The following is a 70055-nucleotide window of genomic DNA, read 5'->3' as shown; positions in this document are numbered from 1 at the left end:
GAAAGTAAAAAAAGTCTTTATTACCCTTAATGAACTCTTCTCCTATCTCTCATGAGAATCGCTCGTTCCTTTTATTTCTACCACGATAACAAACTTCTCATATAGTCAAAACTTAAACATCTATCTTACTGATTTGGAACAAAATCAAATCTCTTGTGTGTTCAAGGTATATACATCGATAACCTTTTTGTTTTTCTTATATAGATTTGGATTATTAGTGGTCAAAAAAAGGTCCAATGCTTGCTATTTAATTTTATTATGTTCTTGAAGATTTAGGGTTCTTCAAGATTTAGGATTTATTCTAGTCACAACAAGGATGAATTGAATCAAAGCATATACCTTGATATGAGCTTCTAGGCTGCGATTACCCCTTCCCTTTATTATTTTTTTGTTTTCCTTTTGGTCTGGAAAAGAAGGAATTCGTTACCGCGCTTCCACTTGCTCATGGAACTTCCTTTGAAACATCTGTATATGAACAAATATGTTTTCTAATATATCATTCAATTGTCTTTAGCTTGTTCTTCTATCTTGAAGGAATTTATCATTTTACAACAGTTTCTCCTTGCTAATTGTTTTGCTTGGACCAATGATATACAGTATATATGTATCTCATACTTTTGACAATCATAGATAAAGTACTCTTCTGTTTTTTTTTTGGTTGGCAGGTGAAGTCTCTGTACAAATCTAGTCAATTATCAATATGCTCATTCTGGCAAGGAATACTAGCTAAATTCATTGTTTTTTCTTTTTTGATTGGGAGGTTGGCCCGCAATTCCTTACTTTGGTACTTAAACACCCCACGATGATGTTCAGTTGTATCGGTGGAAGTGTTTGGTAGAGGAGACCTGCCAAGTTATATGAGAGCAATGATGTTGAAATCTCTCTGTTATGAATAATAGGGGTTTACATGACTTTTTGTTATCTCAAATGGTCATTTTTTAACTGAATTAGAATACAAGGTTAGAAATCAAATTGGTGACCCAAAAAAGGTCATTTTTCAAAATTTCTCGATAATGTATTTATCCTTTTAAAGTGTGGGACACACTGTTGGTTTATACGACTTTTTACGAGAATTTCCGGGTACGGTTGGGAATCGTACCCGTGTTTTCTTTATTCGTGGGACATGGGGAAGCCTTAAGGATTTATTGGATTTTAATAGTTTTTACCCACCATACCTGGGTCGCTATATTTTATTGCTAGCTAGCCTATTAGTACTCCTCCCTGCTTACTATGTGTTTGTGGGTGAGTAAGAGCAGAGCATGGGATGCTCCAGAGTGTGGGACACTCCGACCCGAGCCTGGGAGGCTCCCTTCTTTTGTATGGTGAAATTTCTTCCCCATATTTTATCGTTACTTGACTAGCGGGGCTAGTCCGATTTCTTTTAACCAGCGGGGCTGGTATGTTTTTCACGAGTTTTTGAGTTTAAAGAAATACGTTTTATAAACGTTGCATGCATCGAGATTTTATAAATTTAAATCTGTGGGAAAGTATAAACTATTCTTCCGTTATGCTTATTTATTTTGTCCACTCACGCTAACGTTTTTATGTACTTCCCCCTGGGCCCTTTGGTTTCAATTGCCCAGATTGCAGCGTTGTTGACTGGCTTAGGAGTGGAGGCTAGCACCACCTTTGCCATCTATCCTCAATAGGTTATTTATTAACCTACTTTATGTATCATATTTCTAGTGTGTTCTATAGATTGCTTTGATTACCTTAAAACGTTGGATTTATACATTTGTATAATTATGAGTGTATGGGAGTTGTATAATATTGGAGGAAGTTGAAAGATTTGATTTGTTGGGTTGTAATTTATATAAGTGGTTATGTTTGTGTAGTATGATGTTCATATTTGGAAATTTGCGGATTGTTGCTAGGAAGCAGGGTGGCTTCAAGCATTGAAATTTATATTACTTAGAAGTGTTTTCAGCAGGTTTAGGGTTGTCCACTTTTAGGGGAAGTTCTGTCGAATTTTCCAGAAAAGTGGGCCCCGCAGATCCATCTTGGAGTTAGGAGGGTAATTCCGGGGTGGGTCCTGACATAAAAGAAAAGGGGGAGGGGTTGCTGCGCACGAAGGAGGGCGCAAGTTTCAACATCTGCAGTCAAAGGCAACAAAGAAACAAAAGAAAAAAAAAGGGAGAAGCCCATGTCAGTTGAAGAAGGAAGAAAAAGAAAAGAAAGAAAAAAAGGAAGGAGGAAGCCACGTCTAGAAGAAAAGAAGAAAAGAAAGAAGTGGGCCTAGAGAGAAGAAAAGAGAAAAAAAAAAAAGCGAGACTGAGCAACCCATTGGGCCGCTGACGTCAGCAGGCCCACCTCCTGCAGCAGGCCAACCTCAGTCAGCTGGCCCAACTCCGGTTAGCCCATAGGTCAACCTCCGGCGACCAGCCACTTTCGGGCGACTTTTTCCTGTCAAATTTTCCGGCGACCTATTTCGAGGTATTTTTTACTAAACGTTCCCCTTTTTTTAGAGTTTTTAAGTTTAATTTCTCTTCTTTTTCGGGGACTTGCAACCTCCCTTCTTCTACCCCCCTTTCTTTACCATAGGGGAGACCAAATTAAGCCGAACTGTGGGGGTTTGTGCTCACTCCAAGTTTGGAGCTTGTAGAGTTCTCTAAACTTAGAGTTTGTTGAGATAAAACGATCGACCGTAAACATCATTGGAATCGAATTTCTTGGAAACGACTACGCTCAGAAATTTTATTTGTTTTCGTGGTAGACTTTTTCGCTCCGAAACTAACCCTAATTTCTTGTTCTCTTTCAAGATGAGTAACATGAAAAAATTGGACGTTGCTCCATTAGGAACAACTGGCTTTGAATATCACAGGTGGGTTCGTGATATCCGCCATCATCTCAAGGCCGATGGAATCTTGGATACGATTCTCGAGCCTAGCCAGGACGTGCTAACTGTTGAGCAAGCTCAAACTTTGGAAGCAAATAGAGCAGCTTTAGAGGCAAATAAGGCGAAAGCCATCATCCGAATGACTCGTCATATGGATGATTCGCTCTAGTACGAGTGTATGAATGAAGAAGACCCTAGAAGGCTGCGGGTCTCACTCGAAGATAGATTTGGCAACGTCCGTGACTCCCTGCTTCCTAACCTAGAAGTGAGATGGCATAGCCTCCACTTCTGTGATTTCAAGTCAGTTCTTGACTACAACTCAGAAGCACTTCGCATTAAATCCTTAATGGAATTCTGTGGTAAAAAGATCACAAATGCAATGCTGACTGAGAAGACTCTCTCTACTTTCCTCTTCTCTGCATTGATGGTTGCTAAGAACTATCTAATCGATGTTACTGCAAGACGAATCACAAGGTTTCATGAGCTTATTGGAGCTATGAATATCGCTGAAAAGCATGACAACATTCTTGTGAATAACTATAATTCAAGATCCGTGGGAACAGAGCATATTCCGGAATCCAATTATAGTCATGCCCCAAAGAGCGGGCGCTAAGAGCGAAACCCTAATCTTAGGAATAAATTTGGACGTTTTGGTCCATATAATCGCTCTACTTGGGAAGATAATCGCCAAAATAGACAAACACGGAACCGAAGAGGTAAACGTGGAAAGAGAGAGGGAGGCAACGCCTCTGGCCATGTTGGTGGCACCACCAACACCAAGAGCCATCTAAATGATGCTTTCAAAGTGCGTCAATCAATGGAGTTTGAGCAAAGAGATATATGTTCTCGATGTGGAGTATCTGATCATTGGGCACACATTTGTAGAGCTCATGAAGAAATTGTCACCGCCTACAAAGCGTATTGTGAAGCAAGAGAAGCTCACTATATGGAACAAGAAGATCAAGAAGATGATCTAGAGTGAAGGGTTGAAGACTACAAATCTGGCTGGAATCAATAGATCGCCAATTCTGTTTAAGTCTTTATTTTTCCAAGAGATGTAATAGGTAATTGCCATATATTTTTGTAGTAAATGCCAATGGTTTAACTTTTCTTCAAAGTAGGCTCACTCAAAATAAGTGTGATGTCTAGGAAGGTTCTGAGATTAGTGGTACTTAAGCAAGCCTTGCTCCACCGACATCTCTCTACTCACCTGGTCACATTTATTTTGGAATTACCGAAAGAAGTTAGATGACTACCATTGTTTTGCATTATCTATCATTTTAGATTAGATTTTGTTTAGTCAAAGAGACAATGATGCAACTTCATTGGCTTATGAATAAAATTCCAAGTTCTTTATGACTCCATTTTGATTATGAACATATGACTTTTGTAACTACGATGGCTGGGCCATTAGTATTAATTCAAGGACATGGAATAGCCCAAGTTCCACTTGCCAAATGACACCTTAATTATTGTCACATAAACTCTCTACGCTTCTAGGGCGAATCACACTTATGAATAGCCGACGGATTCCATGCGAAAACGCATGTAGATAATGGAAATGAGTTCATTTGCAACACCTCTAATGATTGTGAATAAAGGCGCATCTTAGAGAAGTTCATGTGTCTCTTTAGTGGACTTTATGTCACTATTCGAGCTATTAAATCTAATAAAGTTACTAGAGAAGATCTCTTGGATTTAGACACATATTGGCTTTGTCACGACAGGATAGGTCATCCTGGTCATGATATGATGATCCGTCTACTAAAGACTTCACATGGACATCATTTCTTTCGAGTGAAAGGAAGCATGAATCAAAAGTTGATTTCTGGACTAAGTGTGACCGACGCAGTTGCCTAGGGCACCGCCTCCGTCCACCACCAGCCTAGGGCTGGCGCAGTCCCTATCCATAACGCCATGGATAGCATCCATCATGGTGATGGCTCCCCAGGTGATGCTGCAATCACAAACTTGCTTCAAATAACGTTTCAGACGCTCAGGCCTAACCAAAATACTTATTGGTTGCTTCTAAAGCCTCTCGCTCATTTTACAAAGCCCGTTCCTTAGGAAAATTAGGACTAAGACCGTCCTATGAAAAGGAAACGAATATACTCATTCTATTCTTACATAGAATCCATGGAGATTCTGTGGATTGATTCAACCAACTTGCAGACGCTTAAATATTTCATGATGTTGGTTGACACACAAACACGCTGGTCACGTGTTGTGCCATTGTCCACCTATAAATGCTGCTTATGCTACACTCCTAGCACATATCATATGACAACGGGCTCACTCCCCAGATCATCCTATTCAGTTAATTGGATTTGACTATGCTAGAGAGTTTACATCGAAAGACTTTCGATGGATATTGCAATGGGACTAATGTTGGACATCATATTCCCATGTACACACCCAAGTGGTCTTGCGGAAACGACTACGATAATAGTCTGGACATTGGTAATGCGCACAAATCTCCTTATATCTGCTTGGGGTGATGCAATATCGCATGCAGCTATGCTAATTCGTCTACAACCCACCGCCACTCAATGTACCTCTGCGTTACAGCTAGTGACTGGGTACAAGTATCGTACTAACGCATATTTGACTATTTGAGTGAGCCATTTATGTGCCAATTGCGCTGCCACAGCGCTCTATGATGGGTCCTTATAGACGAATGGGCAACTACGTTGGATTTGAGACTCCAACAATTGTCCGCCACTTAATGCCCTTGTAAGGCGATCTCATTACTGCTAGATTTGCGGGTAGTCACTTTGATGAGACAGTCTTCCCTTCGTTAGGGGGAGATAAGAACACGGATGTTCACCAGGAACGACAGGAATTGTCATGGCATGTCCCCACTATGTCTCATCTCCATCCCTGTTAAAGTGATGAGATCACACAAATATGCTGCAAACAAGCCTGCAAAGAAGGACGTCCCTACGAGAGGACGTAGCACCACCCTACATAGAGGTAGGCATGGCGCCAATGCCAAAGAGAGTGGCACTCTGGCGTTACAGGCCATGGCCCCAGCTAGGATGTGTGGGAGGCCCGTAGGTTCGAAGGACACTTTGGCACATTCCAATCCTTCGATCATCAAGACTCAAAATCCGTCTCATGAGAATCTTCCAGGTTAGGGTTATCGTTGGGGGACGCCTCAACGTCAGAACCTATTCCCAAGAATATAGAGCTCTATGAAACTTACACTAGTGTACATGAGACGTGGGATAGAAACTCCATCATAATGATGATGTAATTGCACATGCGCATGAGTTTGTTGAGTCCGATGATATCAAACCACACTCCGTTGATGAATGAATGCCAACGTAGAGAAATCTGGCCTAAATGGAGAGATGCGATCCAGGTTAAGATGGATTCTCTAACGAAGATGAAGGTCTTCTGAGCCAGTAATGCCAACACCTCTTGACATAAAACCTATTGACTAATGGGTCTTTGTTAGAAAGCGTGATGAGGAAAAGAGATGGCAATCTCGCCTTATGGCGCAAGACTTCTCTCAAAACGCCTTGGAATAGACTACAATGAGACATATTCTCGTGTAATGGATATCATTACACTCCACTACCTTATCAGTTTGGTAGTTTCCGAATAACTGAAAATGCAACTTACAAATGTGGTCACTACGTATCTTTATGGGGATCTAGATACGAAATGTACATGAAGGTTCATGGTGAACTTCATTTACCCAAGTCAAGTGGCTCTAACCACGGAGCGCGTTTACAATAAGGTTGAAACGCTCACTAAGATGACTACTTGATTAGGAAGGGATTGTTTGGACCCAAAATGAGATCATTTTGGCCTGACAAGGCTTGTGTTGGAGAGCACCAACTTCTTTCAAGCAATTGTGGACGAGGAGAGCACCAACCTCTTCGTGGGATTCTTTGTGCCTCCTGGCGAGGACTTTTACTGAGCTTCTTCAAAATCTTAATCGATACTCGATGTTGTAGTTCGAGCAGAGCGAGAACCACTGGGAAGTGAGGAGAACTTGCTAAAGCGTGACTTTAGCTTAGCTTGAAGGTTTGGTAGCACTGACAGTCGGCTCCTGAGAAGACTAGGACTGGAGTGTGACTACCGGTAAGAGAAGGAGAGGGGTTGCTCTAGAGAGGCTTGGATAATCTTAGAGATTGTTGTGATGAATTGTGTGTTGAAGTGTTTCATTGTAACCTCTATTTATAGGCTACCATGCCAAAGTGGTTGGCCTTAAACAAATGATAGTGGAGCACTAACTGGAGATAGTGGAGCACTAGTTGGAGATATTGGAGCACTAAATGGAGATAATGGAGCACTAAATGGAGATAGAAAGGATGAGTTTTGGAGTGATTTTGAATCACTTTCTGCTCCTTTATTCCTTCAATTATATCTATACCAAGAAGTCATAATGGGTCTTCGACTCCTTCATATCAAATGATCCAAAATGAGTGTAGATCATTGTGGTGAAATTTCCTTGTTTAGCTCGGTTTCTCCTAGCCGAAGTAGGAAAATGTGCTAAAGTTGACTTTTCATTTCCTTGCTTCCATCATTTCCTTTTCTTGCAGCTCGCATAATTCTCCATATTAGGCTTTATTTAGCCTTTAAATAATATATTTCGAACTTGTTGACAATATATAGCTTGAGCCACTGACATTGGCTCAATTTCTCCAACACACGCCTTGTCAAGCCAAAATGCTCATTTTGGGTCCAAACATTGCCCCCCAGACCTTGAAGTCAAAGGTGTTCGTCTTGACTGAAGAGGTCTTGAATCAGTACTTCTCTTATAATGTCGTTGCTCCAAGGTCGTTGCTCCAAAGCCACTTTTATTGGCTTGAAATTACTTGACCGATTCCATATAGGCCATAAAGCTTGAACACCACAATCTGAATTGCCTTTGTCATGAACTGACTGTCTCTCATGTATCTGATGTCTGGTATGCAGTGAATTGGTGAAACTTGGGTAGGTTGTAGGAGATTAGAACTTTAGCATGCCACGACCCCCCCCCACCCCCATGAGAAGGAGACTGCTTTCTATCGCGAATGAGGATCCTTCTCTTCCTTGGTTATTTTCAACTGTTTCAAGGTGGGGTTCTTTCTTCCTGTTAGCTCTAAAGCGGAAACATCATTCTCCTCTTCCTCATCGTCATCTTGGAAGCCCTCTTCGCCTTGATAATAGGGATCATAAGTGGCTGGCTGGTAGTTCAAGGCAGCCACCGTACGGTGTTTTCCAGGCACATAAGTTCCTTTGGACACATTATTCCTAGCATCCGTTTCTTTGAGGAGTTGCTCGAAGCTCCCTACCTCAGTAATGAGCTCGCCCATTGACTGTATCATGCTAACATGCTGCTTCTTTCGCTGGTGCGGCTCCAAGCCCTTGATTGCCAGCTGAACCAATTCTCTTTTTGGCAGAACCATGTTCAGTTTAGCTAGCATTCTGAATCTGAAACCTTTGGAGATAAGCAACAGCAGATTCAGTAGGCTGTTGGGACATCTGGGTAAGGGAAGCAAAATCAACCTCAGGCTCTATAGCTCCGAAAGTCTCTGTAAAGAGTTTCTCTATTGCTGGCCAATTTGCCACCGACCCTGGGCGGAGTTTAGAGAACCATGTAAAAGAAGCCCCAGACAGAGAAGTGCCAAAGATTTTGCACTTGACGCTGTCATCATTCTGGTACTGGCCGCATTGCACCTTGAACCTGGCCAAATGAGTTGCCGCGTTCTCGGTGTCTTCCCCTGAAAAGGTAGAAAATATAATATTCTTATAGCCTCTGGGGAAAGGTGCGAGCATGATGTGTGGTGGGAAAGGCCCTTCATAAACCCAATCGAGGTGGGCCCTAGGGTTAGCCAACCTAATCATCTCCTCCACCTCTTCACGTCGCACATAACCTGAGCCAGGAGAAGGAGGTGCAGCCACCGTCTGATAGGCCGTTGGCAAAGGAGGCATTGCGTGGCTGGTAGTCGCTGTTCCATCTCCCAGGTGAACGACCCGGCGAATATTGGGCTGTTGAAGAGTAACGTCGGTTGCAGACACATCCTTGGCCAAAGCAGTGATCTTGATCAGAGTGCCAGTCTGATCAATCCCGTAGTAATTCCCTAGGAGCTCTTGGTAAACATTATTTGCCCCATCACTATCATATTGAGCAAACACAACGGGATTAGCCAGACTGCCGTCGCTGAATTTCAGACTTTTGCTCTTTTGTCCAACCAGTGGTGTGGCCTTGTCTTTGTCGCCAATCCCCAATGCTTTTTCTTTGGCTTTGGTAGACGCGGCTGTGGCAGTAGTAGATGGTGTAGTATTACTGCTGCTGACCTTGTCGCGAGCATTCGGTAGTACATACTTGTCTGTTCCAGTAGGTTGACCAAGAGAACCCAGGATGGCATTGGGATCTCCCAATGCTTTCTTCAAAACCTCCTTACCCTGTTCCAATTCGGCTCTCTGCACGACAACTTGGGTTGCGAGATTGGACCCATCTTTGCGCATAGCCACGAAGTCTGTTGCGATGTGTTTGTTCTGGGCGGCCTGGTCATTAATCAGGGTCACGAGCTGATCGTGGTTCACTTGGCTTCGCTGAGACATGCTATCCAAACGCCCTTGCGTCTGCTGCAATCCTTGGCCTAGGGTTTGTACCTGATTAACAAGGTAGTTAATCTTTTGTCACTCTTCCGCGAGCCCTTTGCTTGTCTTTTCATAGTATGATGAATTGTTCTGCTGGCAGATGGCAAGCTTCTCCTCTATACTCGCATTCGGTGGGATATGAATGGGCACGAAGCCATCCTAGAAGATTTCGCCTCCCACCACCCGAGTGGTGTTGGATGCATTACCAGTCCTAGCGATCTGGATAATAAGATCATTGTTGCCCTCAGTGGTGGGCTGTTGACTTCCTCCCTGTTTGGTTGACATGTCAGATGATGGTGGGAGGAGAGAAAATCTTCGGATTACCTGTTCGTCAGAAAGACCACGATAGTCAGCACGAAAGTGCGGGCTGTAACTGAAGGTCTTGTGTTTCGGGCAGTTAACGTAAACCTTTTGGTAAGGGTTTGCGCTTGACTTCCCAATGGCTTCTGGAGTTCTAAATTGAAAAAGTAGCTGAATTCAATAAGACACTGTGAATCAAGGTTTAGACATGCGGCCCAAGTATAGTCGCCTAGACACAAATTTTCTTTCAAATCCTTTGGGCAACCTTACTGAAATGGCCAGGTGGGGGAGGGTGAACAAGAGAGGCAGAATCTATTTTGGCATGAGCTACTCCCACTTAGTGGTTTAGGCCCATTTGTACGCACTTCTGGATTCAAGAACCTGTCGTGAACGTTGTCCCTTTTCTAGACACCATTTCACATAGGCTATGCTTACTAAGATGAGAAATGTCATAAGTGTGAAGACAGTTCAATAAGTGTTGATAAAAGCCGCCCTTAACCTTAAGGGACCTGAACTAGGCACCAATAAGGAGTTTAGGCCAATATTAACAAAAGAGACTTCACCTATTCCGTTATGATTCACAATCCCTTACCAAGCTAAACTCCCACTGGGCGTGCCAAAATGTTTGGCTCCAGTTTTTCTTGAGCTAGTCAACAGTCTCTTTTCTTGCGTGGGCGTGCCAGCACCGTTCGGGTGCGATCGTCGGGGGTGTGTCTTGACCTGACTTCTTTCAAGCATTGTGGACGAGGATAGCACCAACCTCATCGTGGGATTCTTTGTGCCTCGTGGCGAGGACTTTTGCTGAGCTTCTTCAAAATCTCAATCGATACTTGATGTTGTAGATTGAGCAGAGCGAGAACCACTGGGAAGTGAGGAGAACTTGCTAAAGCGTGACTTTAGCTTGGCTGGAAGGTTTGGTAACACTGACAGTCGGCTCCTGAGAAGACTAGGACTGGAGTGTGACTACCGGTAAGAGAATAGAGGGGTTGCTCTAGAGAGGCTTGGATAATCTTAGAGATTGTTGTGATGAATTGTGTGTTGAAGTGTTTCATTTTAACCTCTATTTATAGGCTACCATGCCAAAGTGGTTGGCCTTAAATAAATGATAGTAGATCACTAATTGGAGATAGTGGAGCACTAGTTGGAGATAGTGGAGCACTAAATGGAGATAATGGAGCACTAAATGGAGATAGAAATGATGAGTTTTGGAGTGATTTTGAATCACTTTCGGCTCCTTTATTCCTTCAATTATATCTCCACCAAGAAGTTATAATGGGTCTTCGACTCCTTCATATAAAATGATCCAAAATGAGTGTAGATCATTGTGGTGAAATTTCAGAGCTGAATTCCATATGGTTGGGCCGGAAATGCTGCTGGACTCCTCACAGGTCCAGTTTTCCAGTTTTGCTTCTGTAGAAAATTGGACTGATTGTTTGAAGGCTTTACACTCTAAAATAGCTCTTTCACTCTTCATAAGAATTGATCCTTGGGATGTCTAGAATTAATTTGAAAAGTTTCAGCTTATTTGGATCTTTTTTGGTTAGTATGCCGCCCCTCTTTCCTTGTTTAGCTCGGTTTCTCCTAGCCGAAGTAGGAAAATGGGCTAAAGTTGACTTTTCATTTCCATGCTTCCATCATTTCCTTTTCTTGCAGCTCGCATCATTCTTCATAGTAGGCTTTATTTAGCCTCTAAATAATATATTTCAAACTTGTTGACAATATATAGCTTGAGCCACTGACATTGGCTCAGTTTCTCCAACACAAGCCTTGTCAGGCCAAAATGCTCGTTTTGGGGGGTCCAAACAGGGATATGCCCACGCGTTTCCATAACAAGTTTCGAATTCCATTGCGGTTCATGTTGGACATGATCTTCATTAGAAGCCCTTAAAGAGTTATGGGAAATCGCTGAACACTTGAAATCCGATTTTGAGATGAAAGATTATGGGAGAACACGATTACGTCTCAGTTTGGAACTTGAGCATCGTGTCAATAGATGCTTAGGCATTTTGACAAGGTCAAACCTTCAAGCACCCCCACGATCGTCCGTTGTCTTGATCCTTAAAATGATCCTCTTCGTCTAAAGGATGATGACGAAGATGTGCTAGAGGCAGAAGTGCCTTACTCGAGTACAATAGGCGCATTATTGTACTTAACTCAATGCACAGGACCGGACATCTCGTTTGCAGTGAACTTGTTAGATAAGGTATAGCTCTGCACCAACGCGACGCCATTGTGATTGGTGTAAAAGATATCTTTCAGTACTTAAGATGTACGATTGATATGGGCTCGTTCTATCCCTACAGAGAAAAGATGGATTCGGACTCATCACACACCAGAAACGCCACCAACGCTGGCCTGCATTCTCTATCCCCATCCCAAAAGGATATAAGTGTTTTAGAAGGTTTTGCTGATACTGGGTATCTCTCTGACCCACATAAAGGTCACTCCCAAACTGGTTAAGTGTTCACCATAGGAAAAGACCGTGATATCTTGGAGGTCTACAGAACAGACCGTAGTCGCTATATCTTCGAACCATGCATAGATTATTGCTCTTCACGAAGTGGTTCGTGAATGTTTATGGATTGGATCCATAATCATGCATGTTCAAACAATTGTGGTTTGAAGTCTATCACAAGATGAGCCTACGAGCATTTAGGATAATGTTGTTTGTTTTGAATAAATGAAGCAATGCTACGTCAAAAGTGACAACACCAAGCATAATCAGCAACAACAGACTCTCCTCAAATACCAAAGTGAACTAGGTTTGATCTGAGGATAATGTGGCAGACTTGTTTACTAAGTCATTGCCCAAATCCACGTTCGAGAAACATGTGGCAAGAATTGGCTTGCGGAAATTATCTGAACTCCTATGATCGTAGTCATCAGGGGGAGACGCAGATATTAGGGGGAGATGTCTACATGTTCACCTCAAAAAGTGAAGGGTGTGTTGTACTCTTTTTCCCCTTCGACCGAGGTTATTTTTGTCTCACTGGGTTTTTGTTACTAGACAAGGTTTTTAACGAGGCAACGAGAGAAGCACCGCATTTGGGCAACACAAGGGCGAGTGTTCAAGTAAACCCTAATTTTTGTTTGGCCCAAACTCTAAGTTACTTGACCTAGTGGTAATAGGGTTAAATTAGAAGGATCTAGATTCCTATTCAATGTACGATTACTTTCCTTGTATGATTGAAATTCTATGCATTGTAATCCTTTATATAAAGAGGCCCATATTATCAATGAGAATACACAGCAAATTCCTCTCAATTTCTGTTTCTCTACAACAGTTTTCTCTTTTATTATCTAGTCATATTTGATATTTATTAAACCTCCGATTTACTTTTTTTTAATACTCAAAAGAATAAGTGCACCTCTTTAATTTTACCAAAACATAATTGAATAATTAAATTTGTACGTTTACCTCAAAAAAAAAAATTAAAATTTGTATGTTATTGATCAGTGAACAATTGAAAAAAAAACCCTAGCACTGCCTTCTGCCACGCTCCAAAACCAAAACCCTAGTGTCGCTTGCTCATGGCATCCTCCGGCAAAAAGACCTCCATTGAGGTTGTTACTGCCACTTTTGCTGCCTCTCTTGCTCTTGCTGGGGGCGATGTTGTTGATATCTCCCACATAGCGAGTGGAACCACCAAGGGAGGATCTCAAGTTTTCTTACTGGCTCATCCATTGACATAAAGCATGCAGTAGCATGGATCTGAAGCGTCACTTTCGACGCATCTGGGTGTTAGATGGATCGTTCAAGGTACAAGATCGGCCTCCAAACCGGTATGTCTTCTCTTTTGATCGTCGTAAGGATCGAAACAAGGTACTCAGAGGGGGCCTTGGAATTTCAACAAAGCTCCAGTGGTCATACAAGCCTACGATGGTTTTACTGCTCCTCAATCTGTACCGCTAGAAACCTTATACTTTTATGTGAGAATCAACAATATTCCACCGACTCTAGAAGAGATGCAGACGATCATGAATGTCGCCTCCATTCCAAACCCTTCTTTTAGGGGAAAAAAAAAAAAAAAAAAAACCCCTAAAGCTTGCTCCTGGAGTTGTGGCTGAGATTGATTTTTTCTTCGAAAACTTGATTGGTAAATGCAAAAGATGCAATCTGATATACCATGACAATGGGAGTTTGTCAAGCGATTTCATTGAGCAAATCTTTTGGGGAGAAGGAGCAATTGTGCCTCCCATTGCCGAAACCTTTCTTGGGCTTTGCTGATAACAGGTTTGTCAATGGAGCATTCAAATTTCAAGGTATACAAACCCCAATATTACCTCCTATAGCATGTAATCTGTTTGGATCCTTTGATGGCAATAAGCCTTGAAAGCCAATTGTTATTCGGAATACAGGTTTTGTAGGTACAACTCTTATACCTGTAGTATTGGCATTCCCATACAAAGAGTGTGATGCCCCAGAAATTCGTATTTATTTTCCGAGGATTTTCCGGAATCTAAATTGTGATTTTTGGACGTTTCGTGGCTCGTGGATGGAGCGGAAGTGTTTCGGGCGAATAATTATTTGAAAAGTATGGTTTTAGGGGGTTGCCAAAGGTTGACTTTTTATTCGTTGGGATTCTCCGAAAACTTCCTTCACGAAAGTTGTAGAGCGCGTCGATACGAGTTCGTGGACATGTGGAACGCGAGAATCGGAGTTCGTATGAGGAAGTTATGGCTATTGGAAAAAGTTTCAATTTTAGTATATATAGGAAAAATCAGAAATATATTTTCATTTCCTCATTTCCTTTTCCGGAAGCCTTTTTTTTCTCTCTCTCTTCTCTCTCGTCCGCTTCCTCAGTATCGAAGAAAACCGCCTGACCCGACCCGGACCCGGTCGATCCGACCCGACGTTTCCGGCGAGCTCCGGCCATCTCTGGCGACGAAATTTTCCAGACAGGATCATCTCCGCCGTCTGGTGGTCCCTGTGGTGTTCTCTAGCGCCGATTCTCGGTGGTAGCGGCGGTAGAAGGCGGTGCAGGTTGGTGTTTTCGGACCCGGCCGGAAAACACAACTCCGGCGACTTCATGGCTTCAACGATTCCTTGGTTGAGCTCAGAGCGGCCTCGTTGATCGATCCTTGGTGGTTGTTTGGATCGATTCACGTGAAACTTCGATCAACTCGGATTGGATCACTGTTCACGGCTTGTGAGGTAGTTTTCGATCCCTTAGGCTTGTTTTCTGACTTCGATCCAGTTATGAGAATTCACAAGCATGCTTAGATGAAGCTTTTTGATGTTGGGAGTTTTGTGAAATAATGAGTTTTTGGCCGGCGGCGGTGCACCACCGTCTGTGGCGGTGTTCCGGCGGTGTTCCGGCCACTTAAGGAACTGTTTTTGGTATTATATATGTTCTACTCGTTGATACGAGCGTTTCGATATATAATATGCAAATTTTGGAGTTCGTATGGAATTGTTAGGATTTTTACCGTTTCATATCGGTGAATTTAATCGATCCGTGAGGATTTGAGCGTCCGATCGACTTGTGGTTTGGTCACATCGATCGTGGGCGTATTCCGGAGACTTTGGGAGGTCTCGGATGTGGTTTTGCCTTGATTGGCGCCACTTTGGGGATTTTAGTTCAAAACAAGGGTTTCGGACTTAAATCGTTTGTGAATTGTTACTGATTTGAGATCATTGGTGAATAGGTGCTTCTAAAAGGTGAATTGGACGAGTTGTTGGTGATAGTGTTAGTTCGGTTCTGTATTGAAGACGCAGCGGGATCCTGAGGTGAGTAATCTCACGAAGTTCATTTCACGAACGGGAATACCCTTATTGTTTTGAGAGTTATTTAGTTAACTACAAACTATAGATGGTATTAGTGGCACTTTAGAGTAGATGATTACGTGTGTGTATATATATATTATGGGATGTATATATATACATACGTATTCATGTATTAGTAGATATATGTTTACGTGAAATATATATGTTTTGGGTGGTTTGTGGATTTGTGAAAACAATATGCATGAAATGATGCTTTTTATTGTTTTGGGGTGTGGCTTTTGGAAAACAAATGATTTGTGGAAATGATTGATTTCGATTTGTTTTGAAAAGCGTTGAGATTTGAGAAAAGTGTTGAGATTTGGGTATGAAAACAATAGGCATGAATTGATGCTTTTTATTGTTTTGTGTTATGGCTTTTTCGGAAAACAATAATTATGGAAATGTTGATTTCGATTGTTTTCAAAAGCGTTGTGATTTGTGTAACATTTTGGGTCCAATGCGACTCCTTTAATGTTTTGCTCCAAGGGACATTGCGGCCCGAGGATCGAAGGTCTGAGACCTTGGGCAGAATACCAGGTGACCACGTCTTTGGCCGGACGAGTGGTTACGTTTTTCAGTTAGAGCTCTAATCTGTCTGCCATATAGGTAATTCATGGGGTAACGGGAATTGGTTATTTACAACTCATGACATTACGTATTTTTAGGGAACAAGGTGTGAGTTGCTTCCTTATTAATGGTTTTTAAGGGGACAAGGTGCAAGTTGATTTCCTTATTAACGATTTGATAGAAATCAAGGTGTGAGTTGCTTTCTATGGTACGCTTATGGTACAACTGATAGAATTCAAGGTGTGAGTTGCTTTCTATGTTTTATTGATAGAATTCAAGGTGTGAGTTGTTTTCTATGTTTTAACTGATAGAAATCAAGGTGTGAGTTGCTTTCTATGTTTTATTGATAGAATTCAAGGTGTGAGTTGTTTTCTATGTTTTATTGATAGAAATCAAGGTGTGAGTTGCTTTCTATGTTTTATTGATAGAATTCAAGGTGTGAGTTGTTTTCTATGTTTTATTGATAGAAATCAAGGTGTGAGTTGCTTTCTATGTTTTATTGATAGAATTCAAGGTGTGAGTTGTTTTCTATGTTTTATTGATAGAATTCAAGGTGTGAGTTGCTTTCTATGTTTTATTGATAGAAATCAAGTGTGGGTTGTTTTCTATGTTTCGTTTTAAAAGGAAACAAGGTGTGAGTTGCTTTCTTTTATTTCGATTTGAAAGGAAATTAAAGTGTGAGTTATTCTCCTTTATTTCGTGTTTTAAGGAATTAAAGCGTGAGTTGTTTTCCTTATTTTTGGCGTGAGTTGTGTGTGGTTTGAGTTACTCATACGGGCTTGCAAAAGCTTACCGGGTTTGTTGTGTGGCAACCCGGTACACTATTCAAACGGTGTAGGGGTTAATCCTGCAGGTTAGGATAATCGGGGCTGAAGCGGAGGTAGCGCCTTTGCGGCTTTACGGTAGGAAGCCATTTTTGCAACTTTACCGTTGATTAAGGACTTCCGTTGTATAGTTACTCTGAGCTGCATTTACGTTTTATTTTGTTGTTGACAATCTATTTCGTAAGCATTGTAATATATAACTCTATGGAGCGAGTTTATATTAACTTTGAGGGTTCATGGCATCAATATCTGTGTAAGTTAAAGGGAAAAAGATTCCAGGTATTTTGTATTGATGACTAGACGCTCACGCATATATAATTATGGGGTTATATATATCGATTTTCATGTGTGTAAAATCAGGGGCGTGACAGTTTGGTATCAGAGCGTAAGGTGCATATTTGGTGATAATCAATACTCCTCGAGTGATGGCCCGTCTGCAGCGGATCCCCATCTGATGCTCTTCGGTATTGATATAGTCATTGGGTATGCAATGAGCGTTGGAATGTGAGTTTTCGGGGTAGTGTTGGCTTAGTGAACAAAGTGTAGGAGCTTAAGGTAGCTTCTAGGAGTTATAGTCTTTTGAGGAATGAGGACCTTTAGATTTAACTCTTGTTTACGTAGGGGATAGAATTGTATCTTCTGACGTAGTAAGGTGGTTGATTTAGTCATAACATTGACTTCTACTTGTGATTGGGAGAGTACCTTATGGTTACGCTATGTTCTTTAGGTAATGGATCTTCAGGGAGACAGTGCTAAAGGTAGAGGCAGATTTTTCCCTCTGAAGGAGTTTTACCGGAAAGATGAAGTGCAAGGACCGCTTTTGATGCAACCTGTTCTGCCTGTTTTTGAGGGCATTAATACTACTCGCCTATCGTGGTTGACTGGGGAAGTTACTAGATTGGGAGCAGTCGCATTTCATGGTGGTACAGACTACATGTTAGCCGAATGCTGGATCGAGAACATGGAGACCTATTTTAAGATGATTATCTGTACTGACGTTGAGAGGTGGATAGTAGCTACATTTCTCCTCCAGGATGAGGCAAAGCAGTGGTGGGATTTTGTACTGAAGACTAGGGATGTAGTCACCTTGACCTGGAGATGTTTTGTGGGACTCTTTCGAGATAAGTATTTTCCGGCTTCTTCTAGGGAGCAATTGGGGATCGACTTTATCTCATTAGTTCAAGGAACTATGAGTGTCAGAGACTATGAGGCTCGATTTTCACAACTGTATCGGTTTGTCTGGCCGATGGATGCAGAAAAGTTGGCTCGTAGGTTCGAACAAGGATTGAACTATGAGATCAGGGAGAAGGTGATTATCCTTCGATTGCCTACTGTGGCAATGATATTGGATAGGGCTATGGCAATCGAGCGGGAGCTCCAGGCTTCTCAGAGGGAGTCATCAATCGTAGGAGATTTCCGAGGAAAGGGAAAGGCAATTGCGGAAGGCAGTGATGCACCAGGTACTCAGGATGGGTCTCGGAAAAGACTGAAGACTTGTCAGCAGGCTCCTGTTGGTGTAGCCGCTGAACCTACTTGGATTGCACCTGTTGGGCAAGCTGTGCCTTTGAGATGTTTTAACTGCAACGAGTTGGGGCATATGGCTAGGAATTGTGTGAAGCCGAAGTGCAGGAAATGTTACAAGTGTGGGCAGAAGGGACATGTTGTTCGGGAGTGTACCCAACCTAAAGTTATGAGAGAGAGGACTTATCAGCAGGCGCCAGCTAGGGCTGCAGCTGCACCTGTTAGGGTTGCACCTGTGGGGCAGGTGGCAAACCATAAGTGCTTCAATTGCAATGAGATGGGCCATGTTGCTCGAGTTTGCACGAAACCGAAGAATTTGGTATGTTTCACATGTGGCCAGACAGGGCATTTCTCAAGGGATTGTACCCAGTAGCAGGGTAGGGGACAAGGGAACCAGCAGAGGCAACTGCCTCAGGGGCAGGCTAGGGTGTTTGCTATTGGTCAGCAGAATACCGAGGAGGAAGGTACTTTGTCTATTTCTACTTGGGTTGTTAGAATGATGTGTGATAGTTGCGTACTTCTTTCCGTATGTTGTGTTGTGATAGGTTTTACTTGTTGATTATAGTTTGACCTATGAGTGTGGCATGTTGTGATGCATAGGCTTTGGTCGAATTGAATTGAATTGACGGTTTCATTTTCAATTCTAGTAACGTAAGGATTACATTATCGTTGAGTGGTGCAGATACTGTTGTGATAACAGGATTCTGGACTCTTGTGTGATTTGTGTGTAGTATTGCAGTCACAAGGTTTTAGTGGGCAGGGTTTGAGATTGGGAATTCAAGAATGATAGGATTACCACCAAGTGGTGTGGTAACGATACCTACTGTTGTGATACTAGGTGAGGTACCTTTATCCACTATTGATCGAGGAAGTTGTACATTGAGATGAAGGCATTCTTACTGAGAATGAAAATTGGATTTGAGTTTGGTTTATGCGTACTTGTGGGAATGGTACGTGTAAATTTCGGGACGAAATTTCTTTAAGGGGGGTAGAATGTGATGCCCCAGAAATTCGTATTTATTTTCCGAGGATTTTCCGGAATCTAAATTGTGATTTTTGGACGTTTCGTGGCTCGTGGATGGAGCGGAAGTGTTTCGGGCGAATAATTATTTGAAAAGTATGGTTTTAGGGGGTTGCCAAAGGTTGACTTTTTATTCGTTGGGATTCTCCGAAAACTTCCTTCACGAAAGTTGTAGAGCGCGTCGATACGAGTTCGTGGACATGTGGAACGCGAGAATCGGAGTTCGTATGAGGAAGTTATGGCTATTGGAAAAAGTTTCCATTTTAGTATATATAGGAAAAATCAGAAATATATTTTCATTTCCTCATTTCCTTTTCCGGAAGCCTTTTTTTTCTCTCTCTCTTCTCTCTCGTCCGCTTCCTCAGTATCGAAGAAAACCGCCTGACCCGACCCGGACCCGGTCGATCCGACCCGACGTTTCCGGCGAGCTCCGGCCATCTCTGGCGACGAAATTTTCCAGACAGGATCATCTCCGCCGTCTGGTGGTCCCTGTGGTGTTCTCTAGCGCCGATTCTCGGTGGTAGCGGCGGTAGAAGGCGGTGCAGGTTGGTGTTTTCGGACCCGGCCGGAAAACACAACTCCGGCGACTTCATGGCTTCAACGATTCCTTGGTTGAGCTCAGAGCGGCCTCGTTGATCGATCCTTGGTGGTTGTTTGGATCGATTCACGTGAAACTTCGATCAACTCGGATTGGATCACTGTTCACGGCTTGTGAGGTAGTTTTCGATCCCTTAGGCTTGTTTTCTGACTTCGATCCAGTTATGAGAATTCACAAGCATGCTTAGATGAAGCTTTTTGATGTTGGGAGTTTTGTGAAATAATGAGTTTTTGGCCGGCGGCGGTGCACCACCGTCTGTGGCGGTGTTCCGGCGGTGTTCCGGCCACTTAAGGAACTGTTTTTGGTATTATATATGTTCTACTCGTTGATACGAGCGTTTCGATATATAATATGCAAATTTTGGAGTTCGTATGGAATTGTTAGGATTTTTACCGTTTCATATCGGTGAATTTAATCGATCCGTGAGGATTTGAGCGTCCGATCGACTTGTGGTTTGGTCACATCGATCGTGGGCGTATTCCGGAGACTTTGGGAGGTCTCGGATGTGGTTTTGCCTTGATTGGCGCCACTTTGGGGATTTTAGTTCAAAACAAGGGTTTCGGACTTAAATCGTTTGTGAATTGTTACTGATTTGAGATCATTGGTGAATAGGTGCTTCTAAAAGGTGAATTGGACGAGTTGTTGGTGATAGTGTTAGTTCGGTTCTGTATTGAAGACGCAGCGGGATCCTGAGGTGAGTAATCTCACGAAGTTCATTTCACGAACGGGAATACCCTTATTGTTTTGAGAGTTATTTAGTTAACTACAAACTATAGATGGTATTAGTGGCACTTTAGAGTAGATGATTACGTGTGTGTATATATATATTATGGGATGTATATATATACATACGTATTCATGTATTAGTAGATATATGTTTACGTGAAATATATATGTTTTGGGTGGTTTGTGGATTTGTGAAAACAATATGCATGAAATGATGCTTTTTATTGTTTTGGGGTGTGGCTTTTGGAAAACAAATGATTTGTGGAAATGATTGATTTCGATTTGTTTTGAAAAGCGTTGAGATTTGAGAAAAGTGTTGAGATTTGGGTATGAAAACAATAGGCATGAATTGATGCTTTTTATTGTTTTGTGTTATGGCTTTTTCGGAAAACAATAATTATGGAAATGTTGATTTCGATTGTTTTCAAAAGCGTTGTGATTTGTGTAACATTTTGGGTCCAATGCGACTCCTTTAATGTTTTGCTCCAAGGGACATTGCGGCCCGAGGATCGAAGGTCTGAGACCTTGGGCAGAATACCAGGTGACCACGTCTTTGGCCGGACGAGTGGTTACGTTTTTCAGTTAGAGCTCTAATCTGTCTGCCATATAGGTAATTCATGGGGTAACGGGAATTGGTTATTTACAACTCATGACATTACGTATTTTTAGGGAACAAGGTGTGAGTTGCTTCCTTATTAATGGTTTTTAAGGGGACAAGGTGCAAGTTGATTTCCTTATTAACGATTTGATAGAAATCAAGGTGTGAGTTGCTTTCTATGGTACGCTTATGGTACAACTGATAGAATTCAAGGTGTGAGTTGCTTTCTATGTTTTATTGATAGAATTCAAGGTGTGAGTTGTTTTCTATGTTTTAACTGATAGAAATCAAGGTGTGAGTTGCTTTCTATGTTTTATTGATAGAATTCAAGGTGTGAGTTGCTTTCTATGTTTTATTGATAGAAAGTTGTTTTCTATGTTTTATTGATAGAATTCAAGGTGTGAGTTGCTTTCTATGTTTTATTGATAGAAATCAAGTGTGGGTTGTTTTCTATGTTTCGTTTTAAAAGGAAACAAGGTGTGAGTTGCTTTCTTTTATTTCGATTTGAAAGGAAATTAAAGTGTGAGTTATTCTCCTTTATTTCGTGTTTTAAGGAATTAAAGCGTGAGTTGTTTTCCTTATTTTTGGCGTGAGTTGTGTGTGGTTTGAGTTACTCATACGGGCTTGCAAAAGCTTACCGGGTTTGTTGTGTGGCAACCCGGTACACTATTCAAACGGTGTAGGGGTTAATCCTGCAGGTTAGGATAATCGGGGCTGAAGCGGAGGTAGCGCCTTTGCGGCTTTACGGTAGGAAGCCATTTTTGCAACTTTACCGTTGATTAAGGACTTCCGTTGTATAGTTACTCTGAGCTGCATTTACGTTTTATTTTGTTGTTGACAATCTATTTCGTAAGCATTGTAATATATAACTCTATGGAGCGAGTTTATATTAACTTTGAGGGTTCATGGCATCAATATCTGTGTAAGTTAAAGGGAAAAAGATTCCAGGTATTTTGTATTGATGACTAGACGCTCACGCATATATAATTATGGGGTTATATATATCGATTTTCATGTGTGTAAAATCAGGGGCGTGACAGTTTGGTATCAGAGCGTAAGGTGCATATTTGGTGATAATCAATACTCCTCGAGTGATGGCCCGTCTGCAGCGGATCCCCATCTGATGCTCTTCGGTATTGATATAGTCATTGGGTATGCAATGAGCGTTGGAATGTGAGTTTTCGGGGTAGTGTTGGCTTAGTGAACAAAGTGTAGGAGCTTAAGGTAGCTTCTAGGAGTTATAGTCTTTTGAGGAATGAGGACCTTTAGATTTAACTCTTGTTTACGTAGGGGATAGAATTGTATCTTCTGACGTAGTAAGGTGGTTGATTTAGTCATAACATTGACTTCTACTTGTGATTGGGAGAGTACCTTATGGTTACGCTATGTTCTTTAGGTAATGGATCTTCAGGGAGACAGTGCTAAAGGTAGAGGCAGATTTTTCCCTCTGAAGGAGTTTTACCGGAAAGATGAAGTGCAAGGACCGCTTTTGATGCAACCTGTTCTGCCTGTTTTTGAGGGCATTAATACTACTCGCCTATCGTGGTTGACTGGGGAAGTTACTAGATTGGGAGCAGTCGCATTTCATGGTGGTACAGACTACATGTTAGCCGAATGCTGGATCGAGAACATGGAGACCTATTTTAAGATGATTATCTGTACTGACGTTGAGAGGTGGATAGTAGCTACATTTCTCCTCCAGGATGAGGCAAAGCAGTGGTGGGATTTTGTACTGAAGACTAGGGATGTAGTCACCTTGACCTGGAGATGTTTTGTGGGACTCTTTCGAGATAAGTATTTTCCGGCTTCTTCTAGGGAGCAATTGGGGATCGACTTTATCTCATTAGTTCAAGGAACTATGAGTGTCAGAGACTATGAGGCTCGATTTTCACAACTGTATCGGTTTGTCTGGCCGATGGATGCAGAAAAGTTGGCTCGTAGGTTCGAACAAGGATTGAACTATGAGATCAGGGAGAAGGTGATTATCCTTCGATTGCCTACTGTGGCAATGATATTGGATAGGGCTATGGCAATCGAGCGGGAGCTCCAGGCTTCTCAGAGGGAGTCATCAATCGTAGGAGATTTCCGAGGAAAGGGAAAGGCAATTGCGGAAGGCAGTGATGCACCAGGTACTCAGGATGGGTCTCGGAAAAGACTGAAGACTTGTCAGCAGGCTCCTGTTGGTGTAGCCGCTGAACCTACTTGGATTGCACCTGTTGGGCAAGCTGTGCCTTTGAGATGTTTTAACTGCAACGAGTTGGGGCATATGGCTAGGAATTGTGTGAAGCCGAAGTGCAGGAAATGTTACAAGTGTGGGCAGAAGGGACATGTTGTTCGGGAGTGTACCCAACCTAAAGTTATGAGAGAGAGGACTTATCAGCAGGCGCCAGCTAGGGCTGCAGCTGCACCTGTTAGGGTTGCACCTGTGGGGCAGGTGGCAAACCATAAGTGCTTCAATTGCAATGAGATGGGCCATGTTGCTCGAGTTTGCACGAAACCGAAGAATTTGGTATGTTTCACATGTGGCCAGACAGGGCATTTCTCAAGGGATTGTACCCAGTAGCAGGGTAGGGGACAAGGGAACCAGCAGAGGCAACTGCCTCAGGGGCAGGCTAGGGTGTTTGCTATTGGTCAGCAGAATACCGAGGAGGAAGGTACTTTGTCTATTTCTACTTGGGTTGTTAGAATGATGTGTGATAGTTGCGTACTTCTTTCCGTATGTTGTGTTGTGATAGGTTTTACTTGTTGATTATAGTTTGACCTATGAGTGTGGCATGTTGTGATGCATAGGCTTTGGTCGAATTGAATTGAATTGACGGTTTCATTTTCAATTCTAGTAACGTAAGGATTACATTATCGTTGAGTGGTGCAGATACTGTTGTGATAACAGGATTCTGGACTCTTGTGTGATTTGTGTGTAGTATTGCAGTCACAAGGTTTTAGTGGGCAGGGTTTGAGATTGGGAATTCAAGAATGATAGGATTACCACCAAGTGGTGTGGTAACGATACCTACTGTTGTGATACTAGGTGAGGTACCTTTATCCACTATTGATCGAGGAAGTTGTACATTGAGATGAAGGCATTCTTACTGAGAATGAAAATTGGATTTGAGTTTGGTTTATGCGTACTTGTGGGAATGGTACGTGTAAATTTCGGGACGAAATTTCTTTAAGGGGGGTAGAATGTGATGCCCCAGAAATTCGTATTTATTTTCCGAGGATTTTCCGGAATCTAAATTGTGATTTTTGGACGTTTCGTGGCTCGTGGATGGAGCGGAAGTGTTTCGGGCGAATAATTATTTGAAAAGTATGGTTTTAGGGGGTTGCCAAAGGTTGACTTTTTATTCGTTGGGATTCTCCGAAAACTTCCTTCACGAAAGTTGTAGAGCGCGTCGATACGAGTTCGTGGACATGTGGAACGCGAGAATCGGAGTTCGTATGAGGAAGTTATGGCTATTGGAAAAAGTTTCCATTTTAGTATATATAGGAAAAATCAGAAATATATTTTCATTTCCTCATTTCCTTTTCCGGAAGCCTTTTTTTTCTCTCTCTCTTCTCTCTCGTCCGCTTCCTCAGTATCGAAGAAAACCGCCTGACCCGACCCGGACCCGGTCGATCCGACCCGACGTTTCCGGCGAGCTCCGGCCATCTCTGGCGACGAAATTTTCCAGACAGGATCATCTCCGCCGTCTGGTGGTCCCTGTGGTGTTCTCTAGCGCCGATTCTCGGTGGTAGCGGCGGTAGAAGGCGGTGCAGGTTGGTGTTTTCGGACCCGGCCGGAAAACACAACTCCGGCGACTTCATGGCTTCAACGATTCCTTGGTTGAGCTCAGAGCGGCCTCGTTGATCGATCCTTGGTGGTTGTTTGGATCGATTCACGTGAAACTTCGATCAACTCGGATTGGATCACTGTTCACGGCTTGTGAGGTAGTTTTCGATCCCTTAGGCTTGTTTTCTGACTTCGATCCAGTTATGAGAATTCACAAGCATGCTTAGATGAAGCTTTTTGATGTTGGGAGTTTTGTGAAATAATGAGTTTTTGGCCGGCGGCGGTGCACCACCGTCTGTGGCGGTGTTCCGGCGGTGTTCCGGCCACTTAAGGAACTGTTTTTGGTATTATATATGTTCTACTCGTTGATACGAGCGTTTCGATATATAATATGCAAATTTTGGAGTTCGTATGGAATTGTTAGGATTTTTACCGTTTCATATCGGTGAATTTAATCGATCCGTGAGGATTTGAGCGTCCGATCGACTTGTGGTTTGGTCACATCGATCGTGGGCGTATTCCGGAGACTTTGGGAGGTCTCGGATGTGGTTTTGCCTTGATTGGCGCCACTTTGGGGATTTTAGTTCAAAACAAGGGTTTCGGACTTAAATCGTTTGTGAATTGTTACTGATTTGAGATCATTGGTGAATAGGTGCTTCTAAAAGGTGAATTGGACGAGTTGTTGGTGATAGTGTTAGTTCGGTTCTGTATTGAAGACGCAGCGGGATCCTGAGGTGAGTAATCTCACGAAGTTCATTTCACGAACGGGAATACCCTTATTGTTTTGAGAGTTATTTAGTTAACTACAAACTATAGATGGTATTAGTGGCACTTTAGAGTAGATGATTACGTGTGTGTATATATATATTATGGGATGTATATATATACATACGTATTCATGTATTAGTAGATATATGTTTACGTGAAATATATATGTTTTGGGTGGTTTGTGGATTTGTGAAAACAATATGCATGAAATGATGCTTTTTATTGTTTTGGGGTGTGGCTTTTGGAAAACAAATGATTTGTGGAAATGATTGATTTCGATTTGTTTTGAAAAGCGTTGAGATTTGAGAAAAGTGTTGAGATTTGGGTATGAAAACAATAGGCATGAATTGATGCTTTTTATTGTTTTGTGTTATGGCTTTTTCGGAAAACAATAATTATGGAAATGTTGATTTCGATTGTTTTCAAAAGCGTTGTGATTTGTGTAACATTTTGGGTCCAATGCGACTCCTTTAATGTTTTGCTCCAAGGGACATTGCGGCCCGAGGATCGAAGGTCTGAGACCTTGGGCAGAATACCAGGTGACCACGTCTTTGGCCGGACGAGTGGTTACATTTTTCAGTTAGAGCTCTAATCTGTCTGCCATATAGGTAATTCATGGGGTAACGGGAATTGGTTATTTACAACTCATGACATTACGTATTTTTAGGGAACAAGGTGTGAGTTGCTTCCTTATTAATGGTTTTTAAGGGGACAAGGTGCAAGTTGATTTCCTTATTAACGATTTGATAGAAATCAAGGTGTGAGTTGCTTTCTATGGTACGCTTATGGTACAACTGATAGAATTCAAGGTGTGAGTTGCTTTCTATGTTTTATTGATAGAATTCAAGGTGTGAGTTGTTTTCTATGTTTTAACTGATAGAAATCAAGGTGTGAGTTGCTTTCTATGTTTTATTGATAGAATTCAAGGTGTGAGTTGTTTTCTATGTTTTATTGATAGAAATCAAGGTGTGAGTTGCTTTCTATGTTTTATTGATAGAATTCAAGGTGTGAGTTGTTTTCTATGTTTTATTGATAGAAATCAAGGTGTGAGTTGCTTTCTATGTTTTATTGATAGAATTCAAGGTGTGAGTTGTTTTCTATGTTTTATTGATAGAATTCAAGGTGTGAGTTGCTTTCTATGTTTTATTGATAGAAATCAAGTGTGGGTTGTTTTCTATGTTTCGTTTTAAAAGGAAACAAGGTGTGAGTTGCTTTCTTTTATTTCGATTTGAAAGGAAATTAAAGTGTGAGTTATTCTCCTTTATTTCGTGTTTTAAGGAATTAAAGCGTGAGTTGTTTTCCTTATTTTTGGCGTGAGTTGTGTGTGGTTTGAGTTACTCATACTGGCTTGCAAAAGCTTACCGGGTTTGTTGTGTGGCAACCCGGTACACTATTCAAACGGTGTAGGGGTTAATCCTGCAGGTTAGGATAATCGGGGCTGAAGCGGAGGTAGCGCCTTTGCGGCTTTACGGTAGGAAGCCATTTTTGCAACTTTACCGTTGATTAAGGACTTCCGTTGTATAGTTACTCTGAGCTGCATTTACGTTTTATTTTGTTGTTGACAATCTATTTCGTAAGCATTGTAATATATAACTCTATGGAGCGAGTTTATATTAACTTTGAGGGTTCAGGGCATCAATATCTGTGTAAGTTAAAGGGAAAAAGATTCCATGTATTTTGTATTGATGACTAGACGTTCACGCATATATAATTATGGGGTTATATATATCGATTTTCATGTGTGTAAAATCATGGGCGTGACAAAGAGTCCCTTTACTGATCTAGAAGAATCAGGTACATGCATTTGCATCTCAGTCAGTTTTTAGGAAGTTGGTTTTGGGCTTTATGGAATTACATTCTTAAAAGATTTTCTCTGATAAATAAATGATAGTTTTTAAGTCCTAGGTATTCTATGATTTTGTGGATATCTTGGAATAAAAGCCCTTTCCTAATAGAAGTCTAATTAGGGTTGTTTCTGTTTTGTTTGGGTGGTTGTCGCTGGTTGAATATATATTGTAGGAATATACTCGGCAAAAGATGGGATTTTCAAAAACGCAAGAATTTGTGATAGGGTCTTACATGTTTGTTTGAGTTTGTGTCTTCACAAAGAGTGAAAACACTTGGTCCATGTATAAGTGTTTGTGATCATAGTTTCATATGCATAATACTCTCTCGAGATCAGTAGAGAGACTGTGAAGGAAAAAGAACAAGATTTTGAAGATCATTCAAGTGAAGGAGTTCTAGAAGGAAGACAAACTTAGAGTTAGCTTTTGTCTAAAACTTATAGCCGAGCAAGTGCTATACAAGTTTGTACAAGAACATATCCTTTTGAATAAGATGATTATTATTTTAGGTTCTCAAGAGTAAGAGCCCCGCAGTGTTTTTTATTCTCATATTTGAGGTTTTCACTGTGTAACCAAAATCTGGTGTCTAGTTTGTTATTTTGGTTTTTACTGCCCAGTAAGGATTGATCAGTGCACTACAATCCCCATTTCCCAGAAAATCACATTCTGTCCTTGTTTTTTCAGGTTTGGAGACTCGAACTGCAGATGCGCGCTTGTACTGAAGGTACTAGCAAGGATGCTCTAGCGTTAGTTCCTTTTGAGGAAATGCCAACAGATTTGAAGAGCAGCAGGCCAGCTTCCCCTTTCTCTTCCCTAAAGAAATTCAAGTTTTTGCTAGGTGAAGCATTAGAGAGCAGATCTGAGCTCCCTAAGAAGTTGAAAGTCCCAGAGTTCCATACTAAATTCTCTGCTAAATCACTTGGTTTGGTTGAAGCTCCAGGAGGAATTCTGATTTCTAAGGAAAGTTTAATCCCAAAAGCGGACACACAGCGAACCAAGAAGAAGAAGGGACGGCCTTTGGGATCAAAGAACAAGAATCCCTCCAAGACAAAGAAGGTGACTGCTGAAGATGTGCTAAATGTCATTTGTCCTAGTAAACCTCCGAGCCTTAGTGTTAAGGGCAAGGAGAAAATTTAGTTTTATTTCATTTAAACTTGCCTATTTACTTGTCATTGTTACTTAGTTTATGGGCTTTTTTGAATAAGTGAGCATGGGTACCGTCAAATGATCGGATTTAATCTATATATTGATGTGGTATACCACAAACTCTTTATCTACCTAGAGATGGTAGAGGGAGGATATGTAATGGACTAATGGTCATTTCTGGCCTGAGTTTATTAATATATCGACATGATATTCTTCAAAAAAAAATTAAATTTGTATGTTCAACAATTTGTTGTTCTTCTTTTTTCTTTCTATGTTATTTATTATTTTTAACTCTATCAGTCCAACCATGAAGAATTCCAATTAGAGCAATAATTCTTAATTAGTTCATCTTCTTTGTCAATTGCAAAGGAAGTACCAAGTTAACTTTGCTCTGCAAAACTGGAATCAGCTGGAAGATGAGCCAACCATCTCCTCCTATAACGTGGACCCAATCTAGATTTTGGGTATCTTATGAATCTTTTTTCTTTAATTTTGAATTGCTAAACGTGAATGACTTTTTATAAAAAATTAAATTCATCTTCCGTGAGTGAAAATGATTTAAAATTTATGCTAAATAGAAGATATTGTAGATAGAGAAAACCCAGATCACAGTGAAACAAAATAGATGAGAAATTTGGGATTTAAGGTCTTTGAAATTTAAGGTGAAAAGTGAACACGAAGAAGAACAAGTGTTGCAGACTTGTAGTGTAAAGGGTTAGATAGAGTCATAGAATTAACGACCCAACAATCCATTGAATATTTCACTTGAGAATGCCATGTCTGCTTATGGTTATGGGAGATTAAAAATTTCTATAAAGGTATCATGTCACTTCCAAGCATGAGAGATTAGCGGGAGAATATACTTTGAAAGTAAAAAAAAAAAAAAGGGCTAACTATTGTTTAGTCCCTGAAGTATGGTTTCATCCTCGTTTCAGTCCCTGCCTTTCTAATTTAATTCCAAAAGTCCCTGAACTCACAATTTTTAGTCCAACCGGTCCATCTCCTCCATTTTCTCCAGTTGCTTGATGACGTGTCAGTCATTCCTTGCCAGCTCAGCGCCACGTAAGGCATCCATTGTGTAAAGTGACGAGAATACCCCTGCTTCAGTTTTTTCTAAAATTTCCTCCGTCTTCTTTCTTATCTTCTTTCTCCCCCTATCTGCAACTCTATATGAAGGTGTAGAACAGTAACCCAAAATGAATTGAGCTGGATAATCGTTTGCATAGGTCCCAAGATTAAATCTTTTTTTTATCAAATAACCAAATCAAAAATCCTCTTTTGTAGTCAAAGAACTACACCAAGCTAAGCCAAAACAACAAGAAGATCTGAAAAAATAAAACTATGACTATGCTTTGCTCTGATTCGACCACAAAGAAACAGTCTGTCTTAGCCTTGAACTCATAAGATTTGGGGCACTATTTCTACTGCTATCAGAGAATGAAACAAATGTTTTATGAAGAACCCCTGATGGTGACGACACCGTATTCCCCAATGAGCAACTAAACTCGCCGTGGTTACCGTTTGTGGTGATCGGAGACGGCGAGTTTGAGGCGGCGCTGGTTGTGGGCTTTAAGACCTCGGCTAAAGGCCTACCAGGTGGAGAAGGAACCCAAGAAGCAGGGGTGAGCCAGGTCGAGATTTGTGGCTTAATCTTGTTTCCACTTCCATTGTTACATCTCAAGCTCATCTCTCTCCCAAGAAGACAGAGAAAGCATCGGCAACCTCCCAGCTCATTTCTCGGAGCCACCATCATTGAGAAGAAATAAAAACAAAACAACAAACCAATCCAACTCTCTCTGCACCAAACCCAGAAATGAAATCTCAAAAATTTGTCACTCTATATCAACCAAAACCACCACCAATCAAAACCCTGAAAAATCCAAATCACCAAAACTCACAAATTAAACACAAAACCCAGAAAAATTGAACAAACCCCAAAACTGAGGTCAACACCCTAGAAGGCAGCGACCTCGTTCTCCACAGTGACTCTGGCTCCGACCTCGTTCAACACCCACTTCGTACCAACACCCCTCCGACCCTTTCACTCCCAGTCTTCCACACTCAGACCCTTTCACGCCCAGAAGCCACCGGAGCCCCTCCTCTACTTCGATCTCCTCTCCGATCTCAACTCTGCGGTCGCCGAAAAGCCCTAGGTCCCTCTGCTTATGCTGTTAAGATTGAACTCTTCGTTGATAATTGGATTGAAGTTCTGTTTCTTTGTAGTTTTTGCTATGGAAAATGGATTTGATTTGTGTTATTATGGAAATGGTGAACTGTAGGAGTCGATGGGCAGGCATGGGAGTGGAGAAGAGGAAGAAGGAGAACAGTGGAGAAAGAAGATGGAGGAAATTTTGGAAAAAACTGAAGCAGAGGTATTCTTGTCACTTTACACAATGGATGCCTTACGTGGCGCTGAGCTGGCAAGAAGTGACTGACACGTCATCAAGCAACCAGAGAAAATGGTGGAGATGGACCGGTTGGACTAAAAATTATGAGTTTAGGGACTTTTGGGATTAAATCAGAAAGGCAGGGACTGAAACGAGGACGAAGCCATACTTCAGGGACTAAATGCCTTATGTCTATGAATAGGTTTTTATCAAGTTCGCCTTATTTTTTGCTCAATTGAGAATTGTTGAGCTCAAATAGTAAACTTGTGAGTTGATTTTATGACAAGACGATTGGGGTTTAGCATCACCTCATCTCGATTTTTAATTAATTTATCAAACGAGCTTTTAATAAACAAATGAAAAAATATATTTAAGATTTCATTCAAACTCAAACTCTTTTTTTTTTTTTTTAATGATAGAAAAATCAAATAGAAAACTAAAACACAAACTCATAACTAACATTCTCTCTCGGCTAATCCAAGTGGAACGATGAGAACACAGAAAGAGGCAAGTAGAAAAACCAAACACAAAGATTTTGAGAAAAATGAGTTCAATTCTTGATACTATTGCTTGTCTGCTTTTGGATACAAGTAGAGACTTTATCCAAATCATGGCCTTGTTAACATAAGGAAACCCTAAGGCCATGTTTGGTTGGTGAAAAGGAAAAGAATCATTTTCCTTTCCATTGGGAAAGTGAATTCCCGGGAAGGGGGGGGAGGAACCAATTTCCTCCACTTTTTCCTTTCCTTTGGGAACCAATTTCCATTCCTTGACTGTCTCAAACGCAGGAAAGGAAACACTTTCATTTCCCAATGCCCAGATTCTGGGAAACAAATATGGCCTAATGGGACTAAGTAAGGAAGGTGGTATTAATTAATTCTTAACATTGCTATAAAAATAAAGTTAGGTTCATGCACTTCTTTCTTTAATCCATTGCCAACTTCATTGTCCACAGCCTACAAATTTGCACTAATATTTTATTTTTATTGGTGCAGACAAATTTGAACTAATAGGAAAAAATGCCACTTCACTTCTTTTGCTCTGTGTAGAATATTTTCTTACCAGAAAAAAAATAATATTTGGTATTTTACTAATTTAGAAAAACAAAAACAAAAACAAATGGAAATATAATTATTACAGTTTCATCATTGTCTTTGAAAAGAGTATGATTCATTTCCTCTATTACAGACCCATTTCCATCCCTTTCTCCTTCTCTCCCTTTCTCTCTCTGAACATCGATTGACTGATAACCTAAGGGCACTCAAGGCTGCTGAAAATGCCAAAGAACCAAGCTTGGCCTTGGTTTCCACCACCTAATTCAAGATAGATTCCAGAGGCCCTAACAAGAATCGCATAGAGCAACACAACTAGCTTCCATTTCTTTAATAGGTTTGTTTGCCCTGCATTCTTTTTCAGTTTCCTTTCATGTATACTTTCCCATTCTTCATAGCATTATGTGTATCTGTTCCTCCTTATCTGAACCCTGAATTCAATTTGCAGGAAATTCATCTTATTTTGGTGCAAGTTTTATCTCTTTATTTTGGGGTTAGGTTCTTGATTTCTGAAGGAGACATATCAGATTCATAAAAGGAAATCATTTCCTCCGTATATTGATTCATGTAAGAAAGTTTATCTCTTTAAGTAACTACCTATGCTGCTCATTAAGAATTTATTAGATAATCAAGTAGTCTTATATGATAGTTAACTACTCATGTGTATTGTTGTTGGGTTTTGTTTCTGTGGTAATTATTGCTTTTTTAGATGATTAGACTTTACGTTATCTATTTGCATATAGTTTTACCATTTTTGGTTTCAACATTTGGGTTGGTGTAAAGTTTCAATCTTTGGCATATAGGGAATCTCTGCATCAAGCTATCATTCCTGGGTTGCCTGACGACTTGGCATTGAGATGTCTGGCAAAGCTTTCTCATGGATACCGTGGACTGGTTGAAAGTGTTTCGAAGACGTGGAGAGATTTGATCCGAAGCTCCGAATATGCCAACTATAAAGCTAGAGAACGATTGTGTGGCAACTGGTTGTTTGTTTTGACTGAATGCTCCAACAATGAGTGGGTTGCTTATGATCCTGAAGCTGATAGGTGGCATCCTTTGCCGAAGATTCCATCTGTCCATGCTGAGGGGAAACAGTATGGGTTTTCATGTATTAGTGTTTGCAGTCGGTTTTTCGTAATTGGAGGTTCCTATTCTCGGGATAATCCTGCATTTCCCCATCAGAGGCCTTTGGTAACAAATGAGGTCATGCAGTTTGATCCGTTTAAGAAACAATGGACCAATGTGGCAAGCATGATTACTCCCCGCTCTCACTTTGCATGTAGCGTTGTATCTGGTAAGATTTATGTTGCTGGGGGACGTAACTTATCTTGCACCAGAGGGCTTGCTCTTGCTGAGGTCTATGATCCAGTGGCTGACAAGTATGTTCCTATCATTTGCCCTTCAAACATTATCGTCAAATGCTTGTTCCATTTTTACTTGATAAAGATTAAAGAAAAGTTTTCATGTTTCTGTGCTTGCTATAGTATTTCTGAACATTCTTTTTGAGGGGAGAATCAAGGTTTGGTAACTTGCATTTGTGATTTTGCTGGCCTCTCTTCTGAGAAGTGTGTCCTGATCTTGTTGATAGCGTGCCTGTATAAATAGTGCTATTATATATGTTCATGATATATGTTACATACTTATTTTGTTCCTAGTTTGGAAATGTTAATATTAATAACAAACATGTAAAATTGCAGATGGGAGGAGTTGCCACCAATGCCCCATGCCCAGATGGACTGCTTAGGATTATCCTATAAAGGGAAATTTCATGTTCTTAGCGACCAAGTGGGCCTGCCAGACCAAAATACCTCTGAGGTTTTTAGCCTATCTGATGGAACATGGTGCACAATGGAAGACGTTTGGCCTTTTCCAAGGGCAATGCAATTTGCAGTTCAGGTGATAGGAGATAATCGAGTGTATACTGTTGTAGATTGGGGTGAGAGCTTTATTAAAACAAGAGATACTGAAAAAGGAGAGTGGTACAACATAGGCTCAGTTCCATCTGTGGTTCTTCCTGATCATTGTCGGCAGCTGGAGGCTTTTGGTTATGGTTTTACTGCCTTACAAAATGAATTATATGTCCTAGGAGGGAAGGCTCTCAAGTGGGAACAATCTGGTGCTGGGAGGTTTGACATTGTCAAGTTGGATGTGGTGAGGGTCTGTAACCCCTTGGTTAAGCCATTAAAATGGAGGGAAACCAGACCCATGATTGGGTCAGCTCGTGGCACTGTCATAGGGTGTGCATCCATGGAAGAAGAATCTTCATGTGACCAAGGTAAAGTTCTAGGCTCGAACAATTGATGTATATGTTGTGATTTTATGCATTTGGGCAGACCTATAAGATTGACATTGCCTGAAATCTGACATAATGTTGAAGAACATATAATATTGCTTGTGGAAGATATAATATTATTATACTCAATTGTTCCCCTCTTATTTTGGATGTAGCAATGTTTGCTCGAAACAGTTAAATATTGCTTGAAGCTTTACTTTCATCTCTTTCAAAACTTGAAATGAAACATTTTATCAGGATAGGAAGATCATTAAATGACTTTAGAATGTAAGACCAAGAGGAATACATGTGCTCCTTTGCTGAATGGATGTCCTGTCAATCCAGTCCTTTCGAAGAATAAATTAAATAAACTGTGCTTTAGAGTAACTCACTAGTTATTTATTAAAGTTTAAGTAGTGAAACCTCATAATTTGACAGAATCATATGTGGAGTGAGCAAGATGATGAAGCATGAATCTGATTAGAAATCATAGTCTTCAGGAGATAGACTACTTGCCACACTTTTTACATTCCAGGATTTATTAGAATTCTTACCATGGTAACAAGTCTGGTGCTTTATACTGATTTGAAGCATGTGTGTTCAATCTCTTGGACGCTGTTGTTCATATTCATGACATGCTTATTGGTCCAGTGTCTTCTCCCATTTTCCACTTCTCTTATGTTTGATATCAATTTCATAATCTGGTTGACCATTCTGTTGACTGGAAATGTACATGTCTTTCTTTCCAGGCTTTATTCTGTCCTTTCATAGTATAAAACAGGGCCATAACCTTGCTTTGAGGAGAGACACTAGCATCAACTACAAACATTTCAAAAACCATGTCTCACATAGAGGAGATAATGCATACCTGCTAGGTGTTCCCGAAGAACAATGAGAACTTTGTCCAAAAAGCCGAGCAGCCGAAATTTGACAAAGGTGATGATCGTGGTTTTTGGACAAAAGAATCTTGTACTGTACTCTTTGCCAAATTGAATGGTTGGTTTTAGTTCTTCCTTATTTGTAACAGCACTCTCTTTTGTGTCATTATGAACAATGTATTACATGCAATCAAGCGTATTATCCATGAACATTGCTTCCAACTGCAACTTGATCAAAAATAGTGTCGAAGCAAATGGCTAGTCCTCAGAAATGAAAAGCAACCGAGCAGTGAGACCAAATTGGTACAATGCTGTTAATTTTTTTTTTTCCGAATGTTAAACTAAAATTAAAAATAACTGTTATTATTGACAAATAAATTAAAACAGGGCCAAAAGGCAAAAACAGAATCACTCGGTGTGTAAAGGTTGGTTGAACGGGGTAGTATGAAACCTCAATGTCTAATGTTTGAGTCTTAAGTCCCATCAATTTGTGAGAAGCATGTTTGAGGGGTTTTCGGGTTCGTGCGCCTGCAGCAGAGGATTAGTGTGGCTTTGCTGGGATACCTTTATGGACCTCGGTCCGCATACTAATTAAGTGGGTGTGTGTTAGTATCTTGCTAACGTAACTGAGTTAATTTGCTACCTCATCCAGAAGGTCATAACTATTTAAAAAAAAAAAAAAAAAAGAGTAAAGAAAGTGAGATTGAAATAGGCTTCAAAAAGGATTAAATCAAGGCGCGCTACTCACTTGACCTGGAATAGAGGATCTCTCTCAAAAATCGAGATGCGAAGAAGACGAACAATCCTCACAACGAAACCCAGTATTACTCACTAAACCACCTTTTCTTTCTTCCTCAGTGTTGTGAAAATGGGGAAAGGAATATGGGTGCACTGGGTCATGATGCTGCTTCACGTCGTCGCCATTCTCATTTTCACCAGAGGCTTTCTCCTCACCCGAACCGAGCTCCCTAACTACAGCAAATGCGACGACGTTTCCCAATCCCCCTGCTTCTTCGAAGACCAAGACCACAAGCCTCACAACCATAGCCACCCGAACCAGAAGGTTTGCTGGAGCAAACCCGCTATTGATCGACTCGTCGTCATCGTTTTCGACGCCCTGAGGTCAAAAGCATGTCCCTTTTTATGTAATTATTCCACTGTCAATCTCAATTTTCAGTCTTTAGTTTAATCTCCTGCTTGCTTTCCTCTCTCTCAGGTTTGATTTTGTAGCTCCCAGTACTTTTTTCCAAGGTTAGCCATTGCTTTTTAATTTACGATTCGATTTGATTCAAGTGCATGATAGATGATAATGTTACAGAGAAGAAGCCATGGATGAACAAATTGCAACTTATACAACAGCTGGCTGCTACAAATGCATCGTCGGCTCGGATTTTCAAGGCCATTGCTGATCCACCAACCACAAGTTTGCAGCGTTTGAAGGTCAGCTCTCGTGTGCTTTCGTGTTCTAAGCCGTGCTTTATGCAACGTTCTAAGCCTTTCATAAATTTTGATTGTTGCTCTATCTGTTGGGATTGCTTTCTTAGTTTAGCAATGTGGTTATATTTTCCAACTATAAATACTTCTCAGCATGATTCCATAGTGGAACTTAGAAGGTCCTTATGTCAAGGATGTATTAGTTTCATCTCTTTTGTAATGTTTGTTAGGGATTGACAACCGGTGGACTGCCGACTTTTATTGATGTTGGGAATAGCTTTGGTGCTCCAGCAATTGTTGAAGATAACTTGTTACATCAGGTTGCTTTCTCTCTCTCTCTCTCTCTGACTCTGTCTTCACTTGTAAAGATATTTTCTTTTTCACGCTATAGACTTCTTGTTCTTGTTTGTCTGACACGTGGGCTGACTTGCAGTTGGCTCAAAATGGAAAGAGAGTTGTCATGATGGGAGATGATACATGGACGCAGTTGTTTCCTAATCATTTTGACAAATCTTTTCCTTACCCATCTTTTAATGTTAGAGATCTTGACACGGTATGTCTTGCAAAAGTTTTTGCACTTTTCATAACTTTCCTTGAATGTATTCGTATTCTTGACTATTTTCATGGCGAATTGGCTAGAACTCATTTGTCTTTCTTTTTCCAGGTGGACAACGGATGCATTGACCACCTTCTTCCATTCTTGCATCGAGAAGATTGGGATGTCCTTATAGCACACTTTCTTGGTGTGGTAAGATTCATTTGCTTGATTAATGCGGTGTTAAGTAACTCGGATAGTTTTGTTTCAAGATCTCTGTCTTTCCCCTGGGAAGATTTTATGAACATCACATTAGATATGATCTCGTTATGCTAGCTTGTTCTACTAATTGATTATCAAATGATACCTGGGTCTTTCTAGTTTTTGGTACCTAGTAATGATTTAATTTGATGGCTTCATTACATATCCACCTTTTCTCCGACTTTTGAGATGTTGTTAATTGTTCAGATTATTAGTGCTCAACTTGAAATACATTTAGCAGAATGGGTCCTTATGAAATATATATGTAACCAATCAGTATTATTTTCCTTTCATCTTCTGTTGTGAGTGATTTGATTGAAGTTATATCATTTGTATCCTGTATTCATTTCCTGAAAACCTACATAAAATTACTACGGCTTTCATTGAGAAACAGATAATTTCCTTCTGTTGAGTTAGCTGAAGACCTGCATGAAGTTACTGAGTTGCTGAACTTCTTGTTTTAATTTTCTTTTTTGTCTCAGGATCATGCTGGTCACATATTTGGGGTTGATTCTGGCCAAATGATAGAGAAGTTGGAGCAATACAACACTGTTTTGCAAGTAATTCCTTGAACTGATACATAATGAAAATTGTACTTCGAAAGTGTTCATCTCTCTATGCTTGCCTCCTTGGATTGCTCCCTTAATGACTAGCTTGTTAAGAAAGTTTAATTTAGAAAAGAATGGTGAAGCAAAATACATGGGAGACATTATTGGAATTACAATTACCCTTAAATTTTTGAAATTGGTTTGTTTCTGAAAATAGTAAAGCCGTGGCTTGAATATTGATATTGAACGATCAGGGTATTGTCATTTATGGGTATGTTTGTTATACTTTACCAAGCACCTTGCTGACATGCAGTACATTGTTTTAGGCTATTATTATTTTTTTATTCATCCTATCATGGCTACTTCAACAACCTGATCAGTTTTCTTTAGAATGTAGTTGAAGCACTGGAGAGCCAGTCTGCGCCAGGGGGACTACACGAAAATACTTTACTACTTGTGATGGGCGATCATGGACAGACTGTAAATGGAGATCATGGTGGGGGCACTGCTGAAGAGGTATAATGAATATGTTTTCTTTATTGATTACCTAGGCATTTCTTCATGCTAACTTGAATAACACAGTGCAGGTTGAGACATCCATGTTTGCCCTGAGTTTTAAGAATCTCCCATCTTCCATACCAGCTGAATTTGATACTTCATTTTGCGGACTAGATTTGGTACTGTCTCTATCTCTCTTTCTCTGTCTGTCTGTCTGTCTGTCTCTCTCTCTCTCTCTCTCTCTCTCTCTCTCTCTCTGCTTATGCTTTACGTGGAGATTAGTTGCTCCCCTGCCTATTTGCCTTTGGATATATTAAGGAAAACCTCTTTGTTCAATTGGCATTTTGAAGTAAGTTATTATGAGTCATAAGTCAATTTCTTTTCTTCTGATCATATTATTTACTATCCCATTCCAGGATAACAGGAATATCTGCATCAGTTCCATCCAGCAGGTTAGAATGGTTTACACATTTTTTTTTAAAATTTTTTTTGGCTTGCTGTAAATTTATATTGCCACTACACATACTTAGTCAGGTCACTCTCTGCAGCTTGACTTTGCAGTGACGATATCAGCGCTGCTTGGTATTCCCTTTCCTTTTGGAAGGTGTAGTGTAAGCAAGAATCCTGTCAATTAAATTTTTCCATGATATTTGCCATGAGTCATGACTTATTTGATTGATGTCATGAAATGAGTATCTCCACTTCTTAGTCTTCCGTAAAGCCTATCATACCATGTGCAAGTGCTCTTAGTGGAAGTGAACTGAAATCATTTCAGCCTGCAAATTTGTATATGAAACATTCTCCATTGAAGCCAATATTGACTTCCTTAATTTAAATTAGTGCTTATAATTGTAACACCATTTTACTAGGTTGCTCATTTTTTAAACTTCAAAGACTTTCAGGCAGTTTGGTAGATGAAGCTGTCAGTCTAGGAGACTTTATCAAGTTGACAAATACTCAATATGTAATAGAACATGTGCTTATTATTTTTTATCTGTCACTTTCAGGAGATCAAATGTTTATATGGTTAATTAATATGGATTCTTTGGCAATTATATCATGGTGCTCTGCTTATGAGAGCAGTATCTACTGATGTGGCCAAATACTTTGGGTCCAATTGCCAATGTCTAATATGAAGCTTGGAAAGGATTAACTTGCATGAAAACTTAATTTCTAAAACATTTATGGGTTCTGATAATTATCTGTCTCCACTTGGATCTCATGTAGTGTGGATAGTTTACGTAATACAATTGTCATTACTTCAGCTTCTTGTTGATCTAAAAATTTATTTACAAATAAACATCACTTATGAGTGACATTATTCTGTTTCAGTATTGGGCGTGTTAATCCTCAGCTTTATGCTTTAGGAGCTGGAACATGGAATTTTGAAGACAGTGTGGGAAATTGCCAAAATCAGCCAAAGTTGGATGAATGGATGCGGAATTATGTCAATGTACTCTGTACCAATTCTTGGCAGGTACTTACTTTAATAGTATATATCATGCCAATGTACTTGTCCAATTTATAAAAGAAGAGTACTCTTTTGATCAAGCACTTGACTAGTTGCATTAGGTTAAACAGGAAACATGTAACCCTTTTACTACATCCCGGCCCTCTCAAGGCGGGACAGGTAGTGACTACCACTTTAACTAGGTTAGTGGCCTGTTTGTCAGGATATAATACTATCTTACTTTTATTTAGGGAAAAAAAAAATGAAAGAACATTATTTCACGGGCATCCTGAAGTAGTATCAGAAGCTGTTGGATAACATGATATCAAAATGTTTTAAGAAATACACTCAGCGAAATTTTAACTGATGTACTGGTTTTCTAGAAGTAGACTTGTAAGGACATTGTAGCTCCCCTACATCATATGACTTGTCATCATACATTAATTTTGTAATATTTCAAAAGGAAAGCTGTATCCCTCCTGTACATGTATTTAACATAAAGATGGATTCTTGGTGTCAGGTAAAAAGATATATAGATATTTATTCAGCTTCTTCAGTTATTGGATTTTCCCATGAAGATTTGTTGCACATAGGAAACATATATGCTAAAGCAGAGGAGAGATGGTCGCATACTACAAAGAAGTTGCTGTTACATAAAAAGGAAAGCTGCAATGAATTGTTGCCTGCTCTTAAGAGGCAAATTGAGGAGTATTCTGCTTTCCTAGCAAGTGTTGCTGAACTTGCACGGTCCAAATGGACCGAGTTTAATTTAAAGTTGATGGGTGCAGGACTTGGTATTATGGTTGTATCACTTATCATCCATTTCCTTGCAATTAAGAAAGTGAAGGAGCAGTATGGTTTTTCTTTTACTTCATCTGGAGATTCTGGGATTTCCTTGGGGTTAATTTTTGCTTGTTTTGTGGGGGTAATACGTGCATGCAGCTTCCTCTCGAATAGTTTTATCTGTAAGTTCTTGGGTATTTTTCAATACTTGTGAATGCAATCCATAATTGATGCTCATATTAGAAAACTAATTTCATTTATATTCTTTTTTCTTGATGGGAACCTTGAGATCAGTGGAAGAGGGAAAAGTGGCATGCTTTCTTTTGGCCACAACTGGATTTGTTAAGTTGCGATCTTCAGTCATGAAGAAGAAGATGATATCAGAAGTAAGTAGTCTGCCTTGGATTTCTATTACTCTGGGACTGAAATCTTACAAACTTTTTGTAGGAATTAGATTGTAATGACATGGCTTTTCTTGTAATGCTCATTTCTTCTCATGTAATTGCAGGCATTTGTTTTCCTTCTTCTGGTCACCATTTGCAGATTTACTATTCAAGTTGGATTATCAAAGCATGCTTCTAGTTCTGAATTTGTGAGTGCATATCCTTTGTGGATGCTCGGGATCACCTCGCTTTGGAATTTTGTTGCTGAAGTTTTGCCAGTGCTTGCGCTGATTTTATTGGCATTCTTGCTACACAAGGCCATTACTAGAAGCTCTCCTGAGGGGATTTGGAAGTATATTATTATGGGAACTCATTTAAGTTACATTCTGATAGCAATGCATTGGGCTGTTGAAAGTAACCTATTGAATCTGGCTTGGGTGCTTAAAGATGTTGGAAGCAATTGCATTCCTCGGCTAGTATATGCCATTGGACTTGGACAACTGTTATTACTGGCAATTAATCAGCTTTTTATTAAACAAAAATCCTTGGAAGGCAGCAAAATCTTATCTGCTAAAGCAGTAGCCATGTTTTCTGTATGGAGTTCAACAGTCATTATTCTGCTAGGAAAACAAGGACCCTTCATTGCGTTAGTATTCATAATTGGAGGTGGGGAATTTAGTACTTTATACTTTGGGTGCTAAGCTCTCTATTTAATAGTATTATGTTTGTCAATAAACCTGCCCTTAATTCTTTTGCATTCCACAATTCGTAAGGCTTGTTACTTTTGGTTTTTTTAGTTTTGGTAATTGTTCTTCATAGAAATTTGTTATCAAAATTTCACAATTTATCAGGTTCTATATCCCAATTCGGTTTCTGTTTCTGAAAATTTTGGTTCATGTAAGAGTCTGTTTTGACAGGTTATTGCATAATGAGGCTGGATAATGTAGAACTGGATGGCAAAGATGGAGGTAGTTGGAATTTGATGCTTGATCCAGTTCCCGTAACACAATGGAGCCTTTTTGCTGTGTGCCTGTTTTTCTGCACTGGCCACTGGTTTGTCATTTGTTCCCTACCTTTAGGTTTCTGATTTTTTCTGTCAGTTTACTTTGTGCTAGGTTCTTGGATCTCTTTTGTTTTGTCCCTAAAATCTCTCTAATATGGCTTTGCCTTCTCTGTGGACAATACTGGACATTATTTTGACATCTTTTGCACTCTTATGTTTCATAACCTGAAACAAACTTCTCTTCAGGTGTGCTTTTGATGGCCTCCGATATGGTGCTGCATTTACAGGGTGAGTCATTGATATGCGCAGACATGTAGTGTGGTTAACTTCTTGTGTCATCCATGGGACTTACTGCTAGGAATCCAAAAATCAATGTGTACAACATATGGGAACTAGAATATAGAGACCTCAGCACTAACTTTCATAGTTATATTTTGGAACTTCAAGAATTCAATAGTGATTGGCTCCTACTATTTTCAGCTTTGATGAGTTCATCGTGGTTCCCCAAGCAATCCTTCTTACAATGGATACTTATGGTTTTTCCCTCATCCTTCCAATACTTGGACTTCCATTTCTTGTTGCATGCCGGGGGCAGACCGAAAAAGGAAAGCAACCCATTCTTGGGCGACTATCTCTGGTAAGTTTGCTCTTATTAGATATATGCCTAATATATGCTTGCTAATTAATAATCAGTTTTATCCCTGTAAAAGGGATCCTTTTAAGTAAGATCATGTGAGGCTTGGCTTTTCTAGCCACTTTGATTAGTAATTGGTTATTGTTAATGTGTTAGGTGTATATGATTTATGGACTCATTGTGGCCACTTCAGTCACAGCCACTATACTATGTGTTACAATCCATAGGCGGCATTTGATGGTAAAGTCGCATTTTCTGCCACATCGTTGTCATCTTTAACAATCTTAGCACATTCAATGCCCCTAACAATATGTTATCTTGCAGGTATGGGGTTTATTTGCTCCCAAGTTTGTTTTTGATGTGGCGGGTCTTATCCTTACAGACAGTTTCATTTGTTTAGCCTCACTTTACTATTTCAGTCGAGTGGAAGATCATGCCCTATACGATCCAATAAAATAGAAACCGTACATGCTAGCTAAGAGCTGCAAGTTTTGCCAATATGTTATTTAATTATTGTAGTGATTCTTGTGAAAGTTACAGATAACATCTCTATTGACATTCTTACAGAAATTTTAGCAAATGCATAGCTTAGTTCTTTCATCTTTTGGGTAAAAATCCATAGATAAATTAATTCATCGAAACAAAGATTATTATGATGTCCTAGCAACAGCTGCATATGATGTTCTTTGCATAAATTTTGAGAGCATCGTATCGGCTTAAAGGTTCACTACACTACAAATTAATCTAATTTAGACTCATCCACAATTAAACCTTTTGGCCCTCACTGTATTCCATTCGAATCGAACGTATTGTATTATTTTCATCTTGTATATGGAAGAATAGAATGTGATAGTAACTGAATGCAAAATCAATGATGCATAAGTTTGTATGATCTTTGGAGTCGAGAGTGTTGGAACATCCGCCTGTAATTATTGAAAGCCGCCTCATACACTCGTAGAGCAAACAGAGCCAGATTTTGACGTTTTGTTGTGCAGCTATGGCATCTTCGCCAGTGAAGCCAAAAAAGCATCTACATTTTATATTGCTTATGCCGTTTGTCACCGCCCAGAATCTCACACCCAAAAACAAACGCAAAGCAAGACTGCTCACTTTTAGGAGAGCCTTTGGGGACTTCTCTCCAACTATCCCTCCCTTGTTACCTTTCATGTTACTTGGGGTGGTTGTCATCTAATGTATCCCTTCTAGTTCCACGTTCACATGCTTAAAATAACTTTTGTGATTAATTATATTTCATTTACTGTATGATTGGGACTATATTAGAGCTGAAGTTGCTGTCAAAAGCTACGAGAATGGATATTAGTGTTATTGGATTGATCTCTCTCAAGGCCGGTTGCGTCGGCTTTTGCTGGGTTGTTATTGGAACTTTGGCATGTCACTGTTTTTGTATTGTTTCACTTATACTCAAGGTGATGGCGTAATATAAAATGCAATGCACATACGTATCATGTCATGATACCCGGTACCTACCCCTTTATAAATACTCGGAACCTCCTCCATCATTTGCACAAAGCTTTTCTTCTCTTAGTACTCTCTTTCATCCTACACTATGGTAATTACATATAGTCTTCTGCAAACTCATAGTTTTACTAGACTTAGGCAAAACAAATAAAAGTAACATGGCCGGTACTAAATTACTGATTAACATTTAGAACTGCTACACTTTATATGTCAGTTTCTCATATTAGTTCATATTTTTGTAGGGTTTGGACAGTGAAATTGGAAATGGATCGAACAAAGAGCTAGCTTATGAATCTATGAAGAAACAAGAAAGAGAAGGCGGATTTAAGGCCAACTATTTCATCTTTGGTAAGTTATTGATGACATTAGAACTACATATCATCTTTGAGACAGTAACTGAACTGTTTTCTGTATACTTTTGTGTATGTGCAGCAATGATGTTTCTGGATAACATAGGGTTTGTGGCTAACATGGCAAGCCTGGTTCTATACTTTATGCTTGTGATACACTTTGACATCTCTGGCTCTGCTACCACCACAACAAACTACTTGGGTTCTGCATTCTTGCTTACATTAGTTGGAGGATTCATCTCTGATGCCTACATGAATCGCCTCAACACCACTCTACTCTTTGGTGTGGCAGAACTGTTGGTAAACTTTGTTTCCCACCTTGCGAAAATACTTTGGTTCATCTTATGGTTATTTATTAATGCATATCATGTTGTCATTTGCAGGGATATTTGTTGTTGATTATTCAATCCCATTATACAAAACTGCAACCTTTACCATGTGGAGAATCAACCTGCGTTCATGGCACAAAAGCCTTGCTGTTTTATGCTTCAATATCCTTAGTTGCACTGGGAGGAGGTGGAATCAGAGGAGCGATTCCTGCTTTAGGTGCTGACCAGTTCAACTACAAGAAACCCGAAGAGCGCAAGCATATAGCTAGCTTTTTCAACTGGCTTTTGCTTAGTATAACCGTTGGGGCTGTGGTTGGAGTCACATTTGTGGTATACGTCAGCACAACGGTTGGATGGGACATAGCATTTATGATCTCCTTGTCTTGTGCTGGTGCTGGTCTTGTCATTGTTGCTTTGGGAAAGCCATATTATCGTGTTCGAGTTGCAGGAGAAAGTCCTTTACTAAGGGTTTTACAGGTCTTTGATCTCTCCCTCCTCTCTCTGACCTAGCTTAGCTAACAAGTCATTAATTAGTAATACCAGAACTAAAAATGCTGATGTAAGATTACCCTTTCTGTAGGTTTTGGTGGCAAGTGTAAAGAACTGGAGGGTTCAGGTGCCTCAGAGTCCTGATGAACTACATGAATCCACTAAAAAGAGAGAGAGAATCACCCACACTGACCAATTCAGGCAAGTTTCTCTTGATGTTCTCCTACAAATGTTTTGCCTACTATGTGGTCAGTGTGTCAATTTGGTCCACATATTAAACAGGATTAGTTTCCACCAATAAATAGTCCAAAGTAACAATCTCACAACATAATAATTTACACGAGTTTCTCTTAACTCTCTCTTACCAATTATTTGGCATATTAAATTGTCATATTCTTTGGATTCGAGCTAGTCACCATAGGAGTAGGAGTAAAATCTTTTGATCCTCTTTTTAAAATAATTAAAAAAAAAAAGTTGTCATATTCTCAATGTAGAACAAAAGTTGAACAAGATTTTACCTAATCATTGGTCTCTAGATTGATAACAGCACAACATCTTCCTGTGCCATATGCTACATTTGTTTGACACGTAATTTTTATCCCTTTTGAGTAGATTACTAGACAAGGCTGCTATTCTCCCTAACGGTGTCGATGCTGCAATTGCATCAAAATGGAAAGTTTGTACAGTAACACAGGTGGAGGAAGTGAAGATCCTCACAAGGATGATGCCTATTCTTCTAAGCACAACCCTCATGAACACTTGCTTGGCACAACTGCAAACTCTTTCCGTCCAACAAGGAACCCTCATGGACACACGCATTGGTAGTTTTAATGTTCCAGCAGCCACAATTCCAGTCATTCCTCTACTATTCATGTCTGTTCTTATCCCCACCTACGAGTTCACTTTCGTTCCCCTTTTGCGCAAGTTCACTGGTCACCCCAATGGTATAACCCACCTCCAGAGAGTTGGTGTTGGGCTTGTTCTGTCAGCCATCTCCATGACTATAGCGGGGTTCGTGGAAGTGAAGAGAAAGCATGAGTTCATTCAAAACAATCACAAGATCAGCCTCTTTTGGCTCTCATTTCACTATGCAATTTTCGGCATTGCAGACATGTTCACACTTGTGGGGTTGATGGAGTTCTTTTATAGAGAAGCTCCTGCTGGCATGAGGTCTCTGTCTACTTCATTTTCTTGGCTTTCTCTGTCAATTGGGTACTACCTGAGCTCAGCTTTTGTAGAGCTCATTAACTCTATCACTGGTAAGTATACAGACAGCAAGTTAGGGTGGCTAGAGGGGCTTGACATGAACAAGAACCACATAGAACTTTTCTACTGGTTTTTGGCGATTCTGAGCGTGCTTAACTTTGCAAATTATCTTTTCTGGGCCAACTGGTACACGTATAAGAACGATGTTACAGTCGATGAGGAAATGCTAATCAAAGCAGGCCAAGTTGGAGCTGATGAATCTAACTCACGAAGTGTAAGCACTGTGTCCAGAAACTAAGATGAAGAGACAGCACTAGTGAATGTTTAGGAACAACCGAACAACTATGGATGGATAGAGAAAATTTTGAGTCCCAAGTAAATGCAGCATATAAGACTAAAGGCAAAAATTTCGAAGTCCTAAAATTGGAGATAGTCATATAGGTGTAATTTAATGTGTGAATTGTAGTAGTGTATGTGTTGATGAATCACATAAGAAAGTATGGTTTCATTTGGGAATTTCTAATTCTATGGTTCACAATCTAGTAAGAGAACATTAATCTTTATAGTTGTTTTTAAAAGTTACCATATTTCGGAGCATGTGATGTTTCGAATTTTTCAACCACTAAATTAATTGGTCGATATAAAGTAAGAAAAGTTCGAAGTATCACATATTTCAAACTATAATAGAAGCTCTCTAATTGCTAAACCAAAATCAAATTGATGTTATTGACTTATTGTCAATAGAAATTGTAATGTGGGAAGCAAATGCACGAGGCTTTTAGTGGGCTTAGGATAGAACTCATCATGATGCTGTATATATATGATATTGACACGCATGGAAGTGGGGAATGATAATATTAGATGAATTGGCAAGAATGGGGTCGTGATTGGCGATAAAGAGGTACCGAAACCAAATGAGTGAGTGAAGGTGAGGTACAGCTCTAGACCTCTAGTAGTGTCGGCGGAATATAGCTGGATTGATGAGCTAGTAGCTAGTTCATCAATGTGTGTCCTTACCTTTTTGGATTGAGGTCAGGTAAGCATATTGGCTTCAAACTTTAAAAGTCAAAAAGAGAAACATCATTTAAAGGTTGCCAATCTACATTGGGGTCTCATGGCAAATGTCCAGGTATAGATCAACATATCATAGAAATTATTTCATTTATTCAACTTTCTGCCCACTTAGACCTTATTTACTCTCTTGGTTTATAAATTAATCTGACAAATGCAATAGAAGTTTTATGAAAATGAAGAAGACAAAAGAACACTGTCATTGGTAATGTGAAAACAAAACCCATCACAAAGAATCCAAAATGGCATATATGTATGGCTAATACAATAATGTACCTCCCTTCATTTGATCTTCATTATTCTTCAAATATGGGGTAGTGTAATATTTTCCTATATATTAGTCACCGTCTTCATGCAAACTTGATTAGTCACCTAAATGGAAGATTGGAAGATCCAGAGGAACAGTTCTGCTGGAATTGAAATCATTAAAGAATGAAAGTTTACCTTACCTTACCAAAAGCAAAAGTCCATTTCTTCTTCCCCATCTTCTCCATCATTAGTGTCTTTTCCTTTCTGTAATTAGTGTGTTTTGTCCTTTCTTGTTTAGCTCACTTAATTTACACCAGCATTTCCTCCTGATATTTCCGAAGTGGTTCTCCAGTCTCTCTCTCTCTCTCTCTCACTCTCTCTCTGTTCGCGCTTTCCACTTTCTTCAGCTAAAAACAAGTGAAAGAACACAAACCCAGTTCTGATTCAGCTCTTGCATTGTAATCTGCATTTGGGTGTCTTTGATTGTTCTCCCAACATTGTCTTAGTGAGAGCTGGGTCAGAAAAAGATGAAGCTGTTCTGGGTTTTTGGGGGGTTTATGGGGTTGATGTTTTGCAGACAAACAGATGGTTTTGTAGATTGGAATGTAACTCAAGATGAAGACTTGCATTATAGTGAGATTAATGTGTTTGGTTATACTAATGGGTTTTCCAGCACACCCTTGATGGTGGGTCTTACTCTCATTGGTGGAGCTGCTGCTAAAGGAGCAGGTTTGTCCCTATCTCTAACTGTACTTCCATGCTTATTTGGTTTTTATTTATGTTATGATATTACATTTTAACTTGATGAGCACACTCCTAATTACTTTCTTTTTTTCATCAAGATTGATTCTTTCTCAATGATTTGAGTCATATGATTAGTTTCAGATGAACAAAAACCAGGCTTTATTCAATATTTCAGATCAAGCATAGCAGAATATGGGATACAGCCAGTTCGTATAAATTCATTGCAGACTAATTGTAAAAGCTATGGTAATTTCATGATTCTATGTTTTCTATGTGCAGTCTGCCTAGATGGAACATTACCTGCATACCATATCCACCGGGGATATGGATCAGGAGCAAACAGTTGGCTCATTGACTTGGAGGTATGTTTGAAGCAAGCTATGAATAGCTCTTCTTTTACCATCATAATCAGTGTCATGGTCATTGGACGAGATTTCTGTTGTTACTAATCATTGATACTGATCTGCCATTAGTAAATAGTAATCTCTTATCAACCTACCATTTAGAGTTTCTTGTTTGGCAAAAGTTGTTTTGTAATTCACTGCCTTGTATGGGTTTAAGGAGATAAAGGAAATAGATGATTTTCTTACCTTTTAGGGAAGACTTGGGTGATGTTAAACAGACCTTAGACCTGCATATATAGGTGGTATGATATAAATCTTTTTTTTCCTTCAATGGGTGTCTAGCCTGTAACATGGGTTTGGTGCTCAATATCTTACTTCTGAAGGAGAATAAGAACCTGAGTTACTATATACAGCTTAGTGCTCAATGTCTCCCATCTCTCTCTCTCTCTCTCTCTCTCTCTCTCTCTCTCTCACACACACACACACACACACACACACCCCTTTTGATGTCGGACTTAGTTGTTTGCCCACTTTATTAACAGGGAGGAGGATGGTGTGATACAATCAGAAATTGTATCTATCGCAAGAAAACTCGCCGCGGTTCATCAGCATATATGGAGAAGCATATACCATTCACAGGGATATTGAGCAACAAAGCTAGTGAAAACCCTGGTATATAGTTGGCTGTACATAAAGCATAAAGCACTACATTTCGCACAGGTTTCTTTCTGAAGTAATTAGCTAGTAATCTGATGCTATGAATGGATTATAAATACTTGCAGACTTTTTCAACTGGAACAGAGTCAAGGTTCGATATTGTGATGGTGCATCTTTTGCTGGAGACAGTGAAAATAAGGTCAGTGGGAATAAACGATCGTTTGCTTTTTTACTTTATATCATAGGCTTCGCCACATTTTGCTTATGGCCAAACCACGGCCTTCTTAATCATGTCCTCAGTTGGTGTTCATTTTGTTTTTACCACCAACATTCTTTCCTGCTAATTCTTTTCTGGCATCGTTCTATTTGACAAGTTAAGAATTAAAGACAATGTTTTTTTTGGTGAATTAAAGACAATGTTAAGTTTATGGAACCAGGCTGTTATTCATAAATGAACCTGTGATGATATTACTCTCTAGAGGATATCTCTAAGATTGGTCATGTCAACCTTGCCTTGGTTATGATGAAATATAGTGGCTTATTTGGTGCTCAGGCAGCCCAATTGCATTTTCGAGGTCAGCGTATATGGAAAGCTGCTATGGAAGATCTGATGTCCAAGGGAATGCGCTATGCCAAACAGGTTATTGTTATTGACTTTCTAAAGATTATATACTTTTGTTCTTCTGCTACTAACAACTTATAATCTTACTTTTGGATATCTAAGGCTCTTCTTTCTGGATGTTCTGCTGGTGCTGTTGCAACTGTCCTCCACTGTGATGAATTCCGTGAAATGCTTCCTGGAACTACTAGAGTCAAGTGCCTCAGTGATGCTGGATTATTTCTTGATGCGTAATGACCCTTTTTTAAATATGCTACATGTCTTTTTGTTCTTACTCTGATATTATATAACATTGTCAACTAAAATTGCAGACTTGATGTATCTGGTAGCCGCACTTTGAGAAATATGTTTAGACGGGTGGTTAACCTACAGGTACATTCCATTTGCAGTACGTAGATCTTTAATCATAGATTTCCAAGTCTCCCATTTGATACTATAATTTAATATGGTAACTAAAAGAGCCAATTAGTCACACAGTGTTCACTCAGAATTATGAAAGCTATTATGTTGATCTGAAATTGTTGGATATGATGAATAGTATGAACTATCTTGGTCGTAAGCAGTTAAAAGCAGATGCAATTTTTTCATGCCCGTTGAACTCCTAGGAGTTTCTACTGATCTTGGGAACTCCTTTAAATAATAAAAATAATTACATTGCAGGGAGCGAAGAAGAACCTTCCACGGAGTTGTACTAATCGCCTCAACCCGAATTTGGTATTTCGCTTTCTTGTACCTAATCCTTAGAGAAACATGGGAAAAGTACAGAACTTTAGAAATGAAGTTCTGTTCTGTTGTTTGGTCCATTACTAACTTTACTCCGTTTGCAGTGCTTTTTCCCTCAGCACATAATTGCAAGTGTCAAGACCCCCCTCTTTCTAGTCAATGCAGCTTATGATACATGGCAGGTGAGTTCATATCCTCGTCACATTTTCAGCTGAAGGAATACATGCACAAATAACTCGTTATATGTAGTTAGGACGTTTCTTCTGATATAATATGCCTCATTAATCTTAATACCGTTAATGCGCATTCTTTGTATGCTGAGTAACTAATTTGTTCAAGGTTGAGACAATCTAAATCCTATATATGTTGGCCATGTGACTCAATATGGCTCATCTTATGTTGGAAAATTGATTCCTTGGTCTTTCTTGGTGGATGAATACAACGCTTGTGTTCTCATGCTGCATAAATGACCTGATGACGTTCAGTAGAATTGTAATCTCCTGATGACTAAATGATTCAATTGATCCTTTTTCTCCATTAACAGATCCAGGCAAGTTTAGCTCCACCAATAGCAGATCCTAATGGCAATTGGAATGAATGCAAAAAGAACCATGCACGTTGCACTCTGCGGCAGATTAACTTTTTTCAAAGTAATCTCAAGTTTATTTAACGTTAATCTGTAATCAAATGGAGATTTAAGTAATTAACTTCACTAGTTTCCTTTCATAAACAGGCTTCCGGAATCAAATGCTCAAAGCTGTAAGCGGCTTCTCTAGGGCTGGTAAAAATGGTTTGTTCATAAACTCATGCTTTGCACATTGCCAAACCGAGAGACAGGACACATGGTTTGCTCAAGATTCTCCTCATATCGGAAATAAGGTATGTCCTGTTGCACTTATTATTTAGAATTTTAGATTAGTTAGACATGTTGGTACCGTGAAATCATGCAATTTATATATGCAGGGGATAGCAAAATCTGTGGGGAACTGGTACTTTGATAGACTTAATATCAGGGCTATAGATTGTCCTTACCCTTGTGACCAGAGCTGCCATAATATCGTGTTTAAGTGATCACAAGCTGTATCATCTATTTATGTTTTCAGTTCCAATTTATTGCCAATTAAGGGTTTGTAACGTTTATTGTTTATTACAAAGTCATTGCTGTGAAGCTCAAAGAGTGATCAGCATGCCTAAGCTCATGTGCTCTGATCTTCGCCGGTGTCAACTTATTGATTGATTAGCAAGGAAAATGGCTTCTGCTGTTTCAATGTATGGTTTTCATTAAGTTATAGATTGCTGTTCTATTTTGATGAGAAACTTACATTAACTTCCTCTAGGCATAGAGGGGGATCGAGCTGGCATGGGTATGGTATATATCTACAAATTGAATGTCCATAAACATATAAAATGAGGGCTAGAATCATATAGACATTACCCATTAATGGTAATTATTGCATGGTAATCCCCCATATATAGGTAATAAATTGAATGATATAAGCTTATAAGGACTGAGAGTCTTAGCTAGTAGTGGTAACTACACAAACAAGTGAATTGTTAAAAAAATAAATAAATAAATAAAGCGTACTCAAGTTGGGGGATAATACGTACTCTTGGTTATTCATTTGGGCAAAATCTCACTAAGTGTACCTTTCTACAAAACTAAAGCCTAATCGGGCTGACCTAACCTTTGAGTGTAATCCCTTCTCTGTATTGTTCCAATTTTATTGAGATATCATGTCGACCTGTTTAAATGGCTAAACAATCAATTCATATCAAATACAAAACCTGCTTAATTTTTACATGTAAAGTTTTACATTAGTTAGTTAATTATCAGCAATGTCTAGTACAACGGTAGATCATGGAGCGTCGAGATCTTTTCCTCTCGCTTATTTAATATTCTTCTTCGAGGCTAGAGGAATGTCCCTAATTACATGAATCTTCCTCAAGATAATAGGATGTCCTTACATGTATCTTCCTCAAGGCAATAGGAATGTTCTTAAACGTATATGACCTAGACTATTTAAAAGAAGTACTTGAACTCATGTAAGCTATTGTAATTTGACTCCCACAAATTTCGTTCTACGGTCACCATGAACGAGAAGGCCAACGTCACCATGGAGCTTAGCGCCAAGCACAGAAAGATACCGGAAGGACTTGTTAAATTGCGGGAATAGGGAATGTGCTGACTGCAAAGCCAAGTGTCCAAGATGGGCCAGTGTGAACTTAGGATTCAAATTTGCTCACCACCAATACTTTGGTGGTGATACCATCACTCAATATAAAACTGTCATATGTTATAAAACATAATTATAGTTAATAATTTTTTATTTGATCAAATAAGAACTTCATTGACTATGAATCAATTACAATGAGTTGTGGAAAGACTGTAAGCAACCACCAAAATGATGAAATGCTCAAAGTTTCCCATACTAGACTTCACACTGAAAGTCCATATTGATACACTGATGGAGCCACTCAGGCCCCGACTCCAAAAAAGGAAAGGCTAACTAATTTTTAAGGCTTCCTTTGCTAGCCGGTGAGCAATTCCATTGCCTTCTCGTTTCACAAAGTGCCCACTACAAAAACTAAAAGACTGAACTAACAACTTAACTTCATCCAAAATGTGTCCTTCAAGACTCAAATCATCAAGACTATTATTGATACTACTAATGACTGAAAGAGCATCACCTTCCACCTCCAGGTTAAGGAAGCCCACGTGCAACGCAAATCGTAAACCATGCAACAATGCCAAGGCTTCCACCGATCTTGGAGGAAGATTACCAACTTGTGGTACCGCCATCGCGCCTTTCAACTCTCCATGACAGTCTCGAAAAACCACCCCCAGCCCACTGAGACCCTTCTTCATATCACAGGCTCCGTCAAAATTCATCTTGATACAGTCAACAGAAGGAGGTTGCCACTTACCCCAATAAAGAACTAAACATGTTCTCCAAAATAGCTAAAGAGCCAAAATAGAGAGTCTGCTAAAAACGCTATTTGTCACTAATTTTTTGTTTTTGTTTTTTTAATAAAGTAAAATTGACATGTCATTGATAATCAAGTTAGAATGGTCATTACATACCCTTCCGCTGTCATCTGTAGACAGATAAGAAGTTGTTGTGGTACCATATATATTTTTTTTTTGTGGTACCATATACAGTAGTACATAGGAATATGTTCATTCATTATACATTTATCGCTCGCTTAAAAAGCAAGCCTATAAATTATGATATCACTACGTCATAGTAAACTAGCCTCTTAACACACGCTCACGCGTGTGTCAATTGACATTTTTTACTTTTTTTCATACTTTATTTGTGTCTATAATATGTTATGTATAAAAAAAGAGTTTGTTTTAGTAATTTCTCTAAAAAAATGTTTATTTTTTATGAAATTATAACTTTTTCTTTCTTCAAAAAAAAAAAGTTAACTTTTTGTTTAATAAGTAATTTTTTTATTTAAACTGCCAACTCCAAAAAAAAAAAAAAAAACTGCTATTGCAGTTAACAAAACAACAAAACGTCTAAGATCTTTTTTTTTGTAATTTCTTCAATTCAATTTACTGTTATATTTACTATTTTAGCCTTCATGTGTTAAATTATAAATTTTTAAAGTATAATCAAAGAAGGGTAAATTGTGGGTTTTTGAAAATTTAACCATAAGCTTTATTGGCTTAATTAATACTGATAAGCACAATACAAACACAAAATGTGCGTAGCTCCCTAAAAAAGTAGAGAATTATTATAAAAAAACAACTAACTAATTAGAAGCCTAAAATGCCGAAGAGGCAGAGCCCAAGGCCCAAGAAGACTGGCCCAGTCCAGCTCCAGAAGACAACGAACATGTGCACTAGTCCCAAACCCCACCGGATTTTGACCCCCCGCGCAACACTCCGCCATCTAGCCGTCCTTGAAACGATGTCTACAAGCCCCTTGTCGTAGAGATGCTTCAAACCAAAGCAAGCTAATCCTAGAAACCAAAGGGCAATAGGACAACCAATTAAATCCTATCCGGCAACAACCCAAAATCAACCTGATGATGGCCGCCACCAGACGGGAGGAAATAGCACGAATGTTTTCTCCCTAACTTCACTCTCTGCACCGCTAAGTTAGTCACTAAATGTTTGATAAGGTTAATCTACTTAAATGATCTTTGAACTCCGCCATAATTGTTAATCCGCCTCGTATTTTTCATCAGTTCCATTGTACTCCATCCAAATTAATGAATTATAACCATGCATCAGTCACTTGAGGGTTAGATTCCACACTCAGTGATATAAATCCTCATAAGGAAATATTATTGCTTTATTTTGATTTAAGCCTAACGAACTGCATTGAAGAAATTGAACCAAGTTAGTAAAATGGAATTAGGAGATTGGAATTTCATTGAAAATAGAAAGTCTCATAGTATCAGCAGACCGAATGATCAGATTTAATATAAACTGATTTGCTGGTTTATCTTCCTCAAGGCACAGAGAGGATCGAGCTGATATATATGTTATCTACAGAACGAATGTCTATAGGTAACTGGAGAAGCTTTAAAGTAATTAGTTGCATGAGTGAAGCTTACTTGGTGAAGTACACGAACCCATGACCCTGGGGTTTGAAGGCTCACCCACCCAGTAAGGATGGGTAGCAACAAACAGAAAAGGTTGAGTCATGAGAAATCGAGCAACTCGATCGAAAGAGTTGCGGAATCCTCAAGACCCTTCAGATTCCTCGAGAATCAAGATGACCTAACCTCAGTCCCACAATCACTTTTTTGTCTAGCTAATTAATTGTCAAAAGAAGTAAATATTGTTGGAGAGGAAATATCCCACGTTAGAAAAGTGACAAATAAAATATAACTTATAAGTGTCCGCCATAAGCAAACATATGGGGCCATATGATCATATTATTACAGCACACTAGCCTGTTGAGTCTTCACAAATAAAATACAAACTGATGAAAAACTTACCATATGCAGTTGATGGAATTGAAGGCCCTAGCTAATTCACAATTCGTCCTAAAGGGTCTCTATATTGTCTAATATATGTATTGACCTAAAATCCTAAACCAAACACCTCATTCATGCTTCTGAGCTCTTACTTAACCGATCGATCCTGCTTTTGCTCTATGCTTTCGTCCACCTTTGGCCTTGTGTTCATAAGAACCTGCATGATACAGAACGATTTCAAATGTTAACAAACCTTTACAAGCAGCTTGCAGTAAGTAGTACTGAATTACTGATGATTAAAAGTTCTAGAAACCTTTCGAAGCATGGTGTTTTCGTTAATGAGGGTCGAGATCTTTTCTTCCAAGTTAGAATTGGCATCCTCCAACTCCTTGGCTCTTGATTCCAGGTCATTGACGTAAACCTTTTTCCTTTCACGGGCTTGTTGAGCAGACACTCTGTTCCTTAGCAATCTGCTAGTTTAGGGCATGTACGAGAGTTCTTGATCAGTACTGTTAGTTGGAACCGGATACTAATTTTGTTGGAAAGTACATGTCAAGCTGCAATCTTATGACACTACATGTTTCAACTGATAATATGAGAACCCAAAACCTTTGAGAAGTAGCTAGTAGAGATATAATTGAGATTTTGGTCAATATTTGCCCATGTAGCTAACCTACCCCTTCCAAGTACCTAGGTCCAGCTGTGAACATTTAACATTAATTATGATCATTGCAATGCAGATAGCTATAACAAAATGCCAACCAGATAGCGAACAAAAATTCCAGGTGACATCAAAATTAGGGACAAATATATACTGTAAATGATCTGACAATTAAGGTAAAACAAAGAGACTATTGAATAACTCATCATCTCCACTTGGGTGACAATTATGCAATGCATTGGTTTTATTTTAGCGATTTTGTTCTGCTGATTATTAGGAATTCAATCAAATACAAAAGCCTACTCTATAACTTCTCCGATGCCTATATATGCACCAAATTGGACGAGGGTAATGTTCCCTTGCCAAATTGTCTAGCACAGTATGTCGTAGTCTAACAACATATTAATTGTGCAAAAATAAACAACGATTAGTAGTACTATCGGTCTCATAGTACCTTTTGAGTCTTCGATACTCCTTATCTACGGGGTTTCGCCCTCTGCGGCGTTTGCCCGAAAGGCCAATTTCCCCAGGGTTGTTCTTGCTAGTGGCATTATTGTTGGTGACTGTAGAAGTGCTAATGGGATTATCATCAGGCGGTATAGCCTCGACGTCCGGAACGGTGAACATATCTTCGTCGCTATCTTCTGGATTAACATTACCATCATCATCATCATCATCATCATCCCATGACCAAAATGAATCAACGTCTAATAAGACATAAGATGAGAGTATTGTACATACATTTAAAACCCCCAACTCAGAAAATTAAGAAACTACAACGGAATTAGGATCTGCAAAACTAACCTAGTTTATGCTTCTTGTTACTTTGATGATCTTGGAGAGAGTGAGGGGAGCTAGAAGAGTTGTTGGCATTGAACCTTTTCCATGAAGACGAAGAAGACCCAGCTTGGTGCTGATTCTCCAAACTAGAAGACATTGTAGTGGCAGTACGTACTGGCTCTCTCTCTCTCTCTCTCTCTCTCTCAACCTTGATGATATGGGTTTTTATGAGTTATGAGAATGAGTTGTTATTGGTGGGAGTGACGTTGCAACTGGTCTGGTTAATTGAGTTGGGAATGGTGTGTGTTAGGGATTGTTTTTGAGGGAGATGAACGTACGAAGGGGATGAGCTAGCAAAGCTTTGGTTTGAGAAGGAACACGTTGATGTATAAACAGCCGCCCGAGACTTTTCCCCCAAACGACACACAGCCAACCATTTTTCCCACACTTTTTTCAATTTCCGAGAGAAAATTTAATTTGCGAGTAACAAAACAATGCCCATTAATATGGCATGGGAACCAAAAAAACAAGTGGTTAGAATGAGGAATTGCTGCCAACAGGGGTTCGCAATTAAGATTGGCAACGTCTGCGAGGGTTTGTGTGGAACTCCACCCAAATTCAAATCTTAAAAATTTCAAAAGTCCCTATTGGTACGTAACCGGGTGACCAGCAGAATGAAGCAATACCGGTTTAGAAGTGACCATTAGTGGATGATTGCGGGGAGCCACTTGATATGAAGTTAGGCTCTTATCTCGCGGTCCTTAGAGTAGTTCAACGGGGCCTTAAGTGGGGAGAAAAGCCTCTTCTAACCAAAACTTTCTTTGCCAAAAAAAAGAAAAAAAAAGTGATGAATTGCTACAGCCCATCAGGTGGTAAGTGTAATCTACATCACTATTTTCAGCTACCACTTTTGTACGTGATTATTGTTCGCTACAGAAGTACAAAAGTTCTTAGACAGTACGTGTCATTTGGGTTATGTGGCTCCATGTAAGGATAAAGAGAAGTTATGTGGCTCAATATACACAACAGTATTCAAAATGTAAGTAGGTGGATCATTGTTCATACTTCATATATAGTACACCGAATGCCAAGGCTTTTTCGGATAGATCTGTTACCCTCACAAACCAAATGAGAAATCACTAGCAGTGGGACAAGATGATTCCGTAACACAATAATTGGCATCAAGGCGGGCAAATGATCTCGGTGACAATTCAAAACTTTCACATATGGAACCAACTCATAGAAAATTTCTAACTAGGTATCTGGGTCAAAGACTGAAACAATTTATTGATCGAAGAGATTCGATATAGGTGGAGTCAGAAGCTAGGTGAAGCAAACAAGAGTCGAGGTAAAATCCTAATCGAAAGGGATCATGATTGATCTAACTCAACAAAACGATGGTTGGTGAAATAAGTTGCATCTTGTTGAAGTGAAGAACTGAAGATTGTTGAAGTAGTAAATAAAATATGGGTCACTGCTAATAATGCCCAGATCTTTCGGGATAATACAACGCTTTTGTTATCGCTCAGGGTAACCAAGAACACTGGACCATTCCTTTTCTTTTTTTGAGAATGAAAGAAACATTTTATTCCAGAATAACAAGATTACATAAAATAAAACGGGAATGACCGGTGGTGGACATAAGTTCCCCACACTCCTCCCTAAGAACACCCTAGTTACAGGTCCGTCATCCATGATGACATCCATGAGCCAAAAGAGTCCAACCCCTAACCAAACCAATCGCCCCTCAACTCGGGCTACAACATAAGGCAACTTCCGAGAGTCACGATAAATCCCTACAACCAACATTACAAACAGCCACTTTCCCTTCATCAACACCGTGTCCCAATCCAACTAGACCACGTGCAAGAGCAAGTCACTACCACATTGACAACAAGCAAACACCGAGAGTAAAACATGTAGTCCTCGGACATAACGCCATATCAACGGCACTTCATCCATACTAACCCAAGAGACAAAGTACATCCTCACAGCCAACCTCAAGAGGAAAGATACTCCCTTCAACACCATCGCCCAAAACAGCCAGACCATGTGTAGGAGCTTCTCCCCATTACTTTGACCACAAAAATGTAAATTGAATTCCTGGGAATAACACGACACACCTACCATACCAAGACTCCAAAACCCTAGCTCAAAAGAGTAGGGACTTATTAGACTAAGCCAAAAACCTAAACCAAAAACTGAAATAGCATTAAAAAGCAAAATATACCACCGGAATCCAAAGAACTGCCTAAATGAACCACCGCCAAACTACCAAGATCACTCACTCCAAGCCTGGCCCAACCACCAATCTTCCAAGCCAAGAACGCCAGAGTTGCAGATTGCTCATTCAGCCACAAACCCCGCCGCGAACAATCCGGCGCCATCCAACCACGCCACCAACCTCCATAGATCTCCCCCCAAATCAGGGATCGAACCCCAAAGAGCAGCAGATCCCTTTCAGAATCACCACTGATAGGTGAACGAGCCCCCATTTGTCGAAGCGTCGGTGAACTCCGATCCCGTTGCCGGTCAACCCCACTCTAGCGCCTCTCTGCACCTGCGATCGCCCACGACCATAGTAGGTCAGATCGAAATCGATCTACCCACCCTGACATCCACCTCCCTTCCATCTCTCCTAGACCACGCTTGAGATTGAAACTTGCCAATTTGCACAGAAAACCGAGAATTCCGAGGAGGACAGTGCCAGTCCGGCTGCACGCGCCAAAAGCCGACGAGGCCAGAGGCCCACGCCGACACTGGTGGGCCGCCAGAAGAGGAAGGTTTTTGTTGAGGGAAACCCTAGCTATGAGAGAGAACGAGGTGTTTTATTCTATAGCATTCGTGATACATTAATGACATGATACTGGACCATTCCTTTTCTGTTGCACTGTGTATCAAAGCTGAACGAGACTTATTGCTTTTGTGTGAGACTTTTTTTTTTTTAGGGCAACGAAAGACTAATTCATTGATCGAAATCATGACGACCTCACTCGGTCAAGCATGAAGGGTACAAGCACCCCTCATATTACAATACAAGCTCACGAAGAGTACTAAATCCAAAGAATCCATACTTCAAAACTTAAATCCTAAAGGAACTGCTGAAAGAGAAAATGCAAAATTTAAAAACTCTCTAATCCTACACTGCCCTAAAATGGAACCAATGTCCTGAACATCTTGACGGCTAAGACCCTTTTAGTGTACGTCACAACATTCAACACACCCACAACAACATTCTAGGAACAGATGCAAGACAAAGAGCAGGGCAGACGACCCCCAAAAAGCCCAAACCTGACCCAAGTGTGAGAAAAATAGGGGAATTGGCCTCACCTAGGCCCAATTCTCTAGATTGCATCTCTGCAGCCCAGGAAGGCAGAGGCCCACAACCCGCTGCCCACACCCTATGCTCCTCACACCCAGCCGTCGAATCTGGCCCTTCCGAGAACTGCCCGCCGCCGCCTAATCAGTCTGGCGGCCTCCCCAGACAGGAGACCATGGTAACCATCACGCCGCCCACCAAAGCTGCTAGCGACTGCACTTGTTGCACTAGACTAGTTCTGCAAGCACGAACCCGAGGCCTCAACCGGCTATCCGACCGCTGATCTCTAGTAGGAATTCACCGACCTCGCTCCTCCTCTAGTCCCGAAACCGTGACGCCAATCTCCTCCTCGTCAAACCCGATTCCACCAAAGCAAACGCCTATCTCTGTTGCAAAACCACCACAAGGTCTGTACTTCGCCTCCTTCCTTTGACCAGACCAGCCTCCGAACGCTTGAAGGAGATGAAGCCCTTATCCTCTACCGCTTGCAACGCCGGAGTGCCCTGTTGCAGATCGGAGCCAAGAAGCGCCGCCGCACTGCTCGCGAAACTTAGGTTTAGGTTTTGGTATCGCTCCGACTTTTCCTTTCTTTTGTGTGAAACTTGATTATAGGCGTGATTAAAAAATAATTCTTTCACTTGTAAAACGTGTATTTGTTTGGCTTGCCATTAGAAAAAGGCACTGTTTCTTTTATTTTCTTGACACCGGAAAAGAATAAACATCTTCTAAGGAATAAATGTATAGAAAGATAAGTGTGTGTAACGTTGTAGTATGTATGAAACAATTTTGTTGTTACCCAGTATTCATTTTGAGAATGAGAAGGAGAAGGAGAAGTCCTTCTATTTGCCATCCTACAGGCTTTCAAAAGACACTGGTGATCGGCAGAGATCCATCAATTCAAGAAAACCGATCATTCTCTCACATTCATTTTCCTCCTCAGGCAAAATGCTCGGTGTCTCATCATTGTCTAGAAATGTAGTAGAATTATGTACTCTATTAGATCACCGAAGCATCTGGAGTGCAGATGCCATGGATGTCATGAAACGTTCTCAGAGTTCAAGTCGTGCGGCTGGTCGCCTCTTAAGGATCGAGCCCCTAGAGTGAGTGCTTCAGGTATATACGGTATCATTTTTCACATGACTTCCAAATTTTACGGGTTCATTTTTCTTCAAATATTGGACTCAATTTGCTGGATCCACTTTTTCAAACCTTAATTTTGGTTTTAAAAAAAACATCCAAAGTCTTTGAAAAAGGGAAGAGAGAATTTTCTATGTTAAAAGAAAAAGGGGGCCTAAGTTGTATTTTGACATGTCTGGCTATGCTCTCACTCAAATATGGCACTTTCCCTGTCTAAAGTCGGGAAAATAAAAGATGTGGAATCTTAAATTTTGAAGGTTCAATTATGGTATTGCTTCATGGCATGTACATATATTTCAAATTTAACATCATTCATGCATCTAGTGACAGTTCCATTCATATCCTCTGTTTTTCTTTTCTTTACTATGATCGAAACATGTTCGATCGATGAATTGCCTAGGATAAGAGTGTTCCCACTGTTCTCACATTTTGACAAGCAAATCAAGGCAGCATACTAGCATGCGTTCTTTTGAAAACCGCCCTCATCAAGCCAAGTCTTTAATTAGTCCAAACTAAGACATATTCCATCTGCAGACTAGCTTAACCACTTGGATTTCTATCTGGGTGATTATAATGTGATTAATATATCAGATAAAAGGAACAGAGAGTGGTCCATTTCAATTTCCTTGAGAAGCTCAACAAAAGGTAGGGTGGCTCTGCCTCCTCACATGCCCTTGGGTCAGTTAACAACGTGGGGTTATTGGCTATCTTTCTTTCTGTCTAGGCCACCACTCTCCTCACACATCTTTCCTCCACCACCCCAAGCAATAATGTGTTCACCAAGGTTCTGCAATCTCCATATCTGCTTTTGTTCTGGTTATCTGTCATAAATTTATAGTTATAGAAGATGTTAAGACACTTATGTCATCAATCATGACTACCCAAAATTGTTTAGACTACAAAAAATTGATCATGCATACCTCACAGTCTGTTCATTAGTCTACCTGTTTATGCTCTGTCAAGTCAATGCGCAACATCAAGTTCTCTGTGGCATGTATAAGAATAATGTTATTGGTTGCTTTGATCAGTTCTAAACTTCCAAATGAGACTAATTTATCATATTTATCACTTTGGATTTGATTATTCTTTGGGATGGGTAGAAAACAATCATTAAGTGGAGGGGTGTCGTGATTCCTTTTTGTGTCAACATGCCAAAGACTACACCTTTTTTTCTTAAATCTTCTTTAATTTCCAACTTTGCACTTCTATGACTTTCTGGTCAAAACCAACACTCTGTCCTAATCGAGTAGGCCAGGTAGGAGTGCATGCTCGATAGATTTGATCTGTGTAAGCTAAACTGACGCATGAGAAAATTTTACTGCGTTCCAAAATACTGAAACTCTGAAAATATGAGCTGTTAATTAGCTAGTCAATACTTGCGGAGTACTATAAAACACCCCGGCCAAGTTGTATGTATGTATCTTCTAGTTTTAATTTTTACCTATTTACACAATATTAGCATCTGTAAAGATGAAATCTTGTTGGGGCTTTGTGCGTGCCACTGTGTATATATTGTGAAGTTCACGTGTTATTTAATATATTTCAGGTGCCTGGCTGAAGGAGTGAGTTGTCTTCTGAAATTGATGTCGTATATATCCCATAATTATATATATTCCCTTGCATGACATACACGCCTTAACCAGCTCATGTGATCGACCACCCTTCTGTCTAGTACTGCTGCTTTTGTATTGGGATATATAGGAGGCTACGTGCTCTTTATCCTTCTTCACTTTTTTCTATTTGCCTCTCTGTTTCTTCTTCTTCTTGATTCACATCTCATTACATAGCCATGTCTACTGAGACTACTAATGTTGTATCTGTCTCCACTGCTGAAGATACTCAGGTAATTAACACGGCCTAATATGATTTCGACAGCTTTGATTATGTTGTATATGTTGCTCTTTCTTAGTTTTGGTTAGACTATGTACAGCATCTTATCTAGTAGTTCATTTTAACCTTTTTATGTAATGTATAATTGTATATATCAATTTTACTTGTGGAATGAAGTATAATTGCATAAATGTTCTAACTGTCAACAGTTTTACTTGCAACTGGTTCAAGCTTGATTACTTGCTGAGAACATCTAGAATTTTGGCTAAAAGGCTGTTTGAAATTTGCAAAACCTAGTACTTCTTGGCATATGTTTATGTATGATGATAATATAGTTACTTGGTTCCAACTAGCTAGCTTAGTATGTTATGCTGCTACACGTTCAATTATTCATCTTGTGAAGTCAGATTCTGTTATAATATAAATGTTTGATGGTTCAACTGCTAACAATGTGTTTGGTACTAGAAAATAGGTTTTGATTCATTACTTCATCACTATGCTTTGGCCTTCAAAACTCATAACGCTGTAGGAGCAGGTTTCCTAATTTGTCAATGTTGTTTTTACTTCTTCTAGTGCTTCAGAATTGGTTTGTCATGGATAGTACTTGCAGCCGATAAGATTTTGTATTATGGCAGGAACATGAGAAAATAGTAAAGGAAGAAACACATGCAGTTGAACAAGTTGATACTCCACCATCCAAGAATGATGCTGAAAAGCACGAAAAGGAAAATTGTGAAGCAGAAAAGTCTGAAGGTTCAGAGACTTCTATCACTAGATCTGAAGAAACACCGGTGGTCAACCAGGTCGAGCCTCCTGTAGTGGCTGAGGTTGAGAAGGCTGATCATGTTCCAGTCCAAAATGTCAAAGCTGATCATCAGTGTCAACCAATTGAAGCAGTTGAAATTGAGAGGGAGAAACCATCAGTTGAAGCAGTTGAAAATGAGGAGAAAATAGCAGTTGAAGCAGTTGAGAAGGAGCTGGAGAAGACACAAACTATTGAAGCAATTGAGAATGAAGAAGCAGAGAAGGCACAGACTACTGAAGCAGTAGTTGAGAATGAACCAGAGAAGACAGAACCTATTGAAGATGACAAGAATAAACCAGTGGAGGAAATAGCAATTGAAGCGGTTGAAAAAGAAGCAGACAACACACCTGTAGAGAAAGTAGCAATTGAAGCTGTTGAAAATGAGCCAGAAATACAAGCTAGTGAAGCGTGTGAGAAAAAAGAAGAGAAGAACATAGCAATTGAAGCAGTTGAGAAAGAATCAGAAATACTGGCTACTGCAGTATGTGAGGATAAAGCAGCGGAGAAAATAGCAAGTGAAGCAGTTGAAAATGAACCAGAAACACAAGCTACTGAAGCATGTGAGGATAAAGCAGTGGAGAAAATAGCAATTGCAGCAGTTGAGAAAGAATCAGAGAAGACACAATCCATTGAAGCAGATGAGAATAAACAAGAGGAGGCACCAGCTATTGAAGAACAGAGAGATGCCACGCCCAAAATTGAAGCTTTTGAGTCTAATCCATCAAGTGAAATAGTCAAGCTTGAAGAAAATGTTCAGGGTGAGAAGGGGACTACTGCCGATGAGGGCAAGACTGCTTGTGAGTTAACAACGAACAAGGAAGCTCAAACGGTCGAGAAAGAAGCAGGTGTGGTTGATAATGTTAAGGACGAGACAATGCAGAGTGAAAAAGCTGCAGAGAAGGAAGAAGAGTGTGTGAAAGTAGCACAAGCAACTAAAGAGAGTGATGAGAAAACTGAAGAAGCATCATTTGAAAACGAAGCAAAGAAAACCCAGGATGGTACTAATGAACTCAAAAATGCTACAGATCAAGTTGAAAAATCAGTAGCGGGGGAGCAGAAGAGTGATAGAGATTTGGTTGAGGGTTTAGTCAAAGAAGATGAGTATAAGGACATTAAGGTGAATGGAGAAGAAGAGAAAAACAAGTCCAAAACTGATGTACCCCCTACTCTTGAGTCATGCAAAGATGGTGATCATGAGACTCAAACATCCAAAGACCAAGCACAAGATGTTTCAGCTAAACCAGTACAGAAGCAATCAGGTAACAATATAATATCAAAGGTGAAGCAATCTTTAGTGAAGGTGAAGAAAGCTATAATTGGGAAATCTCCCAGCTCAAAAGTCCTTTCACCTGAAATCAAAGGAGATCATGAAAATGTGAAATAGTTCTTTCGGTGGTCGATTGAATTGGTGTGCCTCACTTGGTATACACAGGAGGGCAAGGACCATGCTTTTTTTTTGTTTTGTGTGGGATTTTGCAAGATTTTGTTTACTTCTTTCATTTCAGGGGCAAACAGTAACTACTTCTGTTTGTTTTGGTGAGTAATATGTGTCTGAAATGTAATTGACATTGTATTTTGTATTGAATTGTTTTGTTCTTCTGTTTCATTTTAAGTTATAGACGGTGTTACTTACATGAAACTGTAATATTACCTCATGATATAATTAAGAAGGGTTAAATTCATTTTACTCCTTGAACTTTACATCTAAAATCGTTTGTGTTGTCTATCTTTTAATTTGATCACATAGACTCTTACACTCTCCAATACGATCAATCATACCCATTAGTAAACTAATTTATCAATTTCTTTATAAATTGGTGACTATTCATGTCCATGTACTCAAGGTCTAGTTTAGCCTTAGCCATGTAAATGGTGTGTTTATTGATTGATTGAAGGCCAAAAACTAGTTTGAGCAGTAACTATAATATGAAGAAATTGATGAATTAGTTAAGAAATGGTTATAATCGATCAAACTGGAGAATACAAGAGCACATATGATCAAATTAGAAGTACAGGGGCAAAAATGATTTTAGGTGTAAAGTTTAAAGAGGTAAAATGATTTTAGCTCTATAAAGAAAGTTCATTTCTTTTGTCTTATTGCTATATAGATGTAAATTATCAGATAGAAAACAGAAGGATGATCATAACTTTTTCTTTTTTTTTAAGCAAGGAGATTGCAAAAAAAAAAAAAATCATAAAAGTTCATTTTGAAATCTCTTATTTTCATTCATGACTATTTGTTTTCTTTGTTTTGAGTTTAGTCTTAAAAGATGGGTGTGCTAGAAATGTTTTTTTGTAATGTACTCTCGATAACATCTCCTTCTGATGACCCTTATGGGTAAGTTGTTATTGTACTTCTTACTGAGCGTAAGTCGTTCTTGTACTTCTTACTGAACTGCATAACAGATGATTTTTTTTCAACCCAAAAAAAATTCAAACAAAATTGAAAATTATAGTAGCATAATATAGCTAATTTAGATTGTTTTTGAATTTGCCTAGTACTTGCCCAATGGAATTGATCTTTTGAAAGAAAGAAAAAAAATTAGAAAAATAGATTATTTTATTTTAGAGAGAAGTGTAGATTTTCTTAGTCTACAAAACCAGAACGAGAGAAACAAAAAATATTTACTCAAGAAATAGGCTCTCTCTCTCTCAACTAAGAATTTTGATGAGTTCTTGACCAAAAACACCAAAATGAGCCAAAGTTATCTTACTTACCCCAGCAATAGATTTTTATTCCCCACTACCCAATTTAACTTAAAAAGATAATTTTACCCTCAGTCAAATTAATAAATTACACCCCATATGCTATCGAGCTCTTTCTCCCATCTCTCCCCTCCGATCTGACTCTCTCTCTTTCTTTCTCTCTCTCTCTCAACCGACAATAGTCGTGCAGCCCAGAAGTTGGCGCTCGTGCAGTCAGCGGCGAGTTCGTGCAGCTTGCGCCATCTATCGTACAGCAGGCGGCGAGTTCGTGCAGCGAGCTCAGAGTTCCTTTACGTCACCTCCGTGTAGCTAGGACTGAGTTCCGGTTCATGCAGCGATCTCGAAGATCGCGCCATCCATCGCCGGCAGCAATTTCATGCTAAAGACGGAAGTTGTCGATTGCTTGGCTTCGCCGATCACGAAATCAAAACTGCAGCTCATCTCCAGCGGGAATTAGCGCTCCAACTCGACCTCTGGTGCTCGACCCAGGCTCTCTGACCTCGACACAGGCCGGTGGTAGAGGAGATCATGTATCTGGTATGCCGGTGGCGGAGGAGAACCATGATTTGGTGCCCAGAGCTTTTCTCTAGGTGCCGCCCAAATCAAATTCTTTTTTTTTTCCTATAAATTGGTTCAGAAGCCCAAAATAAAAAAAGAAGAAAAAGGTTCTATTGGGGTAATAAAGGCCTCTTAGAGATCTATTGGGGGCAATAGACATTTTGAATTAATGTAATCTCCTCGTTTTTTTCTTTAATCAAAGTTTTATTTGTCTAATTTTAGGAAGATTAGTTCCCACTCTACCGACCAAAAGTTCTATTGGGGCAATAGGGGTCTATTGGGGGACAATAGAAGTTTATTACCCCTCTATTGGGGGGCAATAGACGTCTATTACCTCTAATAGACGTCTTTTACCCCTAATAGACGTCTATTGGAGGGCAATGGAGGGCGACGTCTATTGGGGGGCAATGGAGGGCAATGGACGTCTATTGGGGCAATAAACCTTTGCGGCGAAGTTTTCAGAAAATGTCGGCGAGCGGCGAGCGGTGACCGGAATCCAGCGGCCGTGACAGGACTCCGGCGAAGTCTCCTATAGTTTCTCTCTCACTCTCTCTCTCTCTAAGTAACAAATGGGTGAGGGTAAAATGGTATTAAAAAAAAAAAAAAACTTAATGGGGTATTAGGAAACACTTCCTTAGAGTGTTTTGAGTAAGAGGGAATTAAAAAAACTTAATGGGGTAAGTGGGAAAAAAATCCCTAAAAATAGGGTAAATGGACAAAAACCCAATTTTGATACCTAATCTCTCCATCTCTCTCTTTTTGTCATCTCACCGTGGAAAGCCAGCCCTAGATGATAGACCAATCGGTGCATAGCTATTTAATTTTTTGGTGCAAGGCTATACAATATTTTCCTTCGAAACAATGAAACAAACAAGTGCAAGACTAAACAGTCTTTTGGTTGATGGTTAAGAAGTATTTTTGGTGCAGGTTTTTAATAAGGAATACCAACACTGTCTAAACTCTTTTCTTAGTTATGTTGATACGAAATTCCGAGTCCAGGTATTATATTTATTGGTTTTGATAGTTGTGTATCATTTGGGACATTATAAAAGAGTTCAAACATTGATTGTAGAAAGAATAGATTTTTTTTTAATAAGTTGGTATATTGATGGAAATACGAAGGCTCGAATTGTGTAAGGTTGCCCAAAATGAGGAGGTAGAGGATAGTCACAATTCTTATTATTGGTTAGGGTAATCTGGTCATTTTGTTCTCTAACAAATGTCTTCTTCCTTATATAATGAGTGATTTGTCGCCCTCGTATCAGTGAAAATTTTGCAAAAATGATACAAAAGAAAAGGGTGCTGCTATTTGTACATCCATTTTCTCTATTCACACACCCCCTCTATTATCTATTACTTTAATTTAATTTTTTTTACAAAGTACCCTAACTACCCTCACTTACAATTATGTTTTTTCTTTTTCTTTTTCTTTTTTGGCAAGTCAATCATTCCCAAATCCTAAACCCTTATTTTCCTGCAGACACAAAGAACTTCAAGACTCTTTACAATTTTCTCTTTTCTTTTCCATCAAAACCTTCTCTAACATAGTCATTTTATCTCTCTAACGTGATGCTTTGAAGTTTAATTATGGTAGAACAAGCAACTTTAGACCCATCTTTGGAGAAAATTTTACATCTGATTTGCGATAGAGACATGGAAGCAAAAAAATGAGTTTAGTGGTCATTCGAGCCCCTATCCATCATTCTTGGTAATATTCTACTAAAATTATTTGGCTATTTCAATCCATCGCTCTCCTCTAAAAAGATCAATTTCTCAGCGATTTGGTGGAGTGGGAGCTTTAAATTTGTGCATTCTGTTCGTCTTAGTTTTATTTTGGTATGGCTTGCTTGCTAATCATGGTTTTGACTTGAGTTAATTGATAATTTTGAAATTGTTGATGCTTTGATTTCATTTTGACTTTAGTCATATCATCACTCTGTAGAATGCTTTGTCAATCGGAATGGTATCTTGAATCAACGTTGCTTAATCAGATGTGAGAGGTTTTGGATCTCCTTTAGTTTAGGTGATATGGTTATACATTTCTTCAGTTTTGTATAGCAA

General features: G+C 39.7%; 6 protein-coding genes across 9 annotated transcripts; 5 read left to right on the top strand and 1 right to left on the bottom strand.

The window, feature by feature from the left end:
• Positions 1 to 32419: 32419 nt before the first annotated feature.
• LOC112200438 (F-box/kelch-repeat protein At1g16250) lies at positions 32420 to 35702 on the top strand. The gene is made up of 5 exons (XM_024341469.2): positions 32420 to 32661; positions 32773 to 32891; positions 33128 to 33703; positions 34022 to 34599; positions 35346 to 35702. Coding segments are annotated over exons 2-5 (1302 nt in total). The 5' UTR covers positions 32420 to 32661; positions 32773 to 32889; the 3' UTR covers positions 35492 to 35702.
• A 486-nt stretch (positions 35703 to 36188) lies between these two features.
• LOC112200852 (GPI ethanolamine phosphate transferase 3) lies at positions 36189 to 43603 on the top strand. Its single transcript, XM_024341855.2, has 20 exons — positions 36189 to 36596; positions 36691 to 36725; positions 36793 to 36914; positions 37139 to 37228; positions 37342 to 37461; positions 37573 to 37656; positions 38187 to 38264; positions 38643 to 38768; positions 38840 to 38929; positions 39167 to 39202; positions 39299 to 39354; positions 40083 to 40227; positions 40721 to 41165; positions 41278 to 41369; positions 41492 to 42032; positions 42284 to 42419; positions 42616 to 42657; positions 42850 to 43006; positions 43160 to 43243; positions 43328 to 43603. Exons 1-20 carry the CDS (start codon positions 36343 to 36345, stop codon positions 43460 to 43462), a joined length of 2868 nt encoding a protein of 955 aa, XP_024197623.1. The 5' UTR covers positions 36189 to 36342; the 3' UTR covers positions 43463 to 43603.
• A 636-nt stretch (positions 43604 to 44239) lies between these two features.
• Positions 44240 to 47364, top strand: LOC112195730 (protein NRT1/ PTR FAMILY 4.5). The gene is made up of 6 exons (XM_024335924.2): positions 44240 to 44573; positions 44725 to 44830; positions 44915 to 45132; positions 45216 to 45638; positions 45742 to 45851; positions 46263 to 47364. Exons 1-6 carry the CDS (start codon positions 44571 to 44573, stop codon positions 47152 to 47154), a joined length of 1752 nt encoding a protein of 583 aa, XP_024191692.1. The 5' UTR covers positions 44240 to 44570; the 3' UTR covers positions 47155 to 47364.
• Positions 47365 to 48237: 873 nt separating this feature from the next.
• On the top strand, positions 48238 to 52580 carry LOC112195731 (pectin acetylesterase 10). The gene is made up of 12 exons (XM_024335926.2): positions 48238 to 48905; positions 49200 to 49282; positions 49807 to 49936; positions 50047 to 50120; positions 50475 to 50561; positions 50646 to 50770; positions 50852 to 50912; positions 51201 to 51254; positions 51368 to 51445; positions 51808 to 51913; positions 51997 to 52142; positions 52227 to 52580. The coding sequence occupies exons 1-12, from the start codon at positions 48704 to 48706 to the stop codon at positions 52332 to 52334; spliced, it is 1254 nt and encodes a 417-aa protein (XP_024191694.1). The 5' UTR covers positions 48238 to 48703; the 3' UTR covers positions 52335 to 52580.
• A 3503-nt stretch (positions 52581 to 56083) lies between these two features.
• Positions 56084 to 58020, bottom strand: LOC112198255 (transcription factor HY5-like). 4 transcript variants are annotated; one of them, XM_040518539.1, is made up of 4 exons: positions 57664 to 58020; positions 57314 to 57500; positions 56512 to 56671; positions 56084 to 56415 (listed from the first exon to the last, which is right to left on the bottom strand). In XM_040518539.1, the coding sequence occupies exons 1-4, from the start codon at positions 57794 to 57796 to the stop codon at positions 56347 to 56349; spliced, it is 549 nt and encodes a 182-aa protein (XP_040374473.1). In that variant the 5' UTR covers positions 57797 to 58020; the 3' UTR covers positions 56084 to 56346. The 4 variants fall into 4 exon arrangements, with proteins under 4 accessions (XP_040374473.1, XP_024195110.1, XP_024195112.1 ...); XM_024339342.2 differs by having other exon boundaries at positions 57314 to 57566; positions 57664 to 58019; XM_024339344.2 differs by having other exon boundaries at positions 57314 to 57503; positions 57664 to 58009.
• A 5698-nt stretch (positions 58021 to 63718) lies between these two features.
• Positions 63719 to 66346, top strand: LOC112198430 (enolase-phosphatase E1). The gene is made up of 2 exons (XM_024339554.2): positions 63719 to 63938; positions 64561 to 66346. Exons 1-2 carry the CDS (start codon positions 63885 to 63887, stop codon positions 66112 to 66114), a joined length of 1608 nt encoding a protein of 535 aa, XP_024195322.1. The 5' UTR covers positions 63719 to 63884; the 3' UTR covers positions 66115 to 66346.
• Positions 66347 to 70055: the final 3709 nt, after the last annotated feature.

This window comes from Rosa chinensis, chromosome 4, assembly GCF_002994745.2.
Source record: "Rosa chinensis cultivar Old Blush chromosome 4, RchiOBHm-V2, whole genome shotgun sequence".
NCBI lineage: Eukaryota > Viridiplantae > Streptophyta > Magnoliopsida > Rosales > Rosaceae > Rosa > Rosa chinensis.
This window is presented reverse-complemented; position numbering and strand designations above follow the sequence as displayed.

Bases quoted from the DNA above. Each gene is read 5' to 3' on its own strand.
- LOC112200438 (XM_024341469.2), top strand. The intron at 33,704-34,021 runs GTATGTTCCTAT...GTAAAATTGCAG, and splicing joins TATGATCCAGTGGCTGACAA to ATGGGAGGAGTTGCCACCAA. The intron at 34,600-35,345 runs GTAAAGTTCTAG...CTTTCTTTCCAG, and splicing joins AGAATCTTCATGTGACCAAG to GCTTTATTCTGTCCTTTCAT.
- LOC112200852 (XM_024341855.2), top strand. From the start codon at position 36,343: ATGGGGAAAGGAATATGGGTGCACTGGGTCATGATGCTGCTTCACGTC. The intron at 37,657-38,186 runs GTAAGATTCATT...TTTTTGTCTCAG, and splicing joins TAGCACACTTTCTTGGTGTG to GATCATGCTGGTCACATATT. The intron at 42,033-42,283 runs GTGGGGAATTTA...CTGTTTTGACAG, and splicing joins GTTAGTATTCATAATTGGAG to GTTATTGCATAATGAGGCTG.
- LOC112195730 (XM_024335924.2), top strand. The intron at 44,831-44,914 runs GTAAGTTATTGA...GTGTATGTGCAG, and splicing joins GGCCAACTATTTCATCTTTG to CAATGATGTTTCTGGATAAC. The intron at 45,639-45,741 runs GTCTTTGATCTC...CCCTTTCTGTAG, and splicing joins CTTTACTAAGGGTTTTACAG to GTTTTGGTGGCAAGTGTAAA.
- LOC112195731 (XM_024335926.2), top strand. From the start codon at position 48,704: ATGAAGCTGTTCTGGGTTTTTGGGGGGTTTATGGGGTTGATGTTTTGC. The intron at 49,937-50,046 runs GTATATAGTTGG...AAATACTTGCAG, and splicing joins CAAAGCTAGTGAAAACCCTG to ACTTTTTCAACTGGAACAGA. The intron at 50,121-50,474 runs GTCAGTGGGAAT...TTTGGTGCTCAG, and splicing joins CTGGAGACAGTGAAAATAAG to GCAGCCCAATTGCATTTTCG.
- LOC112198255 (XM_024339342.2), bottom strand. From the start codon at position 57,796: ATGTCTTCTAGTTTGGAGAATCAGCACCAAGCTGGGTCTTCTTCGTCT. The intron at 56,672-57,313 runs GTACTATGAGAC...GCCCTAAACTAG, and splicing joins GAGTATCGAAGACTCAAAAG to CAGATTGCTAAGGAACAGAG. The intron at 56,416-56,511 runs GTTTCTAGAACT...TGTATCATGCAG, and splicing joins AAAACACCATGCTTCGAAAG to GTTCTTATGAACACAAGGCC.
- LOC112198430 (XM_024339554.2), top strand. From the start codon at position 63,885: ATGTCTACTGAGACTACTAATGTTGTATCTGTCTCCACTGCTGAAGAT. The intron at 63,939-64,560 runs GTAATTAACACG...GTATTATGGCAG, and splicing joins CCACTGCTGAAGATACTCAG to GAACATGAGAAAATAGTAAA.